Source organism: Pinus tabuliformis, chromosome 8, assembly GCF_031772625.1.
Source record: "Pinus tabuliformis cultivar Carrire ecotype Pingquan chromosome 8, CPIR1, whole genome shotgun sequence".
In the NCBI taxonomy this organism is placed as follows: Eukaryota; Viridiplantae; Streptophyta; class Pinopsida; order Pinales; family Pinaceae; genus Pinus; species Pinus tabuliformis.
The window spans coordinates 1,529,530,833-1,529,602,921 of NC_142294.1; the positions used below are offsets into that span (position 1 = coordinate 1,529,530,833).

Here is a 72,089-nt window from a genome sequence, read left to right on the forward strand (position 1 = left end):
ATCTAATTGCCATATAGAAAATATCCTTTTACAAAAAAAATGTGAGTAATTTTTATACTAATAATCTAGTTTCCGCATTGCTGTCCTAACATTATAGTTTTCACCTCAGAAAAAATATAGTACACAGGGAGACATTTAATATAGGCTATATAATGTGGTTGGGTTTTAGAATGAATTAATCATGTTTTGATGGTTGAGGTATAATTGTTTTCACGAAATGAGATTTTGACATTACTCTTTATGCATGTCCAAAAGCTCCAACTCACCATACATATATAGAACACTAGATGAGGAGATTAAACTTATCATAAATACATGCACACCGTGGGGAAACAATAAGCAAGGAGATTAAACTTATCATAAATACATATTGTTCCTGTTGTGTTGTAGACAAATGCAAGCTTCTTGAATGGTAAGGAACACTTGAAGTACGCATCTCTCATTATAAGCTCTACTTCTACTTCCTTGGATAGGATTTATTTTGAAAAGAACAAAAAATAAAGCCATAAAATCTTTTCATGCCATTTGTTAATGACAATTTTCTTCTCATACTTACTCATTTTAGTGTTTGTATCTTTTATCCCTTTTTTTCTTCTTTCCTCTTTTTTTCTGTTTTTAATATCAATTTCCATAGAACAATATATTTTCCCTATTTTAATCATGTGTTTTTTTTTTTTAATGAAATAATATACTTATTTTAATGACTGATATATATATATATATATATATATATATATATATATATATATATATATATATATATATATATATACTTTAAGTCTAATTTAAAAACAAACTTCAAAGAACGAGTATTAATCCAAATTTTCACTTTCCAAAATTATTTAATTCAAGCCTCGTTATTTGTTTATGCTTGCATAATGGGCAAATAAAATTAAATTTCACATTACTATGTTAATCACTATACAATGCGTCCATTAATTCTCACTCTATTTTGAGTAGTAGGTAGATATTTTCATGGTCTTGAATTTAGGCATTTTCAATGCAAAGTGAATCTTGTATTAAGTTTTAAGGTAAGGTCTCGAAGAGTCAAGCTCAACATTTCACCACCGTAGAAGGAGTACGGGAGATGAAATTCAATAGGGACTAGAACCTTGGAATGCCCACTTGCAAGGAGCTGCCTGCAGCAGTGCAAGAGCAAGGACCTGGGGCAGGCAGATTTAAAATACTTCCACGACAATGTTGATCACACTCGTGGTCATAATGCTATTGATGTAGCAATGGATAAAAAAAACCACATAGAGAAAAAGTATTGGGAGTGTTGTCTAATGTTGTTCTAAGTAGCAGGCGGTCAATGTTTTCCTATGAGGTGGAAGCAACAACAACTTTGTTTCCATGCGTAGAGCCACGGTGACCAAAATTACTTTGTCTGGTTAACGCCATTGTTTTTTGATAATAATTTTTTATTTTTTTCAATAGATTTTATTTTTTTTCAAAATGTTGATGGTTATATCTATAATAATTTTTTTTTATATCATGGTTACATCTAACAATGGTAAAATTCTACTCTTTACAAATTGTAGGGAAAAAGTAAACGTGACATTTTGCCTATTATATATATATATATATATATATATATATATATATATATATATATATATATATATAGTATGCTATATATTGATTTTGATGAAAATATGGAAAATATTATTTTTCCATCATTTAAATTTATGGGAAATGTCATTTAATAATTTAATAATTCAATTTATTTTGGTTTCTAATATAATTAAATTTGTTTGCAATGTTCTTTGTTGTGTTTTTTTTTACTAGTAGGTTGGTTTCAAGGTCTCGATTTTGAACGTAGGCTCTGATACCATATGTGAGAATCCATCACAGGGTCTTGTTGTGGCCACCAACAACCCCCCTCCTTATTTAGTATTAGCAATAACACTAGGTAACTGGGGACCCTTAGTAAAAAATTCAAAAAAACCAATTAAGGCTTATGTATTTTACTTCTTAAGAAACATCACATCGCGCAAAGAATGAGAGGACATTTCCTTATGAGAAAAATGATAAACTGCGAGATTGCGACGTGAACTCCATCGAATCGCATGCATCAATAAACACTCACATTGGAAAACCTTAAAAAATCGCTGATATGCGATATCGCATATCGCATATCACAAAATTGTAGGAAAGACACATAACGATTATAAAAATACCGCGACCCGCGATATTGTGATACTGCGATCCGCGATCTTGTGATAGCGCGATAAAGAAACCTCGCGATAGCACAACATGATGAAATTGCGGTAATGCGATAACAGCGAAATGCGATACTGCGATACAAATCGCAGAAACATTCCATCGCAAATTTTCCTGGCTCAATATTCAAGAAAACGTTTTCCATAAACCAAGAACTGGATACGCGCTTTAATGATAATTAATGAATTATATGACAGTTGTTAATGAAATATGGTTTTGTGTTTTTCGAAGAGTCAGTTCACATCAGGTGGCGCGTTTTTGCATATCCGTAGCATTTAAAGCTTTCCTGTCAATTTTTATTATCATTACTCTCTCCTCATGTGTGAATCGCAAGAACGAAAAAACAAAAGATACACGAATCAATGTGCAGGAAGCTATGAGGAAAAAGGGTAAAATTCCAATGTTTAAAGACAGAGAAAAGACGTCTGCATGCAACAGAGCCGCAGATTCATAGAGCGCTGCTGAGCCATCCATTACAGATCTTTCATTTACATCCATGGTTAAATGAGTATTGAACGATGCTGATATCAATATGCAGTTTAATGACTCAAGGTCAAGAGCTCATGAAAGCATTATTTTTTCAAATTTTGAAGCTTTATACCCGGTGAAGAAAAAGGCACTAAAGGCAAAAAATGCATCAGAGAAGCCCGGATCAAAGGATAGAGGCAATTTCCGATGCGCGATTAGCGCTAGCATCGCTGAGAAAATTGCTCAAAAAGCAAAGCCTCTAACTGCTCAGTCATTTGTAAAGCTCGAAAAATGCAAGAAAGCAATGGTAAAGAACAAACTGGAAACAGAAAGCTAAAGAAAAAGGCAGAAGCAATTCAAGGGTTAACCAAGTTGAACTTGAATTATTACTGGGCATACGAAGTAATTCCACATAGTCAAAGTATGACTCTCGAGTATATCATCGATTTTGCTGAAAAGATGGTGCCATCTCTTACCATTTCTGTTTGCTTAGCTCAACCAAAAGTGGAAGATAGTCAGCTGACTCTACCCAGGCAAATAATGAATGCTTGCAACATTAAGGAGCAAATGCAGAAATAGTTAGATATTAGATTTAATTTTTAGAAATAGTTTTGCTTAGAAAAAGGGTGGTCATTTAAACTGTATCCTGAATCTGTGTAATTAAGTTATTTAGTTAGTAGTATTTAAACCCTTCTCATGCATTTAGAGAAGGGCCCAGAAATTTATCAAAAACTTGTCCTCAGAACATGCACTTTTGCACCCTCAGAGGAGGTTTTGGTGAATGAATGGATCAAGATTTGTTGATGTTTGCATTTGATATCTGCTATTGATGTTGCACTTCTGTACTCTTAGTGGATGTTAGAGCAAGAGGAGATAAATCATTGTTGCTTGAAGCTTATGAGTAGGGCTAGTCATAAATGGTACTTTTATCTCTTGACCATTTATGCTTATATGTTAAAGTGATATACAGTTTCTAGTTGTTTATGTATTATTGCATGAATGTCTGAGTTATCATTTGGCACTTTTGTACGGTGATAGCTATGTATTTATGCTTAATGTATGAACAACTCATTATGCGATATGTTTTTCACAACTGTTTCGTATAACTTTTTATGCGAAGTGGTTCATCTCTATTGATTTCCTTTCTTATAATCGTTGAATGATCTTTATTACCAGTTGTTATTTGAAATTTCTTTATATCGCATAATAGAAAAATTACATCCTGGGTTAGTATATACTTAGATGTGTTGTTTATTAGATCACAATAGCATAAAATTAGATTAAAGTTAGAATTGGAATATATTAGATAGGAACTGTTAGATCAGCAACATCAAATTCTACACACACACACTCATAGATTGGGAAACTAGTCCCATTATCCCCAGTCGGACCCGCTATACCAAACGGATAAGGAGCTGCCAACCAAGGTCCGGACCGGGCGGGTATCCCCCTTGTTGTTGACCGATTTTCAGGGCTTCAACATATTTGGCGCTAGAAGGAGGGCTCGAACTATGAATGGCAAGTAAATCCAAATCTGAATACCATTCTGAGAGTAAATCGCCCTCACCATCTCCCCCGACTTCTCCATTGCACTTAAATCCAAAGTTAGAAGTAGCTCGAGTATCAAGTGCTGCTACGCACCCTGACATTTCAGAACAATCTACTGTTGAACTTCCTGAAGTCAAATCTCTAATTCACAAACTTCAACGATTTTCCATTTCTCCTCAAAGGTCTGATAAATCTCAAGGCAGCGTGACTTCGCAGTATAACCCTGATCATCCCCTGACCAGGCTAAAGAGTGAAAAGTTTGGCGTTCAGCCAACCGAATTACCTCTTCTCACCAGGAAAAGAGCGAGGAAATCACCTAAAGTGTCTAACAGCGAAACTCTTTCGTCAACATCGTCCATCTCAACTTCTTCACCATGAAGTCAACCATCCACTCCACCACTCCAGATCATCGTCCATCCATCCACTGGAACCCCCACAACTCTTCCTCAATCATCTACAATCGTAGTATCCTCATCCTCCCAGCCACAGGGATCATCTTCTGCACTTTCCTTTGTTAGCAGTTCAACAATGGCCCAGTCTCCATGGAATAACCCTGGGGCAATCTTAATGCCTGCACCCTTGAGTCAAATACTGGCCCATCTTGAGAAATGGCTGCCTAAATTTAATCTTGAGGCAAGGATGCTAGCAGAAGAGCACATAAACAACTTCATGCTTTCCATTAATCTCAATGGGGTTACTAATGAAGATGTTGTTGTTCGGCTTTTTCCTTATACTCTACAAGGAACAACCGGGTCATGGTATTTTTCATTACCCTCCGGATCCATCACAAGTTGGGACATCTTCCAAGAGCAATTCCTGACCAAATTTGGTGACGACAGATCTACGACAACATTAATCAACGACTTATCCAACCTTAGAGCCGAAACTAGAGAGCCTATCAAGGATTTTAATTTACATTTTAATAAAATCTTCAACAAAATTCCTACTGCTTCCCAGCCCAGCGAAGAAGTACGATGTGAATGGTATATCACCGCTCTACCATCGAACATAGCAATCTTCATGGATAGGGCCATTAAAAAAACCTTAGCTGATAACATGAAAGAAGCAATAGCAGTAGAGAAACGAATAATAGCTCTAGAAAATAAATCCACGATAGAGGAACGTAAATCCAAAAAATTCACCTTCAAGGAAGACTCCAAGAAGAAACAAGCAAAAGATCCATTTGATTTGGAAGGATTGCAGAAAGTTCTAAAGACCATGTCCAATGAAATGGTTGACATAAAAAATCAAGTAGCAGAAACTTCTTCAAAAAATCCCTACAGAGATTTTAAAAGAGGTCCTTCAACGGATTCAAAGCCACCCAATTCCATTTCAAATGCTGAATTCGAGGAAGAGGAAGAGGAAATTGCCACCGAAGGGCAGACTGATGACGAAGAAGTTGTGGAATTACAAGGAATGTGGGATTTCATCCTCCCACAAGAAGAAGATCAAGAAGTATTCTCAGTTAGCACATGAAGCAAAAATCAACTTGATCCTTCCCAAACTATCCCTAAGCCGAAGAGCACAAGCTCTACAATAAAGGATAAATTCGCAACAAAGAAAACGACATCTAAAGCGACTCAAACCAGCCCAGTCCAAACAGATGAAACAACTCCATCTAAAACACTGATCGTGTCAGATGAAATGGAGTACAATATTATAGAAGACATGAAGAAGACTAGGGCCAACATCACCCTTTACGAACTAAGCAAGTTGAAGCATCAACAAAAGATAATGATGAAAGAATTACATGTTGTGCCAGTTGCACCTTTGCCTGCCGCTGTACTTTCTCAAGCTTCCCATAACATGGGAAGACCTCCAACTAACGCGATCAATAAGATTGATCCAAATGACATCACTCTAATTGGAGGAAGATCAAGATCTCACACTCCCTCGTTTCTCCTTACTTATGAAATCTTCAATAAAAATGTGCACAATTGTTTGGTAGATTTTGGTGCTTCATCGAATATTTTACCCAAATCCATATGTGCCAAGTTAAGCGTTCAACCACAAAAATCCACTGTGCGCATAGTTCAGCTAGATCGATCTCAGGTCAAAGTGATCGGCGAACTAAATCAAGTAACAATAAGGTTGTCATCCAACCCAAAGGTATGTCAAGTTATTGACATTCGAGTCGCTGATATTCCAGAATTCTATGGCTTAATTCTTAGCAGGGATTGGTCAGAAAAACTTCATGGATACTTCGAAACTGACTGGTCGCACATGTGGTTGCCCTACAATGGTAAACCGAATCAAATAAAAGTTGAACAAGAGCTACACCAGAAGTACATAGTAACGGAGCTAGAGGGGGAGAATGAACCAGTAGCGTATAACAGCAGCATTATTGGCAATTACTCGGTAGATTCTTTCCTCGGAAATTTCAATGCTCATGCGTCACCCTATTTAGAACACTTTGTTTTGTCCCAAGTCGAAAATTTTCTCGAACTGATAGTTCGAAATGTATCATTTGTTTAGATAAACCTGTAAATAAATCTTTGTTTTGGAAATTATTTTTTGATGGTTCTAGATCTAACGAAGGAGCACGAGCAGGATGCATTTTGATTAGTCCAGAAGGAGATAAAATCATGCTTCCATGTAGACTCGAATTTGATTGCACCAACAATACAGCAGAATATGAGGCTTTGGTCCAAGGCTTGTACAAAGCAATCAGGTTAGACGTCAAGTATCTTCAAGTTTTCGGAGACTCTGAGATTGTGGCTAAACAGGTACGTAACACAATACATTGCTTATCTGGTCATTTAAAACATTATCAATCCTTATTTCAAGATCTGACTGAGCATTTCATAGCATTTAATATTTCTTTAATCCACAGACTCCAAAACGCAAGTGCAGACCTTTTGGCTAACGTAGCTTCTAAGCTTATTCCTTCCGAAAATTTTAGTCCAGATAGATTCTCAATAGAATTAATCTTTAGACCATCCATTCCTAATAACATCAAAAATTGGAGAGTATTCAATGACGATCCCGATATTGTAAATTTCCTCACATCTGAAGGATCCTACTCCAATCAAATAATTGACGAAGACCAACATGATCGACAATTGCAACAAGATAGCACTAACAATGCTATACCTAAGTCGGTGGTCAAGTTAAAAGACTTGTACAATTTGAAAGATCGGTTTAAGAGGTCTACCAATTCAAAACTCCAAAGTTCAACTTTGAACTACGAATTAGTAAAACTAGGAACTGATGCTAAACCACAAAACATTAATCTAGGCCTCGGCCTAACCCCTAAAGAAAAAATAGTGTATATTCGTCTTTTGAGACAATATAAAAATGTTTTTGCCTGGAATTATGATGAGCTGAAAACATACAACACTTCCATCATCCAACATACTATTCCCATGATCGATAATGAAAAACCTATCCAACAAAAGCTGAGAAAGATCCACCCAAATTTAGAAAATCAGATAAAAACTGAGCTCAATAAGTTATTGAAAGCTAGAATAATCTTTCCCGTCAGACATTCCAAATGGGTCTCCAATATGGTACCTGTTAGAAAGAAAAATGGAGATATTAGGATTTGCATTGACTTTCGAAACCCTAACAAGGCCTGTCAAAAAGATAATTTTCCTTTACCACCTATGGAACAGATACTACAGGCAGTGGCGGGCTCAGAATTAATGTCTTTCTTGGATGGATTTTCAGGATACAATCAAGTGTTGGTACATCTTGATGATCAATTGAAAACCACATTCAGAACTAAATGGGGCACATACGCATATCAAAAAATGCCATTTGGTTTGATTAATGCTGGTGCCACATTTCAGAGAGCCATGGACATCGCATTCAAAGGTTTAGTCAATAAATCTGTAGTAATTTATTTGGATGATATAACAGTGTATTCAAAGAAGTGAAGCGACCATCTCAAAGACTTGAAACAAATCTTTCAACGATGTTTAAGGTATGGAATTTCACTTAACCCAAAGAAATCTTTTTTCGCACTAAGTGAAGGGAAACTTCTAGGATTCATAGTGTCAAAATCCGGTATTCACATTGATCCCAACAGAATCAAAGAAATTTCTGAAATATCCCTACCTCACAACAAAAAAGCCATGCAATCTTTCCTTGGTCAGATCAACTTTGTAAAGAGATTCGTTCTAGATTTTTCACGAATCGTGTCTCCTTTGCAAACCATGATTAAAAAGAATTCAAATTTTAAATGGGGCCAAGATGAACATGAAGCATTCAACCTGATCAAACAAGCTATTATTAATGCTCCATCTTTAGCAACTCCGAATTTTTCAGAGCCTTTTATTTTATACACATTTGCCTCAGATAAGTCATACGTTGCGATACTAACTCAAGAAAATCAAGAAAAAGCGGGAGCTCCAATTATGTTTTTCAGTTCAAATTTACAGGGTGTTGAATTAAATTATTCAGACGTGGAGAAAGAGGCTTATGCCGTTTTCAAAGCGGTCAAATACTTCAGACCTTTCTTACATAAAACCCATACTAAGATTATAGTACCGTTTCCAGCGGTAAGGAATCTTCTAGTACAGAAGGATGTGGGTGAGAAAAGGGCCAATTGGGTTATTGCCTTACAGGAATATGACATTGAAATTAAACCAGCAAACATTGTAAGAGGTCAAGGCTTTTGCAAAATGCTAGTTGGAGCATCGCAAATTTCTGAAATTCCATCTGAAGAGGTACAAATGTGCGAGGTAAGCCTAAACAATACAAAGTCATTATATGCTGATATCATTTATTATCTTAAGAATGGGTATGCTCCTTCACACCTCGATCATACCAAGAAAAGAGCTCTTAGTTTGAAAGCCAAACAATATCAGCTCATAAATGATATTCTTTTTAAAAAAAATTATGATTCTGTTCTTCTTAGGTGTCTTGAGAAAGCTGAAGCTGAAAAAGTTTTGCAGGAAGTCCACGATGGGCCGGCAGGCGGACACTATGTTGGAGATGCTACTTTACATAAAGTCTTACGCGCAAGATATTACTGGCCCACGTTATTTAAAGACTCACACAGTTACGTGAGGAGATTTCAAATCTGCCAAACTACTGCTGGAAGACAAAAGAAGCCATCCTTGCCACTACAGCCAGTAAACATCGAGCAACCTTTCAGTCAGTGGGGATTGGATATAATAGGTGAGATCGTTCCTCACTCTTCTAAGCAGCATAGATACATCCTCACAACAACAGATTATTTTACTAAGTGGGTAGAAGCAGTTCTGCTCAAGACGGCTAATTCTGAAAATATCATTGAATTCATAGATCAATTTATAATCACCAGGTTTGGATTGCCATCCGCTTTAATGTTTGATAATGCATCACACTTTTCTGGAAATGCAATGACTAAATTCGCACTTAAAAGAGGATTCAAACTTAAATATTCGGCCAATTATTACGTGCAAGGCAATGGGTTAGCTGAGTCCACAAATAAAAACCTAATTAGGATTATTAAAAGAACAGTTGACAAAAATCATAAGAATTGGCACAAGGCTTTGATGTATGCTTTATGGGCAGACCGAATAACGCAAAAAGCTTCTATCGACACTTCTCCCTTTAATTTAGTTTATGGGAAAGAAGTGGTTCTTTCGACTCACTTAGAAATTCCCTCTTTGTCTTTAGTTCAATACATTGATGAAGTACCCACTTCCTAATTACAGCTGAGACAAATGGAAATAATTAAATTAGAAGAACAATAAGAACAGGCTAGGAAAACGCATGCTCATCATCAAGCACTAGTAAAATCCTCTTTTGATTCAAACATAATGACCAGAAAAGATTTTCAGATGGGAGATTTAGTTTTAAAGTGGGACAAGGCTCATGAAGAAAAGGGAAAACATACAAAATTTCAAAGAATGTGGCTTGGTCCTTTTCAAATTGTAGAATTCATAAGTCCATCAACGTTTGTTTTACAAGATTTAGTAGGTAAGAGGGATCCTTTGCCTGTTAATGGACAAATTCTCAAGAAATATTTTCCATAGAAGATTATTCTTCTATTTTTTGTAGAGAAGTTGTCTCTCTTTTTCATAATAAAACCAGTTGTGAGTGTTTACATTAGGCATTTACGAAAAAGACACCAATTCTCTTTCAGATTTTGAACTTTTCGCTTGTATAAATAGCAAATCTTTTGGAAAACTGATTTTTATTATTGATAGATACAGTTAAAGACTCTAGCTCAGATATGATGCTAGTTTCAACTTCAAAAAGTTTGATGAAAACAACCTTTAGTGAAGAAATTGTTTTATCTCAGTACAATGAAAGGTATCAATAAGAAAATAAAGATTCTCTATAGAACAATTGTTTCCAAAAACTCTATTATTGTCGTCCAGAGCTATCTTAAGGAAACAATGACTTCCTCCCTACTAAGGAAATCACAAATTTCAGAGGAACAACCCAAGGATACACTTTATCTTGAAGAATAAGAGGTCTCGTCACGAGCCGGCTTATCATTATCACAGATATTATAACTTGCTGACGTTGCCAATACTGTACACCACAATAGGGCAATGACTCAAGATTGTTGCAATCAAAAGATAAGGGGTCTCATCGCGAGCCAGCTTGTTCAACAAAGTTATAAATCAAGTGAATGACTGTGTCATAATTTGGCTACCAAACCAAGACACTGTTCTTTAAGAATAAGAAAGAAAATCAAAGCAATAAGTGTGGATATGGATTTTCCTTTGAAAGTCGTAGGCTGCCTTAAGTAGGATACAGGATCATTGTTGGGTAACAGGTAACCCTGTCGAGGCTATAAACGCCTGCTGGCAGCAGAGGCTCTACCGACGAAAAATGAGCATATTTAAAACTGGTTTACAGAGGAGACTTTGTTTTATCTTTACAAGACCAAGTAATGGCTGATGTAAATACAAGGACTAACCTGAGGAAGCAAATAATCAAAGTGGAAAATGGTTGAAACAAAATATCATTGACAGGTTAGAGCATAATGTACTTTATCTTTCTATAATAAAGTTTAATTTTCTGAAAATTTTTCTGTTTTGGAAGTTTAGAAAATTCAATAGAAAAACAGAGATAACTGGTTCTTCCAAGTGAATCGCCAATTGTTGTGGCCACCAACAACCCCCCTCCTTATTTAGTATTAGCAATAACACTAGGTAAGTGGGGACCCTTAGTAAAAAATTCAAAAAAACCAATTAAGGCTTATGTATTTTACTCCTTAAGAAACATCGCATCGCACAAAGAATGAGAGGAAATTTCCTTATGAGTAAAAATCATAAACTGCGAGATTGCGACGCGAACTCCATCGCATCGCATGCATTAATAAACGCTCACATTGGAAAACCTTAAAAAATCGCCGATATTGCATATCGCATATCGCATATCGCAAAATTGCAGGAAAGACACATAACGATTATAACAATACTGCGACCCGCGATATTGCGATACTGCGATCCGCGATCTTGCGATAGCGCGATAAAGCAACCTCACGATAGCACAACACGATGAAATTGAGCTAATGCGATAACAGCGAAATACAATACTGCGATACAGATCGCAGAAACATTCCATCGCAAATTTTCCTGGCTCAATATTCAAGAAATTTTTTTCCATAAACCAAGAACTGGATACGCACTTTAATGATAATTAATGAATTATATGACAATTGTTAATGAAAGATGGTTTTGTGTTTTTCGAAGAGTCAGTTCACATCAGGTGGCGCGTTTTTGCATATCCGTAGCATTTAAAGCTTTCCTGTCGATTTTTATTATCATTACTCTCTCCTCATGTGTGAATCGCAAGAACGAAAAACAAAAGATACACGAAGCAATGTGCAGGAAGCTATGAGGAAAAAGGGTAAAACTCCAATGTTTAAAGACAAAGAAAAGACGCCCGCATGCAATAGAGCCACAGATTCACAGAACGCTGCTGAGCCATCCATTACAGATCTTTCATTTACATCGATGGTTAAATGAGTATTGAACGATGCTGATATCAACAGGCAGTTTAATGACTCAAGGTCAAGAGTTCAAGAAAGCATTATTTTTGCAAATTTTGAAGCTTTATACCCGGTGAAGAAAAAGGCGCTAAAGGCGAAAATGCATCAGAGAAGCCCGGATCAAAGGACAGAGACAATTCCGATGCGCGATTAGCGCCTAGCACTAATCGCGCATCACTGAAAAAATTGCTCAAAAAGCAAAGCCTCTCACTGCTCAGTCATTTGTAAAGCTCGAAAAATGCAAGAAAGTAATGGTAAAGAACAAATTGGAAACAGAAAGCTAAAGAAAAAGGCAGAAGCAATTCAAGGGTTAACCAAGTTGAACTTGAATTATTACTGGGCATACGCAGTAATTCCACATAGTCAGAGTATGACTCTCGAGTATAACATCAATTTTGTTGAAAATATGGTGCCAGCTCTTACCATTTCTGTTTGCTTAGCTCAAACAAATTCGGAAGATAGTTAGCCGACTCTACCCACGCAAATACTGAATGCTTGCAACATAAGGAGAAAATGCAGGAATAGTTAGATATTAGATTTAATTTTTAGAAATAGTTTTGCTTAGAAAAAGGGCGGTCATTTAAACTATATCTTGAATCTGTGTAATTAAGTTATTTAGTGAGCAGTATTTAAACCCTTCTCATGCATTTAGAGAAGGGTCCAGAAATTTATCAAAAACTTGTCCTAAGAACATGCACTTTTGCACCCTCAGAGGAGGTTTTGGTGAATGAATGGATCAAGATTTGTTGATGTTTGCATTTGATATCTGCTACTGATGTTGCACTTCTGTACTCTTAGTGGATGTTAGAGCAAGGAGAGATAAATCATTGTTGCTTGAAGCTTATGAGTAGGACTAGTCATAAATGGTACATTTATCTCTTGACCATTTCTGCTTATATGTTAAAGTGATATACAGTTTTTAGTTGTTTATGTATTATTGCATGAATGCCTAAGTTATCATTTGGCACTTTTGTAAAGTGATAGCTATTTATTTATGCTTAATGTATGAACACCTCATTATGCAATATGTTTTTCACAATTGTTTCGTACAACTTTTTATGCGAAGTGGTTCATCTCTATTGATTTCCTTTTTTATAATCGCTGAATGATCTTTATTACCAGTTGTTATTTGAAATCTCTTTAGATCACATAATAGAAAAATTACATCCCAGGTTAGTATTATATGTGTTGTTTATTAGATCACAATAGCATAAAATTAGATTAAAGTTAGAATTAGAATATCTTAGATAGGAACTGCTAGATCAGAAACATCAAATTCTACACACTCACACTCATAGATTGGGAAACTGGTCCCATTATCTCCAGTCGGACCCGCTATACCAAACGGATAAGGAGCTGCCAACCAAGGTCCGGACCGGGCGGGTATCCCCCTTGTTGTCGACCCGATTTTCGGGGCTTCAACAGGTCCTCTAACTACAAACTAAATTTATTATATTTAAACTCAATAAGAACGGAAATAACTTATTTATAACTCAAAATTTATTTGATGACAATATACAATTAAAATTTATTTACAACTTATTAAACAAGTAAAAATTTCATTGCAACCATTTACATAAGTAATCAATAAATGGAAGAATACATGTTTCAATAGCTTGGTTAAGATGCTCCCGACTCTGTTGAGATGCTCCTCTCGACTACCCGACTGAATTTACCTCCTAGCCAACTAGCGAACCTGTGGAAGTTCTTAGCCCTCCGAGCCCAAGTCCAACCAGGTTTAGTGTGTCCAAGTTAAACAAACACTCTCCAGATCCAAATTTGTATTCTCTCATTTATCACTCTATTCTCTCCCTTCTCTTTCTCTACATCCCTCCCCAAAAATAAAATCCTCCAAACCAAAACCAAGACCAAGGATCTCCCCCCTCCTCTCATCATCCTCCCCCTTTTATGTATCTTCCTTCCATCCACCTCAACCACCTATCATTAATATCATGACTACCCCCTCATCCTTTCATTTAGTATTCTTGACTTTTCTTACCATATCTTATTCATATTAGATTTGAGAAGACATTTTGGGAATAAAATATGAGTACTAAATTTAGAATTAAATTGGAGAAGGCCATATCTTCTCCCAAGTAGATTTGGAATAAATTGGAGAAAACTGTATCTTCTCAAAACTAGATTTGAATAGACACCTTGGGATATGGATATTTAATTTGGAATAAATTGGAGGAGAACATATTGTATCCAAAATTAAATTTGAGGAGACAAGTTGGGAATTGAATAATAACAATAATAAAATTTATATCAGTAAAATAAAATTACAGTTTCACAATATAGGTATATACCAATATTTCTTGATAATTAAATTAAGCACTAATAAAAATTAACATGATAAAATTAAGTAAAGCGTTACGACCATCACAATCATCAAATATTTTACCATATCTTATTTTTTAATAGATAATTTTAATATTATCTTTCTTTTTCTTTTGTGAGTAATTTTCCTAACATCTTTATATGAAACATTGATTAAAAATTATATATAATTTAAATTAATTAATTATATTAAATTAAAAAATAAAATAATTAAATAACTTAAAATATTTTTAAAAAATAAGGAGCAAAACACCTTTATGTTTTCACATGAAAAAAAAACTTTAACATCACATAATACAAAGCTGTCATTGAAAGAACTTTAACGTGGCATAACTATGTGACCGGGCTTTCACCAACCAAACTAAATATCGTTTTTGACATTTTTGCCATCTTTGCCTCGTATTAAAATCAAATATGACATTCATAAAACGTCACATGATGAGCTAAAGATATTTTGGAGACGGCTTAAATTTGATGGATATTTATGTGTATCAATCATTATAAAATTATCCCCATTAAATTTGATGGATATTTTTTTATAACCATCTTTATAAAATTTACTATTGAGTGTTTATTTAAATTTTAAATTTTCAAAATGGTGAACGAATAATTTGATAATGAATTAAAAAATTAATTATATTTTAGATATAAATATTTGCCATATTTTATTTAGTAAAAAATAAAATAAAAAAATTAATATTTTTGCAATGTGATACTTTGGGATAAATAATTAGATTATATAAAATTTAGAATATTAGGAAATTATGATGAGACTAAGATAAATAATCAAATTATACAAAATTTATAATACTAAAAGATTATAATGAGACTCCAAAATAAGCATAGAATGCTCTATAATACTGAGGTTCCAAGATAAAAACATACTCATCCATAGTGGGTCTTTAGATGTGTTAGAAAAAGTCCATATCTTTTTTCACTCACAGTGTGAAATTGCAGATGATGAATCATTAAATCTAAAACTTTAGGTTGAGATTCATATAGTATGGTTAAGTTTATGGAGTATTAATAAATTAAAAAAAAAACGTTAATTTATGAAGATAGAGTAATAAATTAAATAGTTTAAAAGAAAATTGTCCTTTATCCATAGTTTAACATTAGGAATTCTGTTTTTCTTATTATATAAATTTATATATTTGTAAGGTGACTAGTTAAGGTATTATTGTGAGTTGTTTAATAATTTTTTGTTTTAGTTTTATTTATTTTTTATCTAATTTTTAATTCTTTAATTTTTTCTGTTTCTCTATTTTTCATGATTATAGTTTTTCTCTATATTTTGAATTTAACATGAATTATTATTATATTAAAAATATATTTTAATAAACTTAATTATAAAAAATTATATATATATATATATATATATATATATATATATATATATATATATATATATAATTGTGTATATGTTAATATAAACAATATTAACATCTTTGTGACAATAGGAACATCGAGGATGAAAACCACTTCCTTTTAGAGTGCCCCGTATACAACCACATTAGATTTTAGTTTCATAATCTTTGTCGCAATAATAACCTTCCTAACCTTTTACGATGTCAAAATTATAGTGAGCTCATGAGGCTTCTCTCCAAGCTTTTTGAGCATAGGAATAAAATCTTAAATCAAACTAAATAATTTGTTTCTTTAGGTCTGATAGACCAAAGTTTGGTTTCAGTAGACGTTAACCACCACCACCACCACCAACACGAGTTAATCATATTTTATTAATTAGTTTATTTTTGTGATATAATCTTACTTTATTATTTTTTAGTTTTATTAAGTTATATTACTAATTATTTGTTTAATTATTAATATAAATTTGAAATTTGACTTTTCTTATTTATTTATTTGAGCCAAATAACTATTTCCAAAATTTTGTTATAATATTTTAGTTTGTTGAAAATTAAAATTAATTGTTTCTTTTCCAAATACACTATAATAAAATTAAATTGATCATTTTATTAGAACTTATAATTTTTTATTAAAATACACACATTTTTAAATATTAAATTATATATTTAGCAAAAAAAAATTAGGTAACGCGTGTAAATGGTAATATATATAAAGAATGGTAGTTGGAGTAGGAAGCTCGCCAAATTTATACGAGATACAGTTTTTGAAAGAAATTTCGTGACCGTCACATTTATACCCCATTGGGAACGAACACGTCAAAAGGCAAATATTGAATTACAATAATACCTCAACTAGTCACCTTACAAATATATAAATTTATATAATAAGAAAAACGGAATTCCTAATGTTGAACTATGGATAAAGGACAATTTTTTTTTAAACTATTTAATTTATTACTCTATCTTCATAAATTAGCGTTTTCTTCAATTTATTAATACTCCATAAACTTAAGCATACTATATGAGTCTCAACCTAAAGTTTTAGATTTAATTATTCATCATGTGCAATTCACAATGTGAGTGAAAAAAGATATGGACTTGTTCTAACACATCCAAAGACCCACTATGGATGAGTATGTTTTTATCTTGGAACCTGAGTGTTATAGAGCATTCTATGCTTAATTTTTGAGTCTCATTATAATCTTTTTAGCATTATAGGTTTTGCATAATTTGATTCTTTATCTTAATCTCATCATAATTTCCTAATTTTATAAATTTTATATAATTTAATTATTTATCCTAAAATATCACATTGCAAAAATATTAATTTTTTTATTTTATTTAAAAAAAAAAAAAAATATGGCAAATATTTATATCTAAAATATAATTAATTTTTTAATTCATTATCAAATTATTCGTTCACCATTTTAAAAATTTAAAATTTAAATAAACACTCAATAGTAAATTTTATAAAGATGGTTATAAAAAAATATCCATCAAATTTAATGGGGATAATTTTATAATGATTGATACAAATAAATATCCATCAAATTTAAGCCGTCTCCAAAATATCTTTAGCTCATCATGTGACGTTTTATGAATGTCATATTTGATTTTAATACGAGGCAAAGATGGCAAAAATGTCAAAAACGATATTTAGTTTGGTTGGTGAAAGCCCGGTCACATAGTTATGCCACGTTAAAGTTCTTTCAATGACAGCTTTGTATTATGTGATGTTAAAGTTTAAATGTCAAATGACAGCTTTGTATTATGTGATGTTAAAGTTTAAATGTCAAAAAGATGATTGGATGGATGGTAAAATATAATTCCCATTGTTTCAAAAGAGTAAATATGTGTTGTGCTAGGAGGACTTCTTCAAGATTAAGAATCATATGATTTGAGGGATATGATTGGTGACTTTACTGGTGATTTATATAATTTTTCTAGAGTTATGGTAGGTGTAATTTTGTGCCCAAATTTTGGCACACGTGATATTTTTATATAATTATGATGTGATGGTAATGATGACGATAATAAATTTCTACTAAGATTGAAAATGGCTCTACTGGACCTTAAGAAGTCAAGAGATTATTTTTAATTTTTTAGAAATTATTTATATGCTTGAAATACATTAAGATAATAGAAGTGCTCCAAAATCATTATAGTCACAAGACATAATTCCATGTCGCACGCATACAAGTAAACATCGACATCAACGTTATATGTTCAATTGGCATGTGTAAGAATTGGATAAACAATACTTTCACAATTTAATGCCCATTGCTTCAAAGGAGTGAATATGTGTTGTGCCACAAGGACTTGTTTAAGAGTAGGCATCACATCAATGCAATTTGTTCATGATGATTTGAGGGACATGACTATGGACCTTACTAATGATTTCTATAATCACTCTAGAGCTATACTAGGTGTGAAGTTGTGACCAAAGTCTGGCACGCATGATTCTAGTCTATCCTATCTAATGGGTTCTCTAGGTATGCAAATGAAATTAAATCAAGAGGGCCTCACCATGCGCTTTAATGCATATATTGATGTTTACCCTTACACGCAAAGATTAAGTCAACTCCCACTTAGTTATTGCATCTTGTTGGTTATATTAGAGGTCATTACCGTGTTATTTCAATTAGGAAGGCCTATCATAACAATGAACTAATATAGGAACATAATGTCCCAATAGATGTCTTGGTTATTCCCAAGTTATAGTAGATAGAAGCAAGGGACATCCCAAATGAACAACCTTTATAGTTCATTGGATGTCAAAGAAGTTGTCAGGAGGAAAGATTTCCTTAAATATTGGGTTGCCTTTGATTTATCTATCATGAAAACTCAAATTAAAAATGCTCTTATCCAAATACTTACTTCAACTATCCCAAATACATGCGATACATGTTTGCCAGTTACTTTAAATATATATGAATCTCTCCCTAAGAATATCTAGTACTTGCACTAATCTAAGGGCGGTTCGTAGTGGGGGGGTCGAAGACCAAGGAGTTATTTTTATTTACACCAAGCATTCTTCTATTCTTATGACTAGATCCAATCCACTGGGCCCTATGGAAAATGAATTGATAGAATTTGATTTCATGTTATTCCTTTAGGGAATAATGAGGAGATCCTATCGATTGTTGTTTCCTACGGACCTCCAAAGCATGAAAAGGCTCGAATGGTATGATCCCTCCGTCACCCTACCTAGAATGAAAAGGGTGATCTCGTAGTTCTTGGTCTGTGAAGATGCGTTGTTAGGTGCTCTATTTTCCACATCTAGGCTGAACTTCAACCTGTGCCCGAGAGATAGCCATCCATACACTGATAAGGGATGTATGGATTCTCGAGAAGAGAGGATCCGAGGTGGATAACCACCGGCACTCCCGGACCGCCCAGATCCACAAATGAATAGAAAGTTGGATCTATATTCGATCTCATCTGAATCGCCCCATTTATTTTCCTGAGGATAAGTTCAGTTCCAAACCCCGGTTCGAACAAACAGGAGTAGTACGCCATGCTAATGTGCCTTGGATGATCCACATCTCCGGGTCAGGCGCTGATGAGCACATTGAACTATCCATGTGACTGAGAGCCTTCACAGCTCAGGCACAACGACGCGATTATCAGGGGCGCGCTCTACCGCTGAGCTAATAACCAACACCAATATATTGGAAGAACCAATATAGCAAATAAGCTAATAGCCCATTGTGCAGGCCTCCGGGGGATGGAGGCCTCAATATATCCAAAATAGCAGAAGAGAAACCCTAACTCTTGGGATTCTATCAACTTGTTCCAACCTGGGATGATAAGCTCATGGTTTCACTTCACTATCGAGACCCGAAAGAATACTTCCATCTACGAGCTTTACTCAGATGTGAGTCCTTCCGGAAGCAGTGTCAAACGAAGAAGCCCAAAAAGCATTAGCTCTCCCTGAAAAGGAGGTGTGTTGTATTAGTGATTAGTGCATTAGTGTTGTATTAGTGATTATGTCGAATGGTCATTCTAGACTCAAAATATAAAACAATAAAAATATATTATTAGAATGATTATTATATATTCCATTTAAGTTGGAGACACCATGAATTAAATGCATTTGATAAATATTATTGTAGGTTTAATTCGCTAATAATAATGCATTTCATAAATAGTATTGTAATATTTTATTGACTTAAAATTTGGTACTAGCAATCTCTCACCAAACAAGAGAATTATTCTATGTTTTGTTTTATTGGCTAGCAATAATGGGTTTCATACCTTTCATAAATAGTATTGTAATATTTTATTAACTTAAAATTTGTAAATTGATTTTTATAAAAAAACAACTAAGAAAACCCATAGAATATTTTAACAAAGCAGTGACAGGCTAAGAAAACCCATAGAAGAGACTAATTTATTTTTAGGAAAAAGGAATAGTTTAACAAAGCAGTGACAGGCTAAGAAATCCCATAGAAGAGACTAATTTAATTTTAACCCATAGAAGAGACTAATTTAAAATAAAGAGACTAATTTAATTTTATGGAAAAACTACTAAGAAGACCCATAAAATAGTTAAACAAGGCCGTGACAGGCTAAGAAAACCCATAGAATAGTTAAACAAGGCCGTGACAGGTAAACCTGCAAACACAGAATTGATGGCCGCTCTTCTTCTCCATCTGACGATGGGCTGCGTATCTTCGATTGCCGTCCATGATGATCGCTGCGTGATTAGGAATGGGGCCAGCGCATATGACCCAGATAAACCATCTCCTTAACACTTCGTATATCGCGTTTGCACTCGAGGCGATGCCTCTTGCAACAATGGATCGCAGGGCGGCCACTTCCATCTTGAAACTCTAACACTGCAATTTCTTTCACTACGCCTTTTTATGAAGACTGCACCCTCTACCGCACATAGAATTTACCATTTATAAAGACTGCACCCTCTACTCCAGCTACCATTCTTTGTATATATGTTACCATTTACATGCGTTACCTAAATTCCATTTACATGCGTTACCTATAACTTTTTTGCTAAAAATAATATTTAAAAATGGTTTTCTTTTAATAAAAATTTATATGTCCTTATAAAGTCATCAAATTTTGTTATAGTGTATTTTGAAAAGAAACAATTAATTTTGTCCGCAAGGGGTAGCTCAAGTAGCGATAGCCGTGGAAATGAAGTCTCACAGATCTTGGGTTTGATTCTTGTGCTACCCTCCCCAGAAATGGAGTGAATAACGGACATGTAAAAATTCGAAATTGAGAAGGTCCTACCAAGGTTAGGAAAAGAAACAATTAATTTTAATTTTCAAAAAACTAAAAATATTATAACAAAATTAAAAGTCAAACTTATATTAATAATTAAACAAAATAACTAGTAATATAACTTAATTAAACTAAAAAATAATAAAGATAGATTTTATCACAAAAATAAACTAATTAATAAAATATGATTAATTAATATTGTTTATATAAATATATACACAGTTTAATATATATATATATAATTTTTATTAATATATTTATATATATAATTTTTTTATAATTAAGTTTACCAAAATATATTTTTAATATAATAATAATTCATCTTAAATTGAAAATATAGAGAAAAACTATAATCATGAAAAATGGAGAAATAGAAAAAATTAAAGAATTAAAAATTAGATAAAAAATAAATAAAACTAAAACAAAAAATACCTAAACAACTCACAATAATACCTCAATTAGTCATCTTACAAATATATAAATTTATATAATAATAAAAAATAAGAAAAACAGAATTCTTAATGTTAAACTATGGATAAAGGATAATTTTTTTAAAATTATTTAATTTATTACTCTATATTCATAAATGAGCCTTTTTTTTAATTTATTAATACTCCATAAACTTAAACATATTATATGAGTCTCAACCTAAAGTATTACATTTAATTATTCATCAAGTACAATTTCACATTGTGAGTGAAAAAAGATATGGACTTTTTCTAACACATCCAAAGACCCACTATGGATGAGTATGTTTTTATCTTGGAACCTTAGTATTATAGAGCATTCTATGCTTATTTTGGAGTCTCGTTATAATATTTTAGCATATAGGTTTTGTATAATTTGATTCTTTATCTTAATCTCATCATAATTTCCTAATATTCTAAATTTTATATAATTTGATTATTTATTTTAGAATACCACATTGTAAAAATATTAATTTTTTCATTTTATTTTTTACTATTTTATTTAAATAAACTAAAGTAAATATTTATATCTAAAATATGATTAATTTTTTAGTTCATTTATCAAATTATTCGTTCACCATTTTAAAAATTTTAAAATTTAAATAAACACTTAATAGTAAATTTTATAAAGATGGTTATAAATAAATATCCATCAAATTTAATCGGGATAATTTTATAAAGATCGTTATAAATAAATATCCATCAAATTTAAGCCGTCTCCAAAATATCTTCAGCTGATCGTGTGACGTTTTATGAATGTTCTATTTGATTTTAATAGGAGGCAAAGGGATCTGGAAATGTCAAAAACGATATTTAGTGTGGTTGGTGAAAGACCGTTCACATAGTTATGCCACGTTAAAGTTCTTTCAATGGCAGCTTTGTATTATGTGATGTTAAAGTTTTTTTTTCATGTGAGAACATAAAACTGTTTTACTCCTTATTTTTTTTAAATATTTTACGTTATTTAAATATTTTATTTTTTAATTTAATATAATTAATTAATTTAAAATATATATATAATTTTTAATTTAAAATTCTCGATACTGAATGCGTACACGCTCACGCATTTGATGACTAAATCATAGCAATCCCTCACGGTATGCATGAGGGTCTCGTATCCGACCCTCGTATCTTCAATTGCCGTCCATGATGATCGCTACGTGATTAGGAAAGGGGCCAGCGTTAAGGAGATGGTTTCCTTGGGCTTCGTATTCCCACTCCTTTCTATCCCTGAACCCTTCGTTTGTCGTTCATTTTGGTCATTTCTTGTTGGCTTGCCGAGGAATTGCTCTGCTGTGCTCTGTAAGTTTTGGTAAGCAATTTTGCTGCAAGTCTTGGACGCGCCTCTGGTTGTTTCCAGTACTGACTCCTTGCTGTGTGCGTGGTTGCTCTTAAACCTTGGTTCGTTGGCAGTTGTGGTTTGCCTTGTAGCCGACTGGGTAAGTCATACTTCTGTTGTGGTTTGTTTTCCCTCTGCTGTTGGTTCAATAGGCCGATGTATTTCAAGTTTTGTGCTGGTATTTCTCGTTCTGGTTGGCAACTTAGTGATTGGCTTGTCTCCAGGCTCAACTCGATGGCATTCTTTAGTCCTCAGCATAAAACGCAGGGAGTCTTTCTTCTCTGTTTCAATTTGTAATTCTCTTTCCACAGCTTCTGACCTGGTTTGCTCCTTCGTCGCCGCAATTAGTCGGAACTTCGGGTGGAATGTCTCTCTTCGGCTCTCACTGCAAGTTCTCAGGTAAAGTGGATGCAATCTCCATTGGTTGTTTTCTCCACGCTCTGTACTTTCACTTCGGCAACAATATATTTTCTAACACCTGTGTGTCATTCGCTGTGCAGGTATTGAGGGTTTGCGGTTGGAGGTCTTGGCGCTGTATGCCTCGGTCTTGTCTGGTAGGCTCTGCTTCTTTGTATTTTCTTCAGTCCTCGGTCTGGTTTCAATTTAGGCTGTCTGGTCATATGGCTTAATGCTTGTCAATTTACTCACGCTATGAGTGATGCTTTATCGTTTTGAGGTCTGGACTTCCACTGTTTCGTTGACTGCCATCTTCTGCATATGGATGCAATTTTCTTTCGAAACCCTCACCTAGGGTTTGTCATTCCAGGGTCTGCGTGTCTATAGTTGTATATGAATAGGTGTTTGAAACCCTCACCTAGGGTTTGTCGTCCACTATTTGAGCGTTTACAGCTTTATTTTTGTAATACTACTATATAACTATTATACACTGGACTTTGCCATTTCAAAAGAAAAATCCTTCAGGAAAATATAATGAGATTTGGTTTGGTTTACCTGAATGACATTTGCTTTTGGTTTACTCTAAATTCGTAGCCTGAATTGCAGTTATGATTCTTCAATATGCTTGTGATGTGGTGTATGAATGTGCACGAACGCTGTAGATACACTGGCAATTTTATATGACTGTCAATTTAAATGTATGGCGGAAACTTTTGTCCGGTCGTGGGTGCTTGGCCTGTACCGACACTGTTTGTATCACTCTTGGTCTGTCTTCACTGTTTGCTTCAAATGAATTATAAACCCTTGTATTGTATCTGTTCTTCTGTCTCGTTATGAGAACTGGTGCTTTCTCTCAGGAAACAAGAAAAACAGGAATTAAACTCAATCATCTGTATACATTAGGTTGTCTGTTTAGATATTTTTCAATTGGAAAACACAATAGAATACAATAGAACATATAGATGGACAGAACTTAGTTTCTCCGCTATTGTTATTATTCGAGTGCGAGAGATACTGAACCCCTTACATGATTTGTCCTGTTACATTTATATGTTTCTTGTTCCAGTTAATGAAACTATACAGTTGCTTTTCAGTTATAGACTTTATAGTTACATGGTTATTAGTCATTCGTTCTATCCTTATGACAAGATTTTCCTCTTAGACACATTTGTATTTTTCTTTTTAAAATAATAGGACAATTATTAATCCATGACTTATTAACAACATACAAACAAATAACCTTGACTGATCAAACTACCCTTGACTAATTTAGAAATTAAGATAAAAATAAAAATCCTACCTCCTATTCTATCAACTAACATAAAGACAAATAAAAAGTCAACTCAACTCTTCGACCTAGTAGAGACCGACACCTGGTCATGGTGCCTAAGCTGGATGCTCCTGCATCAAGCTCCCGGGCAAAAGAAAATCATGACTCTGGTCCATGAAGCTAAATTCTGATTTTGAGAGTGAACTTTTGTAGTTTCCTAAAAAAAATAGGTTGGGGCAATGAAAATTATGATGGTTATGCTATTTTATGTATGAGACAAAAAGAAACATTTTGTACTCTTCGAAAAAACACAAATAACTTACTTTATAAGATTGAAGGTAGAGTAGAAAAAATTGATATTTAATTGGGTGAGGGTGAAAATGCATTTGATGTGTTTTAGTTTTTGGATTTGTATTTTAATGATTTTTTTTTGGAAATTTAATAGATCTTTGTGGAAATGGACTTCAACGTCGAATTCTAAGCTGAAATAAACCTAATAAGTAAAGACTATGTGTGGAACGAGAAACTCGATTATGAAAGTGTCCTCTTCAAATGTCGATCCTCCTTTGAGACAGACCATCTAGCCAGAAATTCCCGAAAAGCCTCCCAGAAAAATTCTGCTAGAAAAAACCAAACTTTAAAATATATTATTTTTATTAATTAAGTTTATTAAAATATATTTTTAATATAATAATAATTCATGTTAAATTGAAAATATAGAGAAAAACTATAATCATGAAAAATGGAGAAATAGAAAAAATTAAAGAATTAAAAATTAGATAAAAAAAAATAAACTAAAACAAAAAATTACTAAACAACTCACAATAATACCTCAACTAGTCACCTTACAAATAATAAGAAAAACAGAATTCCTAATGCTAAACTATGGATAAAGGACAATTTTTTTTAAACCATTTAATTTATTACTCTATCTTCATAAATTAGTGTTTTCTTTAATTTATTAATACTCCATAAACTTAAGCATACTATATGAGTCTCAACCTAAAGTTTTAGATTTAATTATTCATCATATGCAATTTCACACTGTGAGTGAAAAAGATATGGACTTTTTCTAACACATCCAAAAACCCACTATGGATGAGTATGTTTTAATCTTGGAACCTCAGTATTATAGAGCATTCTATGCTTATTTTTGGAGTCTCATTATAATCTTTTAGCATTATAGTTTTTGTATAATTTGATTCTTTATCTTAGTCTCATCATAATTTCCTAATATTCTAAATTTTATATAATTTGATTATTTATCTTAGAGTATCACAGTGTAAAAATATTAATTTTTTTATTTTATTTTTTACTATTTTATTTAAATAAACTATGACAAATATTTATATCTAAAAAATAATTAATTTTTTAATTTATTTATCAAATTATTCGTTCACCATTATAAAAATTTAAAATTTAAATAAACACTCAATAGTAAATTTTATAAAGATGGTTATAAATAAGTGTCCATCAAATTTAATCGGGATGATTTTATAATGATTGTTACACATAAATACCCATCAAATTTAAGCCGTCTCAAAATATCTTCAGCTGATCGTGTGACGTTTTATGAATGTTCTATTTGATTTTAATAGGAGGCAAAGGGATCTGGAAATGTCAAAAACGATATTTAGTGTGGTTGGTGAAAGCCCGTTCACATAGTTATGCCACGTTAAAGTTATTTCAATGACAGCTTTGTATTATGTGACGTTAAAGTTTTTTTTCATGTGAGGACATAAAGGTGTTTTGCTCCTTATTTTTTTTTTAATATTTCAAGTTATTTAATTATTTTAGTTTTTAATATAATTAATTAATTAAAAATATATATATAATAGTTTGTTGTTAGAAGATTTTATGATGGATTATATATATATATATATATCTATATCTATATATATATAATAGGTAAAAAGTCACATTTACTTTTTCTCCGCAATTTGTAAAGAGCAGAATTTTACTATTGCTAGACGTAACCATGATGTAAAAAAAATTTATTATAGATATTTTTTTTTCCGAAGGTGGCAAAACCTATCAAACTCAGGTGTCAAACCAACAGTGAGGACAACCATCTCTGGCTGCTATCCGCGAATATCGGTTTGACTCATCACCGTTATCAAGGAAAACCACGCCACCTGTAATAACCCGCTGGTGGTCCGTAAGGGAACAGGCTTTCACTCCTGCCAGATGCCTCTGGGTCTTGGTCCGATAACCTGTTTCCTTACGTCCGAGGAAGACGAGCTCTTAGCCAAGCAGAAGCAGTTTTACGGCATACTCCAGGCCAAAATTTATTATAGATATAACCATCAACATTTTGAAAAAAAATAAAATCTATTGAAAAAAAATAAAAAATTATTATCAAAAAACAATGGCGTTAACCAGAGAAAGTAATGTTGGTCACCGTGGCTCTACACATGGAAACAAAGCTGTTGTTGCTTCCACCTCATAGGAAAACACTGACCGCTTGCTACTTAGAACAACATTAGACAACACTCCCAATACTTTTTCTCTATGTGGTTTCTTTTTATCCGTTGCTTCATCAATAGCATTATGACCACGAGTGTGATCAACATAGCCAAGGAAGTATTTTAAATCTGCCTGCCCCAGGTCCCTGCTCTTGCACTGCTGCAGGCGGCTCCTTACAAGTGGGCACTCCAAGATTCTAATCCCTATTGAATTTCATCTCCTGTACTCCTTTTACAGTGGTGAAATGTTGAGCTTGACCCATCCACACCTTACATTAAAACTTAATACAAGATTCACTTTGCATTGAAAATGCCTAAATTCAAGACCATGAAAATATCTACCTACTACTCAAAATAGAGCGAGAATTAATGGATGCATTGTATAGTGATTAACATAGTAATGTGAAATTTAATTTTATTTGCCCACTATGCAAGCATAAACAATTAACGAGGCTTGAAGTAAATAATTTTGGAAAATGAAAATTTGGATTAATACTCGTTCTTTGAAGTTTGTTTTTAAACTAGACTTAAAGTTTATATATATATATATATATATGTCATTAAAATAAGTATATTATTTCATTAAAAAAAAAAGACATGATTAAAATAGGGAAAATATATTGTTCTATGGAAATTGATATTAAAAACAGAAAAAAAGAGGAAAGAAGAAAAAAAGGGATAAAAGATACAAACACTAAAATGAGGAAGTATGAGAAGAAAATTTTTGTTAACAAATGGCATGAAAAGCTTTTATGGCTTTATTTTTGTTCTTTTCAAAATAAATCCTATCCAAGGAAGTAGAACTAGAGCTTGGAATGAGAGATGCGTACTGTTAAGTCCCTATAATACTAGTGATTACCCCATTACTATTGTAGTTATACCCCTTATTAATATTGTTGTGCCCCTATTGCCCCCATATTGTTATTACTGTGCCCCATAGAATCCCTCTATTGTTATTTTTGTGGCTTTATATTATTATTGTTAGGTCGGCTGGATTATATTGTGACTCCTTAGACTCCTATATATAGAAAGGAGGTTTTTTCATTTGAATCATCAAAGAATTGTTCATTTATGTAATGTAAAGGAGGTTGCCATCTCGAAGAGGCTAAATTATAAGGCATTGATCTATCTTTTCTATCTTTTCTTGAGCTGGTTTCATAACATTTGGTATCAAAGCTTTGGATTCTAGGGTTTCGCTGCTCCAAACAGGTCTTCGTGGAATTTTCGCTATAACTTTTTTTCTGCGACGTTTCAGAAGTTGCAAAAAAAACCCATTTGAGAAGAAATTGCACTGAACCTCGGGTCTGAATTTCAGAGCTTTTCGCGCTATATTTGTGGAGATATGATCTGAGGAAGTTGGTCTTTTTGCAGACTCCTGAATTACATTCCAAACAGGTGACCTGAGGAAAATCGTCATAACTTTCTCTCTGGGGATCGGATTGAAATTTCGTAAGAAGTTACAGAAAGAGAATGGACTGTAGTTTCTTGTATGCATTTTTCATATCCAAAGGTCGAAACAGTGACTTGTGGCACATCGTACAAGTTCGCTCTACTGAACTAGTCTATAATCAAGTCACTGTGGGAGAGTTCACATAACTCTTCCTTGGAGAATCCAATTTGGGTCAGGCTTGTGGCATTGGAAAGAGGACACAAAGGGCTACTGTAGGTCACAAATTCAGAACTAGATGATTGGAAAGTACAGAGATACATCAGAGGCAATATTGAGCTCCTACAAAGTGAAAAAAAAGGTGTGTAGTTTTTTAAAATTTTTTGCATAAAATTGGTTTGAAAAATTAGTTTGAAGGAATTCAAAGGGCATAGTAAAGTATTATTATTGGTAATTGATGCCCCGAGGAAAGAAAATGCAAACACCTACTAGGCAACCTGAAAGCTCTAGCATGACCCATGAAGCAGAGGAAGAAATGCAACATGATATATCAAAATTACGAGACCAAGTGCAACAATTGTCACTTGTACAAAAAGGAACAGAATCTAAGATGGATGGTTTAAAGAAAGATGTAGAAGCTAAGATGGATGGTTTAAAGAAAGGCGTAGAAGCTAAGATGGACGATTTGAAGATAGCTCTGAAGACAAACATGGACGAATTGAAGATAAATATGAATAAGTTGCTATAAGAAATGGTCACTAAGGGTGAAAGGGTACTAAAGGAAACTCATGATGAGAACAAAAGAAATGTTAATCATGATTCCATAGACTCTAATGTTGGATCAAAGACTCACCATATTCTAAAAATTGATATGAGGAAGTTTGATGGCAAGGATCCCGCCACATGGATATTACAGATGGAGCAATTCTTCGATCTCAATAATGTGCAAAGCACACAAAAGGTACGTATGGCAACTTTATATTTGGAACCAAATCAGTTTGTATGGTATCAATGGCTTTGCTCTCGTAAACAATTTATCACTTGGGCAATTTTTACGGAAGAATTGATAGCACATTATGAGGATACAAAAAGCAACACGTTTTTTAGCCAATTGATAAGTCTCAAACAAAAGGGTTCAATAATGGAGCACATTGAGGAGTTCCAAAAATTGAACATAAGGGTAAAAGATATTCCAGAGGAGCATAGGATTGATGTGTTCATAGGGTCTTTAAAGGATAATATCTAACATGATGTTCACCTTTGGGAACCTGATTCATTAGAGAAGGCACTCAGGTCAGCAAGAAAAATGGAAAGCAAAATTATGGCAACTAGGAAGCATACCACTCACAACTATAAAGACAGAAGTGTTGTTGCCCCTAGTCTTCCACAACCTATAAGGTTGACACCACAACAATTGGAAGAAAAAAGAGCAAAAGGGCTTTGTTATAGTTGTGATAGCAAATACACTAAAGGTCATAAGTGTGCTGAGAAGAAATTATTATACATAGATTATGAAGAGGAAGAAGAAAAGGAGCAAGAAAGGTCAAAAGAAGAGGATATACTCCAGGAACAAAGCCTAAATGAAGAACAAATAAATCCGACCATATCTTGTAATGCATTGGCAGGAATTACCACTCCTCAAACCATCAAGATAGAAGGACAAATCAAGAAGAAAAAGGTAATAGTGTTGATTGATTCAGGAAGCACCCACAATTTTATTCATTGTAAGGCAACAGAAGAATTGAATTGCTTCCTATAAAAAGGTGTAGTGAAAGAAATTGCAGTGTTAGGGTTTCAAGATGGAAGTGGCCGCCCTGCTATCCATTGTTGCAAGAGGCATCGCCTCGAGTGCAAACGCGATATACAAAGTGTTAAGGAGATGGTTTATCTGGGTGATATGCGTTGGCCCCATCCCTAAACACGCAACGATCATCATGGACAACAATCGAAGATACGCAGCCCATCGTCAGATGGAGAAGAAGAGCATGCATACCTTGAGGGATTGCTATGATTTAGGCATCAAATGCGTGAGCATGTACGCATTCAGCATCGATAATTTCAAGCACTTGAAAGAGGAGGTCGCCACGCTGATGAATCTGATGCAGGAGAAGCTGGAAGCGCTGATAGAGAAGGAAAGCATGGTCACACAATATGGAATTCGCGTGCAGATACTGGGAGAGCTGAGCCTTGTTCCCAGAGCGCGTCAGGAGAGCGGCAAAAAAAGCTATGGCTATGAGCCAAGGCAATGAGAAAGTCATTCTTAATATTTTCGCTCCTTACACTTCCACTCACAAAATCGTCAAAGCAGTAGAAAATGTATGCCATGAAGCTCTAAAGTGGGAGTTGACTTAGTCTTCTTCAGATGATAACCAAGATCTCTCTTCTTCAGATAAGAGGAAAATTTCTAAAACAAAACTAGGAAACAAAAACAAAATATCATCCTTAGGTATATACTATGATATGATTGAAGACCTTAAGAAATTAAAGGCCAACATTTCCCTTTTTGAGTTACTTAAAATTCCAGTAATTCAGCAGAAAATTCAGTGACATATTGCTAAAGATTATAATTAAATAAGTCTACTCCTATTGGGAATATGTCAAGTTTTCATAAACCTTGATTTGATAGTGTTTATATTTTGAAGCACCCTTATAAGAGTTATCCTCCACAAAAGAAGAAACCATCTCCTTTCTTTCTCAATTTTGAAATTTTTAACCGGAATGTCCATAATTACATGATTGACTCCGAAGCTTCCTCCAATGCCATGTATCTTTTAGTGTGAAAGAAACTTAATGCTCATATTAAACCATCTAAAGTGAATATTGTGCAGCTTGGCAGAACTAATGTCAAGGTGGTATGAGAATTCAACGATGTTTTGATTAGATTATCTTCTGATCACAGAGTTCATCAAATAATTGATATAGTGATTGTAGACATACCAAGGACTTATGGCTTGTTCTCAAGCCAATATTGGATACAACACTTGAAAGGATACTTACAAACATATTTGATTCATCTATGGTTACCATGGAAAGGTGAACCTAATAAGATTAAGGTTAAAAGAGAACGTTATATGAAACATGTTGTTACTGATATTAATGGTTTCAATGAACCAATCATGCTTAATGATTCTTTCACTATTGACTCATTTTTTGGGAATTTTGCTGCTAAGACTTCTTCATTCACAAATTTAAAGTAGTAACCAGAACTTATGTTAGCCAATAATCTGGTAACAACTGATAATAATTCACTTGATGTCAATACAATTAAAAGTAAATAAAAAAATGAACTTTTGTCATTATATTTTGATGGATCTAAGTCAAAAGAGGGTGTTGTTGCTAGTTGTTTTCTTCTTGACCAGAAAGGTAATTAATTTTTTTTTTCCTTGTAGATTGGAATTTGAATGTACTAATACTATTACAAAATACAAGGCTCTCATCCAAGGACTTAAAAATGTTATTTGATTTGGAATTGAATGTTTGAGGGTCTAAGGAAACTAAAAAAATATTGTTAAGAAGGTACATAATTCTATACATTGTGTTTCAACTCACTTAAGGAGTTATCAAACTGAGGTATGAGATCTGATTTCTAAATTTTTAGCTTTAAATATTACTTCTATTTCTATATCTCTCAACCAAGAAGTTTATTAATTAGCAAATATAACATCTATATTAATTCCTACTAAAGTTTTTAAGCCATAATCCATTTTTGTTGAAATGATTTTTAAATTGTCCATCCAAAAAACATTACTAATTGGTGTGCTTTTAATGATTATCAACAAATAATCAATTTCCTCCACTTAGAATATAGCTTTCAGGGTGTTTTGACTGATGAAATTTCTCATGAGGACAATATTCACAATTTCTCGTTAGTGAGCAAACAACGATTAGTGGATGAACTATTTGATCTAGTAAATTCTACCCCTAAACTTGTTGTAAGGTTAGAAAAATTCTATGACTTATATGATAAATTTATAAGATTTGTTAACTGTAAAACTAATAGCTCTTCTATGCAATATAAAGTCATTAATTTGGGGGCTGAAACAAATCTGCCAAACATAAACTTGGGAACAAGTTGTACTCCTAAAGACAAATTAGATCTCATTTGTTTGTTCAAGGAAAAAAAATATGTATTCGCTTGGACATACGAAGATCTGAAAACCTTTGACCCCAATACAGATGTTTTGTTGACTCAAATGGAAAGGCAGATCTGGGTCTGGGGAATGAGGCTCAGTTTTACAGAGATCTCTATGGGGCAAGGTAGGAAACTGATTTGGCACTTCCAAGTGAATGAAATGGAGAGATTTAGACAGGTGAGGAGTTGAAGAGGGAAAGAATACCTTAGGTATCCTCTTCAAATAGTTGAAAACATCAATAACTAAACAAACCCTAGGTAGAGCACTGCAATTTCAATGGATTCATTCTACCTTTATCCTTGTTTGTTTTAGTTAAGAAGAAAGCAAGAGAGATAATGGCATACATAAAACACATATAAACTTACAATTTTCTGAAGGAAACACAATACCAAAGCAAGATTCCACATGAATCCCATAAAGTGTTGTAAACCCTGATCTATTCCTTAGCCAAAACTGCTGATATGAATATACAATGAAGCTCCAAGCTTTCTCAAAAGTCCAACCATGCTAATGACTGAAAAAACATAAGATATAGGCAAAAAACAACTCATCCTAGCCTCTAGGGGTCGAGCTCATGAGTTTAGGAGCTGTTCCAACAAATTCTAAACTGAGAACTATAAAGTAGGCAGTGGAACAACATGCCTCTAAAAACTAGGGAACTGATTCATTCAGTTGCAAACTACCTTTTCATGGATGAATCTACCTCTATGAGTGAAAATTCAACATAATTACATCAAGATCCATAAAATTACATTAAATTACATCATGAGTTTGACATTAAGAAGGAGAAAAGTCAAACTGTTAAGAAACTAGGTGAAAAATACAGTATTCTTGGTCAAACTGGGCAAAGTTTCCCCAATGCGCCGTGCTGATTTCCCTATGCATAGTGCCTGTTTGCAGCCACTTTTGGAGGCCTTCTCGGTGTCCAAATCTGCTCCAAGTGTGCTTGCTAGAAAGGTCTCCTTATCTACTTTCGAGAACAAGTGGAATTTTTGAATTTAGCCTCCATTTGCCCCTCCAAAACTGAGTTCTCCCAACACTTCTTCCTGTGTGTCAAAATAGGGGTAGTAAGATCATTTTTTGGGTGTTTTTGACCTTTTTGGGGGCTCAAAACCTATCAAAATTTCTTGGCCATTGGTAGGAATACATATTTTTCCAAGAAAAATCCAAATATTTTGAGTTTTTTTCATTTGGAGGCCTCCATCAAAAGCGAGCGCCAGGTGGCGCAACGCATTAGGCAGAAAATTCTGTGTTTTAGCCCAAAAATTTCAAAAATGCAAAAAATATCCCAAATTTTTTGAAATTTGGGCTGAGTGTTCTCCATCAAGTGTTGTGTTGGGCCAAGGAATTCTCAGCCAATATCTGAAATCTATCTTTCTCCTTTGGCCTCCTCGATGCCCTTTTTAATTTTTCCTTCAAGCTTCTGATTCTTGCCTTGTAACTTTTATTTCTCGCCATGTAATGATAGGCTATATGCCTCAACATTGTTTTCTCCCTGTTGGCCTTATCTAACAACTTTTCCAAGTGGATATTAGCTCTCTCAAGCCAAGTTTGTTGATCAGCATTGATTTCTTGCTCAAGTGATGTGAGCTTCACCTTCCTCCTTTTGGCAGCCTGCTGGTTTTCTCGTATGTTTTGAAGCTCCATAATCGTTTGCTAATCCTCTAGTTGATTGTTTCTTTGCTCCAGGTACTTTATTATCCACTTAGCTCTTTCTAAGTTGAGGGACAAAGCATTGATGTCCGCTTGTTGCTCTTGGATGACCTCCTTGAGCTTTGAGCTTTATGGGCCCAAATCTATGTCATCATCCTAAATGAGAATGAAATCGGTCTCCTGCTCAACTGAAGGCCCCTCATCATGTAAGGGCCTCTTGCCCTTGTCTTGAAACTGTTGTGTTGATGAAGGAAGTGAGACCACTTCCACCTTGGGTGGAGATAATACTCGCATTGCTGCTGCAAACAACCTGCTAGTGCCCTTTTGATAGGTGACAAACACCGGCACACTAGCGGTCTGTGTCTCATGTCCCTCCTACTGATGTGAAGGTCCACCTGTCTCATGAAAAGCTTTTGGAGGTACCCAAGGAGCCGTGAAGAACTCATGCGAAATGAAATCCTCCCATAAGATGCCCTGCAAACCAAGCTGATGTATGACCGCAATTTCGATGAGTGCAAAATGATATATACTGTTAAACTACTATTGAGGAGTCTTTTGTTGTACTAGGGTAGTCATCTTCTCAATATTTTGGCACGTGAAGTAGGGGAGATTCATCATTCTCACAGTGGTAAAGTGCATCAACAATCTGATATGATAGGCATATAGGCGAGAAAACCGGCCCTCACAGCTGAAATACTTCATTATGAGTTTCATCAAGGGAGCATATGAGTCTTTCAGGTATCGAAAAGGAAAAACTCCGCTAAGCTGTCTCAAATAACCGAGCTTGATGTATGGCTCATAATGTTCCTTGTCAATTTGCTGCCTTTTATTCCATTGCTCTTCAACATTTGGAATGCTGGTTGCTAGAGAAAGAGACTCTAGTATCAAGGTGAATGTCACACCAGCTAGAGTGGTTTGGCCATTATGTAGATGAAGCACAAACAACTGGGCTAACTCATGATGATACTGGACTCTAGCAACCATCTCATAGAATTGATAATAGGATTGGTGTTGGAAGCATGTGATAGCAAGAGGGCAGGCCTATAGCTCAGCAAGTGAAGTAGGCTCCTCTCATATATGTTTGCCACCCTTGTGAGGTCTCCTTGGTGCATGCATTTCTGTAGGAGAGTCACTGTATGTCTCTTCATCTCAGTCACATGAAGGATCAGATTCCATGCTTGCTAATGTGTGAGTTTTATTGAAGAGTATGAAGAGATTTATGGTGATTTTAGTTTTCTGCCACCAAGGGTAAGAATGTATGAGGGACTGTGAAGGGAGAGAGTATGAGGGGTTTTGGGAATATTATGACAAGTTTTTTAGGAAATAGGGGGTTTAGGGAATAGTGTGTAAGCTTAGGGACAATAATTAGGGTTTAGGGATTTTGGAATTAGGATTTGGGAAAATGAGAGTTGGGGATAGGGGTGAATGATTTTTTAGGAATATGGGAGTTAGGGAGTGAGTGGATGAATTGGAAAATAAATGGAGGAGTCAAAGAGCAAGGAAGTGGTGGAGTGAACTTGGCAGCAAAATCACAAATGCAAACCCTAGGCAATTGTTTTTGAGAAATTGCAAAGAGGTATGGTTTGAGTTTTTTCACACTAAACCACCACAAATTTTAAGAAGAACTCTTTCACTAGCAAGGAAAGGGGCTTGACTTAATTGCACACTAGAAGATTTGAGCAATTTTGGCAATTTGAGGGTGTTTATGATGAAATCGGGCTTGGTAGCTCTATGTGTTGTGCCACAAACCCAACGCGCTGCGCTAGTATAAATTTAACACTGTGGAGGGCGGCCCAATGTGTCGCGCCACTTGTATGTGCCGCGCCTCTCACCCAATGTGCCGCGCCTCCAAAATTGGAACTCTTTGCTACGATTTTGCTTCCTTTCTCCAACATGACCTTCACTTTGCTCAACCTTTCTTCGTTGAGTGCCAATGAGCTTTTCGAATTGTAAAGATGATTTATATACAAGATCTTTTGATTTTTCCTTCATAAAACCCACTTTTATAATGATTGCATTGTAACTTACTTTTTCAACTCTGTTTTTTGGACTGTTTACTTTATTTGTGCCTTTGATGAACTGAATGACTTGATTTTTTGTTTGTCTTGCAGGGGATGGAGCAGTTGAAGCTTGGAAAGGTGACCAAGGTTGCCACTGAAGTGATTTACATATAAGAGAACTGAAATTACATGAATTTATACAACAAAAACCTAAAATACGTCGTTTTTCCTCAAAACAGGGTTTTGAGGAAAAATACATTACTGAGCATGAGATTGTGAAATTTGTTGGTACTGGAACTTTATTCAACCTCCTCATGCGCCTGTTGACCGTTAGTGAACATTTTGAAGACTTTTTGATGAAAGCCTAGACCTAATGAAACTGAAACCTTAGAACTGACTCTTGCAAATTTAAAGACAAAAGGTGACTGCAGATAATCTTGATGAATGGAAATGGGCTAGCAGGTAAAGGACATGAGGGAAAATGTACAACAAGCCACTACCGTCAGATGATCCATGCTCCTAATGGGATGCATGACTGAGTGAGACACCTAATATGCAATGCAATAAGAGAATTTGATCTCTGACGGTGGGATGAAGATACTCACACTAACATGTCCCTTACTCACATCCATTCTTTTTTTCAAAACATTTCCCATACTACCAACCTTGTTAAGTAAGCAAAATTACAATGCCCTCCAACACTTCTCTCTCATCTTTTTTATCATAGAAATAAAATATTAAATACACTTTCATCATCATCATCACCACCATCACCATCACCATCAACATTGTGAGAATCCATCCTAGGGTCCTCTAAATACAAACTAAATTTATTTAATTTAAACTCAACAAGAATGGAAATAAATTATTTATAACTCAACATTTATTTGATGACAATATACAATTAAAATTTATTTACAACATATTAAACAAGTAAATATTTCATTGCAACCATTTACATAAGTAACCAATAAACAGAAGAATACATATTCCAATAGCTTGGTTAAGATGCTCCTGACTCTGTTGGGATGCTCCTCTCGACTACTCGACTGAATTTACCTCCCAGCCAACTAGGAATGATTTCATAGCCCAAGGAACCTCCACAGGTTCCCTAGCCCTCCGAGTCCAAGTCCAACTAGGTGTAGTGTGTCCAAGTTAAACAAACACTCTCTAGATCCAAGTTTTTATTCTTTCATTTATCTCTCCATTCACTCCCTTCTTTTTCTCCACATCCCTCCCCCAAAACAAAATCCTCCAAACCAAAACCAAGACCAAGGATCTCCCCCCTCTCCTCTCATCATCCTTCCCCTTTTATGTCTCTTCCTCCCATCCACCTCAACCACCTATCATTAATGTCATGACAACCCCCTCATCCTTTCATTTAGTATCCTTGACTTTTCTTACCATATCTTATTCAAAGTAGATTTGAGAAGACATTTTGGGAATAAAATATGGATATTAAATTTAGAATTCAATTGGAGAAGACCATATCTTCTCCCAAGTAGATTTGAGAAGACACCTTGGGATATGGATATTTAATTTGGAATTTAATTGGAGAAGACCATATCTTCTCAAAACTAGATTTGAAAAGACACATTGGGATATGGATATTTAATTTGGAATAAATTGGAGAAGACCATATCTTTTCAGAACTAGATTTGAATAGACACCTTGGGATATGGATATTTAATTTGGAATAAATTGGAGAAGACCATATCTTCTCAAAACTAGATTTGAATAGACACCTTGGGATCTGGATATTTAATTTGGAATAAATTGGAGGAGACCATATTCTATCCAAATTTAAATTTGAGAAGACAAGTTGGGAATTGAATAATAACAATAATAAAATTTATATCAGTAAAATAAAATTATAGTCTCACAATGTAGGTATATACCAATATTTATTGATAATTATAAGTCAATATTTCATGTCAATTAAACACTAATAAATATTAGCATGATCAGATTAAGTAGGCCATTACATACACCCCTCCTTCAGAAAACTTTGTCCCGAAGTTAGAGTGAAAAAGATACAAGGAGTTCGAAAGACGTTTGACAATAATGCATAACAAAATAGAGAGAGAGAGTTATAGTAGCAAATGTAAGTAAGTCAGACAACGATACCACTTCCCATCAAGGGTCTCCAACTAATCTTTATCCTCCTATCCTTCCTAACCTACTTATGCTCCCACCCTATGCATCCTCTGCTGCTATATATTATGGCATCGGATATACTAATCTAACCACTGATAAAACCAATATGGCGGAAGCGTCGACTATATCGACCTAACTTCCCAACAGGCAACTGACAATCATCATCACACATCTAGGGGAGCGTGTCCATCACCGCCCTCCCATGATTCCAGGTTTGGAGGTTACACAGTGGGAAATACCTCCACCCCTCCTCACAAATAGGGTGAACACCCTAATATGGACCACACTACAATGCTGGTTGGATACATGTCATCGAATAATCTAGTCAGGTAGTCTTGTCACCTACCATTTACATTTTACCTATGTCATAAGAGTGCATATCAAGTAGATACAAAATGTAATAGAACAATGTACATCATATATTTCCTCATTAGATGTCTTGACCTTCCCCAATGGAAGAGTATATCTTGGTTATCATATAGTTCTTTCCAATCTGCTAGTTAGTTTTCATTCATACATATATATAACAAATATATATATATATAGATAAGTGATCTTAAACATCATGTTATTAAGTCTAGTATCCACATGTCAATTTTGTAGTTCATATTGGAAATAAATCTTACATTAGATAAATCACATCCACTTAAGCCATACATGAAAGAACAATAACTCTGATAAGTCATGCACTAGATAAATCATAATCAAGTAAGTCATACATCAAACATTTCAATCATCAATACCTAATCCATCTAATAATTTATATAAGTAGTTTCACCTATCCAAATAAATGCATCAATATTACATAGCGTTCATACATAAATAACATGGAACTGTAATAGAGCCTTAGCATAGGTAGCTATCTAAGTCAAAATGGGCATCACAAATGCTCAAAAGGTGAGGGGTAGTCACGACGTATAGTCTCTGCATCCTCCCAGGTAGCAGATCCTGGGTTATACTTCTCCCACTGGACCTTAACCTGTTCCACCATGCGACGTCTAAGCTATCGAACCCTACAGTCAAATATGCGCAATGGTTCAACCATTATGGTTCCCATGTCCGAGATCTGCAATTCCCTCCAATACAGTTTTTGAGATTCATCAGAAACATAATGTCGTAAAATAGATACATGAAAAACATCATGATTTTTATGCAAATGGGGTGGCAGTACAAGACAATAGGCAACTGGTCCAATCTTCTCCTTGATCTAAAAGGTCCTATAAACCAAGGTGACAACTTCGTCCCTTTCCCAAACCGAATGGTGCTTTTTTTGGGTTGGATACAAATAAAAATTTGGTCTCCTACTTCATAACTTCGATCAGTCCTATGTGAATCATAATAACTCTTTTGTCTATCTTGTGCTTCCTTCAACCTTTGTCGAATTTGCCTTACGTATTCCTCCATTTCCTGAACTAATTCTGGCCCAACTATTACTCGGTCCTCCAACTTTTCCCATCTTAATGCCGTCCTACATGGCTGACCATATAGAGCTTGATAAGGAGGCATCCCGATTGAACTGTGGTAACTGTTATTATAGGAAAACTCTACCAATGGTAAATACCTTTCCCACTAAGTTTGATTATCCATGACGTATATTCTAACCATGTCTTCCATAACCTGATTTAATCTTTTAGTCTGCCCATCTGTTTCTGGATGATATGCAGTGCTCAAGTTTAACTGAGTCCCTAGTGCTGACTGCAAACTTTTCAAAAACCTAGATGTAAATTAGTAGTCTCTATCAAAAATCATCTTTGTGGGTAACCCATGTATTCGAATAAATTCACTTATAAAAACTTGTGCTACTTCAGTAACATCATAAGTGTCTCTTACTGGGATGAAATGGGCACTTTTGGTCAATTTATCAACTATAACCAATAAAGCATTGTGCCTTTGTGACGTGAGTGGCAAACCCAAAACAAAATCCATAGAAATTACCTCCCATTTAGACATAGGGATGTCATGTGGTTGTAGGAGTCCTGCTAGATGGTGATGATCAGCCTTCACTCGTTGACATTCAAGACATTTGGCGACAAACTGGACTATGTCGTGCTTCATGCCTGCTCAAAAGAAGAGTTTCTTCATGTTTGCATACATCTTCTTCACTCCAGGATGTGCACAATAGAGTGCTCTATGTGACTCTTTGAGGATGGTCCTTCTTATACCCCCTTCCTTAGGTATGTACATTCTCCCTTGAAATCTCAATAGTCCATCTGGTTCAAGGACATATCCCTCAAACTTTGGTTCTATCTGATTCCCACTCTGGAGTGATGATATAACCTTTAGATACCAACTATCTTCAAAGAGTTTCTCCAACACACGTTCCCTCAAATTGACCCTCAAGGCTACTAGGGAGAAGGTTCGTGGTCTCTTGCTTAGTGCATCAGCCACCACATTCTCCTTTCCCTTAATGTATGAGATCTCAAAATCATACTCACTCATAAATTCGCTCTACCGCCTTTGTCTAGCATTCAAATCCCTTTGAGCGAAGAGGTGCTTCAGTGTTTGATGATATGTTCTTAACTCAAATATTCTCCCAATGAGGTAGTGTCTCCACATTTTCAAAGCTAACATCACTGCTGCTAACTCTAAGTCATGGGTAGCATAAAAATCTTCATGTTTCTTCAATTTTCTAGATGCGTAAGCTATTACTCTGCCTTCTTTCATCAATATTGCTCCCAATCCTTTCTTTGAAGCATCGGTGTTCAACTTGTTGGTTATCAAGTGCTTCATAGATTCGATGGCGGCTACTTTATCTCCCTATTGGTGGTTTTCCTTCTGTATGGTTGTTACCAGCTCATAATTAAGGACAGTCACGCTGGTAATGAGGTCCCCTGCATCCCCAACAAGTGATGTGTGGTAAAATTTGAACAGAATGTTGTGGATTTCTTTGGAAAGAGTTCCTTCCCTTGGGACCCCTGTCCCTACTTGCTTCTCCTCATGTATGACCTTGATTTGCATGAATCCTTGAAGCTGCGAGTGAAGCTGCACTAGTAACCATTGAAATCCCCATTGTCGGTGCTTTGGGTATAACTCTATTTCCATATGGCGGTGGCCTCAAACTCCCCTCCCTGGGGAAGGTATAAGGGGCCTTCCCCATAAACCTTGGTTGTTGTGGAAAAATGGTTTTGTTTCCACCCTTTAAGTTTGAGTTCTCTCCAACATAACAAGCATGTTCCATAACTTCTGTAACTGAGGATGGTTTCCAGTACATCTGCACAATTGCCCTAATCTTAGGGTTCAATCCATAAATGAAACGATCTTCTTGGCACTGATTAGTATCCATGTAGGAGACATACTTGACCAATTCCATGAATCTAATCTCATATTCTTCTACCATACGATTTCCCTATACCAAAGCATGGAAGGCTCCTACCTGTTGTTCTTCATACTATGCTGGTAGGTACTTTTTCCAGAATCTCTCCTCAAATAACTCCCAAGTAACTGTGTCCAGAGTGAGGTGTAGTTGACGCTCTAAGTTACCGCACCAATTCATAGCACTATATCTGAGTTGGAATATCACTATTTTAACCTTTGAATTGGAAGTATAATACCCTAGTGCGAAGCACCTTCTCATTCATTCTAACCAGGCTTCTGCACGTTCGCTGACACGACCTCCAGCAAACTCTTGGAGCTTAATATTTTGGAGCTCCCTAGTAATGTCCTTGATTGGAGGTCATCTATCAGAGTCTATTGATCGCTCGAGATTTCCCAACCCTGATGGAGGGTTCTCTACTTCCACTTCAATTGTTTGGTGCCCTCTTAAAGTCTCCTTAATTGCTTTTAGGGAACACAAGACGAGAGCCAACTCCAAGTTATGAAATGGGTTATTTGTAGGAGGTCCTTGTGATGACCCTCCTTGACCTTGATTTCTTCACGCCCTCACCATTTTGAATTGTTCAAATATCTGTATGATACGCAAGACTTATTAGCATGACTTAGGACCTTGTCAATTCTTACTTGGCTCACACATGTTTTTCATAATGATAGGTGTAAGTTTTCCATTTGTTATGCTTGTAAACGAGTATTTCTAATATTGAGAAGATAACTGTGGATCTACCACCTCTCCCATTGCTATCTAAGCAAGTGCTATGACACACTACTAGTCACCCTCAAATATCTTTAGATATCCCTAAACAATCATCCTAAATCCATCTTACATATTTTGAGCATTCACATAAACATTAACTTACTATTTTTAATCACATTATTATAACTAGGTGTCCTCTTGAAATTCCATCAATAATGCTAGATTGTCATATATATATATATATATATATATATATATATTCTTATGTTTTCAAAGTAGGTGTCTAATGGCGTCAATCAACTCAACACTGACATTATTGTTAGGTATTTACTATCCCAATGATATATATAGAATGGCTAGTGCTACATGTTTTAATATTTCAATATTATATATTGTCTTAAAGGAGGTTCTAATGTGCTAATCAATTGGTGTTCACCTTTGAAACTTTAATCTGAATATGTTGGAATTCTATTTTGTAAACATATGCATATTAATACTATGACAATATCTAATATAACTCTATTGTGTCTCAAGAAAATTTCAAGAAGTTGCATCTAAAAAAAAGTTTAGAAATATGCATGGCATCAAGCATAATGTGAGTAACTTGTAAAAATTTCACTTAAATTCATTTATATTATTGAATATTATTAATAAATAAACAACTTGTTTTAATACAACTTAAAAGGTCAACATTCTCACTAAATCTTGTCATTATAAGAAATAATATGGCTATAAGAAAGTATATTTTCTGCAAAATAATATTTATTTGTATTAATGTTAATCTAAATTTTTAAGAAATAATCTCGATTTTATTAAAGGGACTTAACTCTATAGGAAATTACAACCTTCTTGTATACATATATAAGTTATCTTTGTTTACTAAGTCAATAATTCTTCTATCTAAAGGTTCTGCCACAATTTGCATAAATTTTGGTGGGCACTAACCTAAACTCCTATGTAAATTTATGTAGTGAATTGCGTAATTTATGGTGGGCAGTAACTCTTGGTAAACATATTTAGCTATCTAAGTGTAAGTTTGGTGGGCACTAACCTCAGTAAACTCCTATGTAAATTTATGTAGTGAATTGTGTAATTTATGGTGGGAAGTAACTCTTGGTAAACATATTTAGTTATCCAAGTGTAAAAAATGTCCCAAAGAAAAGTATTTCAACTATTTAATTCTCATTGGTGGGTCAGTTTATCATTTTGAACATGATTAATTTGAAAGGAAATCTAATTGCCATATAGAAAATATCCTTTTACAAAAAAATTGTGAGTAATTTTTATACTAACAATCTAGTTTCCGCATTATTGTCCTAACATTATAGTTTTCACCTCAGAAAAAATATAGTACACAGAGAGACATTTAATATAGGCTATCTAATGTGGTTGGGTTTTAGAATGAATTAATCATGTTTTGTTGGTGAGGTATAATTGTTTTCACGAAATGAGATTTTGACATTACTCTTTATGCATGTCCAAAAGCTCCAACTCACCATACATATATAGAACACCAGGCGAGGAGATTAAACTTATCATACATACATGCACACGGTGGGGAAACAATAAGCGACGAGATTAAACTTATCATAAATACATATTGTTCTTGTTGTGTTGCAGACAAATGCAAGCTTCTTGAATGCTAATGAATACTTGAAGTACACATTTCTCATTCTAAGCTCTACTTCTACTTCCTTGGATAGGATTTATTTTGAAAAGAACAAAAAATAAAGCCATAAAAGCTTTTCATACCATTTGTTAATGGAAATTTTCTTCTCATACTTAGTCATTTTAGTGTTTGTATCTTTTATCCCTTTTTTTTTGCTTCTTTCCTCTTTTTTTTTTGTTTTTAATATCAATTTCCATAGAACAATATATTTTCCCTATTTTAATCATGTGTGTTTTAAAAACAAACTTCAAAGAATGAGTATTAATCCAAATTTTCGCTTTCCAAAATTATTTACTTGAAGCCTCGTTAATTGTTTATGCTTGGATAGTGGGCGAATAAAATTAAATTTCACATTACTATGTTAATCACTATACAATGCCTCCATGAATTCTCACTCTATTCTGAGTAGTAGGTAGATAGTTTCTTGGTCTTGAATTTAGGCATTTTCAATGCAAAGTGAATCTTATATTAAGTTTTAAGGTAATTTTCCTAACATCTTTATATCAAACTTTGATTAAAAATTATATATATATATATATATATATATAAATTAATTAATTATATTAAATTAAAAAATAAAATAATTAAATAACTTAAAATATTTAAAAAAAAATAAGGAGCAAAACACCTTTATGTTCTCACATGAAAAAAATCTTTAACATCACATAATACAAAGCTGTCCTTGAAAAAACTTTAACGTGGCATAACTATGTGAGCGGCCATCAATTCGGATACGAGACCCTCATGCATACCTTGAGGGATTGCTATGATTTAGTCATCAAATGCGTGAGCGTGTACGAATTCAGCATCGAGAATTTCAAGCGCTCGAAAGAGGAGGTCGCGACGCTGATGAATCTGATGCAGAAGAAGCTGGAGGCGCTGATAGAGAAGAAGCTGGAGGCGCTGATAGAGAAGGAATTCGCGTGCAGATACTGGGAGAGCTGAGCGCGTCAGGAGAGCGGCAGAAAAAGCTATGGCTATGAGCCAAGGCAATGAGAAAGCCATTCTTAATATTTTCGCTCCTTACACTTCCACTCACGAAATCGTCAAAGCAGTAGAAAATGTCTGCCATGAAGTTGTGACGAGGAGGATTTAAGTTCATGAAAAATACGAATTCGCTGACAATGGTTTTGACGGCCAAGAGGACGAAGATGGTGCAGCATCCGAAGAAATTGATGGGCTTCAATCATCAGTCACGGCAGAGGAAATTGAGCGTCATCTGTACACCGCGAACTGTGGAGAGCCGCCGCTATTGATCCGAACTGGGCTCAGTAACTTTCTGTTATGGCAGTCTTCTTTCACGTTCCTCTGTGTGACACCCGTTCTGTGGCCAGAGTTCTCGTTCAGGCATTTGTTGAAGGCCATTCTGGACTATCAGAAAGCGGGAGCATCGAACAGTACTGGTGCCGCCATAGTACTTCTGTGTTTGCAGGTTTACCTGTCACGGCCTTGTTTAACTATTCTATGGGTTTTCTCAGTTTATTCCTAAAAATAAATTAGTCTCTTCTCTGGGTTTTCTTAGCCTGTCACGGCCTTGTTTAACTATTTTATGGGTTTTCTTAGTAGTTTTTTCCTAAAAATAAATTAGTCTCTTCTATGGGTTTTCTTAGCCTGTTCACGGCTTTGTTAGACTATTCTATGGGTTTTACAAATTTTAAGTTAATAAAATATTACAATACTTCTTATGAAACGCATTATTGCTAGCCAATAAAACATACAATAATATTTATGAAATACATTTAGTTTATAGTGTCTCATTTATACATGAACTACAATAATAATTTTAGATTATCTCATTTATATATTAAAAAACATATTTTAATTAAAAAGAAAACTTGTATCACATCCCAACAAAATAAACCAAAACTTAGAAATAAACTGCCCAGTGATAATGTTTAAACAGTTAGATACAACATAATGAGATTTAATTGTTCCCCAACACTTTGTCCAGACATTTATAACTTTTCTCAAAATGGTTAAATGCTATCAAAAATAAAAGACAGATAACATTATACATCATATTTGTTGTAGAATAAGCTTCTAGACTCAATAATAATCCTATATATATTAACTTTAAAAAGAAACTTGGTGAGATAAAGAAAAAGATACTAATAAAATATTAAATAAACATATATAAATATTATACATAGATTCTATTATGTAAAAAAAAATTGTGGAAGATTGAAAACAATAAGCAATTGGGCCCTTAAACATTATATATATATATATATGGGGTAAATTTGAGGTATGGTATAGAGTTTGTGTTTGTGTTGTGCTGTAAGAAAGTGGTAGTATGATGTTAATTTGGTAGTTGAGGTTCTTTTGAGATTGTCTTGAAATCACAAAACCCAATTATATTGCAAATTGGGTTAGGGTTGTGCTTGAGTGCTCAAGTTACCACATTTATATTTGTTGCTTCATTGCTCAATTTGAGAGTGACATATACATAAGTTAATGCTTATGGTTAAAAAGACTAGGTAAATCTTTAAAAACATCTAATCTAAATTTTGACATCAAAATTTTATTTTTAGATTTTTCGTGGAAAATTAATTCCATAAATTCCATTTTAAAGGAAAGATTCTACTAACATTCAAGGGTTTCTTTAAAAATCACTCTCATGTTATTATTGGGTGGAAAGTTGTTAATTTTAGTTTTATTTCTAGAAATTGCAACAATTAATATGTTGTAATGTTAATGGAGAAAAAATTTAAAGGGCATAATTTTCTATGTGCATGTGTATGAGATTGGTCTATTTTGCTTTCACCATTTTTTATTTTAGATTTATTTTACTTGCTAAAATACTAGAAGTGCTTTTATTCAATGACTTTGTAGTTAATAAATTTAGATCAATGAATTTACTAGGCAATAAATTGTCAATAGCCGAGTTTAGTAAATTTAACATGGTTTTAGAACTTGCACTCTTGAAGGGAGGCCAATTTCAAGGTTTTGCACATATTAGCCAACAGTGAATTGGTGGTCATTCTTCAAAGGGAAAGAGGGAGGACATACCAATCAAGGGTTTGAGAGAAATTATTTTTTTGTGAGTGTTTTAAAGGGCCAAAACATATATCCACAGTGATTTACAACATAGGAGGTCCATATGTGTTATTGTTGTTGTACGATACACCTCATTTTTATTGTCTAACACATCCATGGATTGTATGAAAATTATGATAATAGACTCCACTTTATGATGTTCAAGCACATATGGTGATATTTGTCATAATTATACCCAAGAGATTCTAAAGTCACCAACATCAAGGTCACTCGTTTTTTTGCTCGAGGGTTGTGCATAATCACTAATACAACACCAACAAGTACTAGATATTCCTAGGGAGAGATTTCAATCATATAAATATTTAAAGTAACTGGTAAACATGTATGACGTGTATTTGGGATAGTTGAAGTAAGTATTTGGAGAAGAGAATTTTTAATTTGAGTTTTCATGATAGATAAATCAAAGGCAACCCAATATTTAAGGAAATATTTCCTCTTGACAACTTCTTTGACATCAAATGAACTATAAAGGTTGTTCATTTGGGATGTCCCTTGCTTCTATCTACTATAACTTGGGAATAACCAAGACATCTATTGGGACATTATGTTCCTATATTAGTTCATTGTTATGATAGGCCTTCCTAATTGAAATAACACAGTAATGACCTCTAATATAACCAACAAGATGCAATAACTAAGTGGGAGTTGACTTAATCTTTGCGTGTAAGGGTAAACATCAATATATGCATTAAAGCGCATGGTGAGGCCCTCTTGATTTAATTTCATTTGCATACCTAGAGAACCCATGAGATAGGATAGACTAGAATCATGCGTGCTAGACTTTGGTCACAACTTCACACCTAGTATAGCTCTAGAGTGATTATACAATCACTAGTAAGGTCCATAGTCATATCCATCAAATCTTCATGAACAAATTGCATTGATGTGATGCCTACTCTTAAACAAGTCCTTGTGGCATAACACATATTCACTCCTTTGAAGCAATGTGCATTAAATTGTGAAAGTATTTTTTATCCAATCACTACACATGCCAACTGAACATTATAATGTTGATGTTGATGTTTACTTGTATGCATGCGACATGGAAATATGTCTTGTGACTATAATGATTTTGGAGTACTTCTCTTATCTTAATGTATTTCAAGCATATAAATAATTTTAAAAAAATTAAAAATAATCTCTTAACTTCTTAAGGTCCAGCAGGGCCATTTTCAATCTCAGTAGAAATTAATTATCATCATCATCACCATCACATCATAATCATATAAAGGTATCACGTGTGCCAAAATTTGGGCACAAAATTACACCTACATAACTCTAGAGTGACTATATAAATCACCAATAAGGTCACCAATCATATCCCTCAAATAATCATGAACAAAATGCATTGATATGATTCTTAATCTTGAAGAAGTCCTACTAGCACAACACATATTTACTCTTTTGAAGCAATGGGAATTAGATCATGAAAGTGCTTTATTGGATGATCCCTATATATGCCAATCAAACATTCTAATGTTGACGTTGATGTTTACTTATATGCATGGGACATGGAAATATTGCTTGTGCCTATAATGATTTTGGAGCACTTCTCTTATCTTAATTTCTTTTAAGCATAGAAGCAAATTCTAAAAAATCCAAAAGAATCCCTTAACTTGATAAGGTCTGACAGGGCCATATTCAATCTTATTAGACATTAATAACTAGGATCATCATTGTAATCATATGAATATATATTTTTCTTTGTATTTTAGGATTCATTATGACCAATGGGAGAACATTTTAAACAACTGAATATTACCTCACTCCATTTCAACATTCCATGCAGTCTTGAATAGTTATGAATATTTGTGGCTAACTTATTTATTAAGTCCTAAAGATGTCAATCAAACAAAGAATATTAAATCAATAACAACATAGGTTGAACATCATTTGATGAGTTCACATTGAGCACACACGCTATTGTGTGATTAGTATCAACAATAAGCATTGTATCTATAAATTAGGGTGAGTTTCCAACAACACTGGATTTATTTAGTTTAAAGTAGAAGCAACCTTGACAAGTTGAGGCGCTTGTATATGTGTTGGAAATGATAGGAATACTCAAGTGGAGAGATAAGAATGCACACCTCCTCGATGAGGTGGGATGCTTAGAGAATCTATTAACTTGAAAGTTGATTGTATTGGATCATTAGAAGAAACATTGACAATTTCATATCACTTGTCCAAAGACATCAAGGGATGATAAATTGAAAATAAAAAAGCCTTAGTTGGTGCAAGAGAAGGCGTGGATAGGGAAATATAGGACAATGAATCCAATAATTTTTTCCACTAATCATGAGGTATAATGACTAAATCATCTTTAGTAGAGTGAATTGGTGATATGGAGGAGTGAAATATAAAACCAAAATGGCCTAGAAATCTATTGACTGGACTATAAGGAATATCTCTCTTCTTCCACCAATATGGTAGTTAATAATGATGTGTATACAACCAGACTACATAACCATTTGTGGCAGTTGAAGCGGGGTGATATATGGGAGGGAGACAGAGCTGGTTTGTATACAATATCAAGAGAGATGTACGAAGGCCATGGGAGACATGGATAAACATGGTGGAATTCAAGTGGGCTAAGGTGGCCTATAAGTAGCAAATTTAGGGTATATGGAAACTGGGGTGAACAATAGGAAAATGATAGTAGATAGGTAGAGGAGTGGGGGGGTGTAGGGAGGAACGGTTATAAGTAGATCATTTAGAGTTTGTGGAAGGTGTGGTGAACAACAGGAAAAACATAACACATAGGTAGAGGAGAAGGTGATTGTAGGGAGGAAGTTGAGGGAATGTAGTTGTGAAAAACAAGGTGTTAAAATAGTTAAACTAATACATAAATATGAACCAAATATGAAAGAAGGGTTGAAAGAAGATGTGTAGCATTATAGGACATTGTAAATTTAGTTATGTATGAGACAATCCTCTAGGAGATCTACAAAATAAATTTGTAAGTATGGCTGAACTTCTAGATCTGTATTATGGAGAGTTAAGAGTGCACTAGATCATGTGATACATGAATTAGGATTTATTGATGTAAATTCAATCTAGCAAGGGATATGTATGTTAAGAGTGAAATGTTATATGTTAGTAGTTGATACAAGTAATAGATGCAAAGAGACAAAAAAATAGATTTGTATATTTGTCCCAATAAACACACATCTTTTATTTTTAGAACATTTGTATAGTGATAAGAGTAAAATAGAAAATGGGAGTAGATAATAGTTGATTGAATCAACAAATATGCTAATTATCTTGATAAATAATAAGATAGCTTGTTAATAACCTACTAATAAGTAGAAACCAGGCATATATCCCCCACGTGGATCAATCCTAATGAGATTTAGGAGCCATATCAATATGCTTTTCAAAGTCATTTATTTTAGGTTCTTCTAGCCATTAAAAAAAAAACGGTCATTGTGAAAAGAAGAGTGATTACATTCTTTGCCTTTGAAAATAAGGGATAAAAATATACTAATAGCCTAATAAATTGGTCGATATCACCTAAATGGCTCAATCCTAGCAAAATTTAGGAGCCATATCAACATGCTTTTCAAAGTCCTATTTTCGTCTCTTTTAGCCATTCATAAAATGGGTCATTATGAAAACAAGATTGATTGTATGCTTTTGTTTTTCCAAAATATTCACTCTTTTGTATTTCCGAAATGTTAAAAGTGCTTATTTTTGAAGGTAATTACTTATTATGTTAAAAAGAATATTTAAACTCCATTTGTAATTAGGTTCTTGTATTGGGAATTTCTTATCCATTTTACTGTCAAGCTATGATTTATGAAGTCATGGTGTTGTTTTTCAAGACATTTTTTACTATATAACAATGCTAAGGCACTCTCCAAAGGAAAATAACCTCCCTAATTTAGGTTTCAAGGTGGCTCTTCTTGCAGCAATTTTAACCCTCAAATATATCCAATGTTGACTACCTACTATAATTCTAGCTTGCTTCTATAAACTTCAACATTTCAAGGATAATGATTGACGATTAATGGAAAAAATATAATAAAGTAATATTACAAAAATTAGGTATAATGATTGATGATTGATGGGCAAAATATACTAAACGAATATTACAACCAAGGATGTAAGAAATCACATTTAAGTCTTCGAAGTAGGAATTTATCCATTAGCAATCATTATACCATGTTACAGAAACATAAAGATGATTGAGTAAGAGATACATAATAAGTTTAAGGATAACATATGCACAAAAAACCACAAATATTATAAATGTTGATGAGAGTGAGGGTCCTTAACATTTACAGGTAAGACATCAAACATACCGTGCATTAGGAATTGAGTCCAACAATTTAACTTAGTTCATAAGAACTATAGGCTAACTTCGATCATTTAAGACATGTAAAATATTTCATCTCGCAATATAGATTGAAAATAAAGAATAGATATGAGAAGTAATTCCATCATAGTAGATATCATAAGATTTGTATATTCATGATTAGAACTCTTTAGACATCCTTAAATCCCTCTATAACCATATATTTCAAGGTACGAAAGGATAGTAAATATAGTAAATATCTTGAACTGCATTTACTTTTTCAAAAAAGTTGCAAAAGTTTACGACCCTAATAAGGAAATTGTAACATAAATTTCTTCTCAATTTTTGTGAATACAAGTCTAGCCAACTAGATGCAAAAATGAACTAGGAGAAGAAAAAAGGTGCAAAACAGAAAGATATACAAGAACATAGAAAAATAAATTCTACAATAACCATGGTGAGTTCTTTGGTAGAATCATGGATTTGCTAGAATATATAATGGGCTATTGGACTTTGGTAAAGCTTAATGTCTAGGCTACAAAATTTCTCTGTCTCCTCCTAGTCTTCAACATTTCCCTTTATCTTGCCTTGAATATTGGTTTCCAACCTCCTTTAATGTAATTAATTTCCAAGAATGGAATGACCATACAATCACCTTCACTGACATGGGCATTGGTAATTGGTAATATCATTAAAGTTTTTTATTTAAGTTCCTTTACTGGTCTAGGCTGAGAATTCCTGGGAATTCACTGACCTAGGAATTGGTGATTGTTCATAGCATTTGTTATTCAAGTCACCACAGTCACCATATCATTAAAGATATTCAAAATAACCAATCTATTTACAAACTTGAATGATATAATCATTGGTCATGTGATTCACCTTCCTAGGCTAAGAATTATTATGTCGAGATCCCACTAAACTAGCTCATATAATGTTGAAAATGATTCCATATTTCCTTGTTATCAAATTTTTTCTATTGATTCTGACTATTTGCACCAAAATTGAATCCACTCCTTCCCTGAAAAGAACTTTTCTCCCAAATGTTATAAGGGTTCAATTGTTGCTACTGTTGGGCTTTGTGAAGAAAGTATATATCATGAAGATTCAACTGGTTGGATTCTACCCAAAGAAGAATAGGAACCAAGTACAATGTCTAATAGTTGTAAGATTAACATTGTCAGACATAGATTCAGAGTGAGCTGACTCAAATTCTCCATGCCAAATAATCATTTGCATTTCATCTGATCCATTAACAATGTAAAGACCAACCTCAACCCCTAACTCATTTTATGCAAGTTGTTTGAGAGAGTAAATGAATATTTGTAACTTGAGTTTGAATTTTTAGGGTGGGAGGGGGAGAAACCAATGGAAACATGCATTGATTTCATCTCTAGCTACCCACAAGTTTTTGATTTTGAAAATTTCATGGGCATGAAAGTGTGGGATGATCGTAGATGGAGATGGAAACATAGACAAAGGGGAGTAGCGTTGGCCACCCAATAACCTCCCTTCGCATTCTTTGAATGCAATGGGTCCCTCCTTTTACATTTATTGTATATCTAAGATTTGTTTCTTTGCCTTAGTGACCTAGAATGATGACTCATTTCTCTACAAGTAGGGACTTTACTTTTTGTACGATGATTGTGGTTATTCATTTTGAACATTGAGATAATATTCTTTTTCATTAGATATATGCTTCTAATCCTAATATTAATTTCAATTGGTTGATGTATGTCGTTCACTTTTTGGATAATTCAATATCATCTTCACACAAGTGTAGAAATCATAGTCCTTTTGTGTCTTTATGAGAAGACTTGATAACATTATAAAACTATTTGGTCAAGTCCACATATAAACCTGGAGATTTTATTTTTTCTTTTACACAATACCTTTCCAGTGGTTAAGGATTGAAATTGTGCTTTTGACATGGTACTTTATATGTTGTAACAACCTTGGTGAAAATCCCATCTAATAAAAGTTAATAAAGGAAAACTAATAACCACGGTTGATGGGACACTTATTCCAAGCTAAATGTTAGGCAAAATCCTAGTGATGGGGATCACTTGTGATTGTTTAATGGCTAAGGAAATTGGCAAAGGAAATGGTTAAGGATTTGAAAAATCAAAATGACATTTTTGGCACATTTATTTATGAAAATAATGGAAATTAGGAGAAAAGGGAGGTGAAAGGTCACAGGTTACATGTGAGGAGGAAAATGAAGGAAAATAACGGAAAATGAAGAAAATAGAGGCCTCATTGATAAAAAGGCTTCTGAGGATCAATTGGTAACCTTTTGTCAGTTGATTATTGGATCTCTCTCATTATTCTCTCTCCCTCTCATATTCTTGGAGACTTAGAGTTTTCTTGGAGCACTCTTGGAGAGTGTGGCATACTTGGATTTTTGGGACAAGAAGGAAAAGGAGGAGAAGGAAAGCACAAGAGGGCATTGAGATCAACAAATACGACGGATTTTATTGCAGGTACCTAGTTGCATGTATGCTTTCCTCACTAGTTTTGTCATGCAATGCAGATGCATGTGCATTTTTGGTCATGATCTATCACTAACATGGAGGATTGCCTCAATTGACAATGGATTTCCTAGCCTTCCCATTTCCTGGATAGCCATGGTGATTGTGGATTGTTTTCCTTGTTTTGTTTTGGTTGGTTCTCATGTTTCCTTAGCATGGGTTGAGTTATTAGTCCTGGAAGCCCTGGTTGGATAAGCGCTCTGGAAGCCCTGTAACAACTTGGGTTGAGTTACTAGTCCTAGAAGCCTTGGTTGGAAAAATGCTTTGGAATCCCTTGGTGGCTTGATTTACTAGTCTTGGAAGCCCTGGTTAGACAAAATCTCTAGAAGCCCAGTAAAAGATGTGGGTTGAGTCACTAGTCCTGGAAGCCTTGGTTGGACAAATGCCTGGGAAGCCCTGGAAGGACTGGTTGGACTAATCTGATGATGGTTTTGTGATGTCCGATAGTGAGGTGGAATCACTGTTTGATGGGTTGAGGTGGATGGGATTTGGAAGCCGTGGATGAGTTTTGATTGATGTGTTCTATGAGATCCCACATTCATGCTTCGAATATGGCATGATAGTGAATGGCTGAAAAGAGATTTGGCTCAGCCATTCTATAGTTGGGTGGAATGTGGAAGTCCCATCTCGAGTTTGGATTTTGAATCATCAATATGAGGTTATTTATCCTTGTAAATTTTTGAGTATTTTACTGGATTAAATGTGGTTTATATAGTTGTGACTTCATGAGTATTTCTACTGCTATTATGTTGTTATTTATATGTTTTATGATAGTAGCTATGTATGGCTCTCATCATGTTTTTACTTGGAAATGAATGATCAATGTATATGTGACCTAATAGATGAAATGGAACTTAATATGTTGAGGCATCAATGTTTCTTGGCGATTCTCCGCTAAGTATGAGACCCCTATGCTCAGATCTGTTATTTACACTTGTAGATTACATATTTGTGATATGTTTGACGAAATGCATGTGATGGCTAGTAGGGGTCCAGTCAAGGTCTCATTTAAGTGATTTAATTTTCACTATCGTTTCCTTGTTAATTTACTGTTTGTAAGGTATCATGCCATTTTGGGTAGTGACCTAGGTTCTCGGCCTAAAAATGTGTTTTAATTCCCGGGGACGTTGGCATAGAACTGACAAAAAGAGTCCCTAGACACTGGCAAGAAGGCTTGTGAGAGCATCCAGAGGTTTGTGGACACTAGCATTCCCATAGCATGAGAGCATACAAAGGTCTAGTTATCCAAAAGTTTAGTGGGACCCAAGGGCAAGCTACCCAAAGTGTTGGATTGGTTCTTGAGGGTCCTAAGGCTGATGTTGAAGGTCTGTATGGTGTGTTTCTGTCAGTTGCACTTCCTTAACGTGACTTAAGAGGTTGAATCCTATCATTGTGGCCTCGCGTCACATGTTTACCTTGGCTGACCAGTCACTTCGGTAGATGTGGGAGGAGGGTGCTACAAAGTGGTATCAGAGCATGGTTCACCCATCGGACTGGATGGGCTGTGTGTTGGTCATGCATGAATTTCGATTGCATGTGTGTCTCTTACCTTTGCATTCTTGTGGTTGTTTCATTTTCATAATGTTGATCATGGTTGTAGTAATGTTGCCATGTGGATGTTTATGTTGTTATTGTGGGATGCATCGTCGTGAGTGTATGACTGGATACATATTGTTATATGTCACTTACATGTATCATTATTGTATGCTTGGTTACATTATTGTATGTTTGGTTGCATTCGTGTATGCTTGGTTGCATGTATCATTCTTGTAGGTTTGGTTTCAAGAATTGTTCATTCATGCTTGATCATATGTGTTTATGCATGTGTATGGTTGGTTGCACATTTCTTATGTATGTTAATGTTTTCATGTGGTCAAGTGTACAATGATGTAGTGGTTGTTGTCATGCATGAGGTCGTGATGTGTGTTGTTTTTAAGGTCATGCATTGATGACTGGACTCTAGCTAGAGTGATGGTTGCATCGTTATATTTTTATGTGTTATTCTTCCATATGTTGTCATGATTATGTTATATATGTATCACATTGATTTGATGATCTTTCATACAAGGTATCCTCCCCAAGCTATACTAAGGTACATTGGTTTATTGTGATTTGGTTTAGCTAGCATAATATACCTTGTAGGAAGAAATATTAAATGGCTAGCAAGATGGTTCACTATAAAGACTCTCACTATGGATCAGAAGAGAGATATGGTGTTGGGAACTCTTCCAATTTGTTTTATACATTGAGAAGCTTAAAGGAAGAAATAAGGAGTTGTAAGGAAGGTAATGACAAAATCATGTAGGCGCAGGAGAAGCTAGCAAAGGTAAATGTAGTGATACTTCAGAGCTTGTCAGATTTGTAGTGACAAGGGCCACTTCAGATCAGCCATGAGAAAGAGGATAAAACTAATGGGGCATATGGTAATAGATCACATGGTGGTCACAGATCGGATTAATGATGAAATGGTCAGAGATGGAAGATTGTTGGACACTTCAGATAGGAGAAGGGATAGACACATATATCATTCTAGTTTTGGTTCTGACAGGTATGATGATTGATATCGTTATCATCCTTACAGGAGGAGTGATAGGGGATACTTTCCAGATGTTTTTAGGAAAGCAAAGCCACCTACCTTTAATGGAGAGATGGAGAGGCATGGTTTCTTGTCATGAAGAAGTTATTTGGTTGCATGATTATTATGAGAACATGAAATCCAGAGTAGCTACATTCAACCTCAAAGGTAAAGCGGGAATTTGGTGGGAAGATGTGAAGAATGTCAGAGGTGTACAAGAGGAATATTTGACTTGGAGCTAGTTTGAGTGGCTATTACAGAAGAATTATTTGTCAGAGAGATACTTTGATGACATGGCAAAAGAATTCTATGAGCTAAAGATGGGGTCTATGATAGATGATGAGTAGACTAGCAAGTTCATGGAGCTACTGAGGTACATGCCTTAGCTCAAGGAGGAGAAGGCTGAGATTTAGAGATTCACCAGTGGGTTACTAATGTAATTCAAAGATAGGATTGATTTCGATGAGCCTATATCATTGGAGGAGGCCATCTGGAAGTCTATGAACAATCGAAGTGCAGATTTGAGATGAACCCAGACTGGAAAAACAATACCAAGAACAAAGGAAAATGGGACAAGAAGTAGGTAAAAGAAAAGATTCAGGTAATAAAGAGAATGTTTCACCAACTAAGGGGTCTAATGCATCTGAAATAGGGTACAGACAATGATCTGAGGAGCAGAACAAGGGTGTAAGATGGAAGCTTATAGAGTGTTGGACTTGTGGCAAGGATCATCGTAAGAGAGATTGTCTGCAGAATCAAGGTGGTAGGCCTCAGATATACAATGCACATGATGCACAAAATGTTGGGGATGTTGGCCAGAGCATTCCTCATATTTATGCAGCATTGGATAACAAACAGGAAGATCATTAGACATCTATCATTGAGATGGACGGTAATATTTGTGATCAAGTTATTTCTATTTTGATTGACCCTAGATCTAATTATAGTTATGTCAGTCCTGACTTGGTGGATAAGTGTGGTTTGAGTAAGGAATTGCATGAAGAGTCTTGGTTAGTGAAGTTGGATACAAGTACAAAGAAACAATTTTATCATTGGGTAAGAGCTTGTGCATTTGATTTGAATAGTATGCGTACTGCAACACATTTGAATGTATTACCATTGGGATCATAAAGTATGTTGTTGGGCATGGATTGGTTGTATCCTCATAGAACCAAGGTAGACTGTTATGACAAATCCATTGGGTGTGTTGATGACAATGGGGAATCAAGAGCCTTGCAGGGAAAGAAGAAAGCCACATCAGTTAGGATGGTGACAACTATGCAAGAAAAACATAGTCGCAGGAAAGGGTGTATGTTATTTGCAATGCACATTTCTACTGATAAGGGTAAGGATGTTGAGGATGCAGATATGTTGAGCAGGTACCTGTTTTTATAGTATTTCAAGGATGTATTTCTTGAGGACATTTTAGAGTTGCCACCTCATAGGGAGGTAGAATTTTCTATTGAGTCTTTTCCAGTGGCAGCTCGAACATCAAAAGCACCTTATAGGATGAGCACACCTGAGTTGGTAGAGTTAAAGTTGCAGTTGAAAGAAATGTTCGACAAGGGATACATTAGGCCAAGTGTATCACCACGGGGCACACCGATATTTTTTGTGAAAAAGAAAGATGGTACCCTCATATTATGCATTGACTACAGGCAGTTGAAAAAACTGACCATTAAGAACAAGTATCCATTACTGAGGATTGATGACTTGTTTGATTAGTTGAAGGGAGCAACAAAATTCTCAGAGATTGATCTGAGACCCTGATATCATCAGGTATGCATCAAAGAGGAGGACATTTACAAGATAGCTTGCCAGACCAGGTATGGGCATTATGAGTTTGTTATAGTTCCATTTGGTTTAACTAATGCTCCAGCTACATTTATGTGTTTGATGAATATTTTGTAGCGCTCGTACTTGGATAAGTTTGTTATTGTGTTGATTGATGACATATTGGTATATTTTAAAAATGAGGAAGAGCATGTCGAGCATTTAGGAGCAGTGTTGAGGTTTTTGAGAGAGCATCAATAATGTGCTAAAATCAACAAGTGTAGTTTATTTGAGATTGAGGTTCCTTACTTGGGGCATGTTATCTCCAAGGAGGGAATTACAGTAGGTCCAAAAAAGATAAGGTCTATCATGGAGTGGGTAGCTCCTAAGAATGGAGATGAGGTGGGATCTTTTATGGGGGTGGCAAGCTATTATACGAGGTTCATTAGGAACTTCTCACACATTGCTTATCCTATCACAACATTGTAGAGAAAAGGTAAGAAGTTTGAATGGACAGAGGAGTATGAGGATAGTTTTGAGCATCTTAAGTAGTTGTTGACACATGCACCATTTTTAAATATTGCATATTCAGATAAAGAATTTGTAATATGCACAGATGCTTGCAAGAAAGGACTTGGTGGAGTCCTTATGCAGGATGGAAAAGTGGTATGTTATGAGTCATGGAAACTAAATGAGCATGAGAAAAACTATATCACACATGATCTTGAGTTGGCGGCGATTACACATGCGTTGAAGATGTGGAGAAACTATCTTCTCGGAGGAGGTTTACATTGATGAGTGATCACAATGGTTTTCGGTACGTATTTGACCAACCAAATATGAATGGTAGGAAAGTTCGGTGGTTGGCTACGATCAGTGAGTTTGATTTCGAGATCATATATATCAAAGGTAAAGAGAACATAGTGGAAGATGCTCTTAGTAGGTTGATTCAGGTAAATCACTTAGCAGTTATGAGCTCCTATGGGATAGACTTACGGGATAGGATCTTGGAGGAAGTCCAACAGGATGTCAGATATATGGAGATTATGCAGAAGTTGTAGCAGAGTACAGGCACATGTTTCAGTGATAGTACAGGTATAGGTACAAGTGACAGTACAAGTATAGGTATAGGTAAAGGTGACAGTATAGGTAGAGTAGTGGTACAGGTATAGGTAGTGGTATAGGTATAGGTATAGGTGCAGGTGCATAGGATATGGACTATTTCCTTACAACAGATGGATTGGTTAGATTCAAAGACATGATATATGTTCCAGATAGCAGTGAGCTCAAGAAGGTGATCTTGAGGGAGTTTCATATGAAACCATATTAAGATCACCCAGGTTATCAAAAGACATTCACAACAGTGAAGATATTTTATTATTATCTGAACCTAACGAGGGATGTAGCAAAGTTTACGGCTAGGTGTTTTGATTATTAGCATGTGAAGGTAGAGTGTAAGCACCTAGGTGGACTGCTATAGCCGATTGCAATTCCAGAATGGAAATGGGAGGTCATTTTTATGGACATCATCACAGCGTTGTCAAGGATATTGAGACAACATGATTCCATCATGGTTTTTGTGGACAGGTTGACAAAGGTTGAACATTTCATTCCAGTGAAATCTACATTCTCAGCTAGCCATGGAGCATAGATATTCATCAGAGATTTGGTTATATTGCATGGTGTTCCAAAGAAGATTTTGTCGAACAAAGATGTGAAGTTCACTTCTAAGTTTTGGAAGGAGTTGTTTGTAGGTTTGTGCATAGAGTTGGCCTTCAGTACAACTTATCATCCACACACATATGGAAAGATAGAGAGGGTCAACAGGATATTGAAGGACATGTTGAGGATGTATATGATGCATCAATAATGAAAGTGGGAAGAGTATCTTCCACTGGTAGAGTTCGCTTACAACAATGGGTATCAGGAATCTTTGAATATGAGTCTGTTTGAGGCATTTTATGGGCAAAGTTGCAATAATCATGTTAGTTGGAGTGATCCAGTTAACAGGGTGTTGATTGGACCAGACATGTTGGCGGATATGGAACAATAAATGTAGGTTATAAAGAAGAATCTAAAGGCAGCACATGATAGGCAGAAAATCTATGCAGATCGAAATAGGTTATTCAAGGAGTTTTAGGTTTGTGAACAGGTGTACTTGTGCATCAAACTGAAGAAGAGCTCCTTATAGTTTCGATCATGTGCCAAGCTGGCACCGTGGTTTTATGGACCCTTCAGTATTATTTAGAGGATTGGGCCAGTAGCCAATCAAATTGCACTGCCTCCGACAGTGGAATTCCATGATGTGTTCCATGTGTCATTTCTTAATAAGTATGTTAAAGATGTTGATCATATGATTGATTGGTTGGTATTGCAGGTGGAACTAGATGGAGAATTCTAGTCGGAGCCTTAGTGTATATTGTAGAAAAAGGTGGTGATGCTCTAGAACTGAGAAATCGAGCAAGTTAAGGTGCAATGGAAGCACTTTGGGCTCGATGAATCTACATGGGAGATGATAGATCAGATGTGGGCTATGTATCATTCCTTGTTTGCGGGTTGAGGCAAAGAGGTTTTGATGTGGTGTTTTGGTATATGTCTTGTTATATGCTTTGGTATATGTGTTGGTGATGTTTCTATATGTACATATGTGTAAGGATGTAAATACCATCATGAGCTATGTTATAATGCTCCAGTAAGCGGTATGGGTGTCATGTAATTATGATGTTATGTTTATTATGTTTTCATGTTGGTTTCCTTCTTAGTAGGTTGATCATTGTAAATAATGCAAAGAGTTAAGTAATAAAGCTCCATCGACAATATGTTTTTCTTACAATAGTTTATGGTTATAGGTGTTGTTGAACATGGAGGATGGTGTTCCCTCAAGGGGGAGGGTTCTGTAATAGCCCTAGTGAAAATTCCATGTAATAAAAGTTAATAAAGGAAAAATAATAACCACCATTAATGGGACACTTATTCCAAGCTGAATGTTGGGAAAAATCCTAGTGATGGGAATCACTTATGATTGTTTAATATCTAAGGAAATTGGGAAAGGAAATGGCTAAGATTTTGGAAAGGAAAAATGGAAATTTTGACACATTTATTTATGAAAATAATGGAAATTAGGAGAAAAGGGAGGTGAAAGGTCACAAGTTTCATGTGAGGAGAAAAATGGAAAATGAAGAAAATAGAGGCCTCATTCATAAAAAGACTTCTGAGGATCAGTTGGTAACCTTTTGTCAGCTCGTTATTGGAGCTCTCTCATTATTCTCTCTCCCTCTCATATTCTTGGAAACTTAGAGTTTTCATGGAGAAATCTTGGAGAATGTGGCATACTTGGATTTTTGGAGAAAGATGGCAAAGGAGGAGCAAGAAAGTACAAGAGGCCATCGGAAATAACAACTAGAATGGGATTTGCTTGCAGGTACTGAGTTGCATGTATGTTTTCCTCACTAGTTTTGGCATGCATGGCATATGCATGTGGAGTTTTGGTCATGATCTATCACTGGCATGGAGGATTGCCTAGGTTGACAGTGGATTGCCTAGCCTTACCATTTATTGGATAACCATGGGGATTGTGGATTGATTTCCTTTTTTTGTGTTGGTTCTCACGTTTCCTTAGCTTGGGTTGAGTTATTAGACCTGGAAGCCCTGGTTGGAAAAACGCTCTGGAAGCCTTGTAACAGTTTGGGTTGAGTTATTAGTCCTAGAAGCCTTGGTTGGAAAAATTCTCTAAAATCCTTTGGTGATTTGAGTTAATAGTCCTAGAAGCCTTGTTTGGACAAATGCTCTGGAATCCCAGTAAAATTTGTGGGTTGTGTTACTAGTCTTGGAAGCCTTGGTTGGACAGAAGCTCTGGAAACCCTGGAAGGCTTGGATGGAGACCAATTTGATGATGATTTTGTGATGTCTGAGCATGAGGGGGAATCACTATTTGATGGGTTGAGGTGGATGGACTCTAGAAGCCTTGGATGAGTTTTGATTGATGTGTTTGATGAGCTCCCACATTCATGTTTGGAATATGGCACATGGGTGAATGGATTAAGAGAGATTTGGCTCAACCATTCTACAGTCGGGTGGAACATGTTGGAAGTCCCATCTCGGGTTTGGATTTTAGATGATCTATATGAGGCTATTTCTCCTTGTAAATATATGAGTATTATACTGGCTTATATGTGGTTTATATGGCTATGATTTCAGGAGTATTTCTACTGCTATTATGCTGGTTATTTATATGTTTTATGACAGTAGCTATGTATGGCTCTCATCATGTTTTTACTTGTAAATGAATGATCAATCTATCTATGACCTAAGGATGAAATGGAAGTTGATGTGTTGAGGCATCAATGTTTCATAGTGATTCTCAACTAAGCATGAGACCCTTATGCTTAGATATATTATTTACACATGTAGATTACATATTCACGATATGTCTGACAAAATTCCTGTCATGGCTAGTAAGGGTCCAGTCAAGTTCTCATTCAAGTGATTACTTTTTCACTGTCATTTCCTTGTTAAGTTATTGTTCTTAAGGCATCATTCTATTCTGACTAGTGACCTTGGCTCTAGGCCTAAAAATATGGCTTAATTCCCGAGGAAATTGGCACAAAATTGACAAAAAGAGTCCCTGGATGCTGGCAAGCATGCTTGTGAGAGTGTCTAGAGGTATAGTTGTCCAAAAGTTCAGTGGGACCTAAGGGAAAGCTACCTGAAATGTTGGATTGGTTCATAAGGGTCCTAAGGCTAATGTTGAAGGTTTGTATTGTGTGTTTCCATAGGTTCCATTCCCTTAACGTGACTTAGGAGGTCGAATCATATCATAATGGCCTCTCGTTACATGTTTACCCAAGTTGTCTGGTTTCGAAGGTAGATGTGGGAGGAGGGTGTTACATATGCTATATGGTTTTGGTATATGAATGATTTAATTGTCTTTTGGAACTTATTAGAATATGTAAAATGTTTTTCATATTCCATGCTATGTCAAAAGGGTTCAACCATTAACTATTTAACATCACCTAGCGTTATTGATCACCATAGATATGTTTTGATGATTGTTATTATTGTGAAAGGTGGTAAAAATTTAACACTATGTACATTCATTCCTCTCATAATTAAATTCATGATGGGGAAAATCTCGATATGACTATGCGAACGATAGGTTATAATCCCTAGAGTTGATACTTAACCATAATAGGATATTTATATACATGCAATGGTATTTGGTTTTGAATAAATTATATGTTTATTCAATAACATGGCTATACTCATTCAACTTAGAACACATAAGTACTAATACTTGGACACTTATTACATGATTGTAATATCTTGAACTATGTGGTTCTACTACTTCTCTAAAACACTATTAATATAACTCATTACTGTTAGTACTAAATCTAATTAATCATTTCAAAATTTAGGGTTCTATTCCCACATACTCTGCAGTCAAATTTTGGAGTCTTTACCTTTGCATGTCGCTGTGTAAGGTTAGGGTTTATTCCTTGAAGCTCTGTTTGGCTTGTATGACCTTCCTTATGAACAAAACCACTACTGAATTCTTTCGAATTTCCTACGATGGCACCTATGGTTCAAATAGAACTTCTGGGAGGTGAAATCATTTAGGCTTACAAGGAATACTTGACTCTATTCTAGGAAATTGGATGGTGGGATTTCATTGAGAGTTTTCAAGGTCATAATGATAATGTAGTAAGAGGTTTCGCCTCTACTTAAAACGACTGTAAAGCCAAAATCAATGATATTTAGATTCAAGTTGCCATAAGCTTCATTGTTGAAGTAACACATCTCTCTATTAAGGGTGAAGACTGGTTTAAAAACTTCCTTGTGTATGAAGTTCATTGGAAATATTTTCTAGTCTCAAAGAATTGCACCTATAGTGTGAAAGGTATGCTGATTCGGTTTCTCATTAAATGGGAGGTCTTACTTTATTTTATTAGGCATTTTATTACTTATCAGGGTATATATGGAATCATATTTCTGTATCGTCTGTGTCTTTTTGATGGTGTTTTTGGTCTTTAAGTTGAACCTTCCATTTTATTTGCACAAGGGCTTTTCCAAAATGGATAACTTCTACCATGGCAAGCAAGAAAAACTAGAACGATCCTTGTTTCATCATGGGTTAATTTTCATTCTGGTTAGAAACAATTTTTTTAAGTCTATGCACTCCTGGGATTAATTCCTTCACCAAAATTGTTTTGAAAAACCTCATGCTATTGACAGGAAAGAACTCCCTCCTATGGTTTTGCCTAGTATTTGAGAAGTCAACCCAAAACCTTCAATGTATCATGTCCAAGACAATTCATGTCCACATAACCCCTTCCATTCAGATGAATCTGATTTATGTGATGAAACCACATTTAAAACTACTAATTAAACACCTTCTCGTGTAACATGTAGTGTGGAAAAGAAAATGGGGTTTCAACACATTCAATTGCAACTTGAATTCAAGGATGATATCAAGCCAACCCTCTTAGACTATAATGACCATTCTAAACCTACACAAAAGGAAGAAAATAGTTAACCCTATCCAAACCTTCAATCTCGAATCAAAAGTAAACAAATAGCTCAAAAAATATCATGGGCACAATGAAATAGAGGTAATAAGGTCTCGGTTAAAGAAGTTTATGTTTATGTTGATTCTCTCGAATAGCATGTATTGAAAAAGAATAAGCCTCAACCATATCACAATTTGTAATTTGTCGATGACAATACTCATAATCTGGATGGTGATAATAATTGTGATAACCTCCATGAATACAAGGTTGATTCATATAGGTGTACAGAGAGCATGTATTGCAGTAATGCTCTTATGTCATGGTTCATTGTCTGGAGCATAGAATCCAAAAACTTCAATAGGAAAACAACTAATTAAGAATGATGAACCAACTTAGGGAAAATCAAAAGGATAAGAAGGCTTCTTGATTAGAGGAAAAACCACAGTCATCAGACACTCATATTATTATTAAGTTTGGCAATATCAAAGTAGTAATAACTTCATATTCTTAAGATCAAATCTCTATTAAATATTGTGATGTCAATTATATATTTATAGGTTGGCAGTTTGGTAAGGTATGCTTAGTTATTTTATTAAGTTTGTTAGTTTTGAAGGCAGCTACAAAATCTGAGATTTTGTATCTTCTCTATGTTAATAATAACATCAATTATTGATTTCATGCTTTCAATTTGTAATAGGTAATCATTATCTTCCAGATGTTGGCATTGTTCTCACGATGTTGGTTGTTGTAGATATGGCTCGGCTATTTCATACTACATGTGCATATCATGTTAGTTATTTATGTCATTTTCTTTTGAAACTGTTATGTTATGACCCCACATGATCATCATAGTTAGATTATGGTCCTAGTTTTTTTGGAAACTATTTTATTTCTGGTATGATTTTTTTTGTACATTATGGACTCATGGACACAGACACACACATATTGAGCTCCAAGTGTCAAAAGGAGAGGAGGAGGAATGATGGTCTTTAAAATTTGGTAACTATGGAACCATATTATTTTACTCTTACTATAAATTTAGGTTTTGTTGAAACAATTTTGACAAATTGAGACTTATTTGCGCATGTTATACGAAATCCATAAGTTTTGTTAAATATCTTCTAAGTTTGTTTTTATAACCATGTTTTGAAAAATTATGAAGGATTAACACAACTATTTTATTTTTATGATTTGGAAATAAATAGTGAAAAAATTAGATCTTTTCTTACAATATTAATTCTTATATATATATATATATTTCTTCGTGTTAACCTTTTAAGAATGGAGTTTGGAATTGTAATTTCGATCTGTGCATCACTTAGGTCTGAATTCTTAGAACATTTCTTAGGAATTTAAGTCAAGTGAGCATGCAGTTTGCATATAAATGGGATTAATACGTTGATTGTGATAATTTCTCTGCATTGTATAGTCTTTTACTATTTACTTGATGAATGATTTCGATCTCTTAAGTGCTGAAATATTTATTTATTTTTCAAAAGGAATTATTTCAGTCATTTAGTTTACCTTGGCTGATATAGTTTTAAATAATTACATACATTTATATTTTCATTAATTATTGATGTGAAATATGATAGACAAGTTCATACTTCTCTGCATTTGTTTAGTATATAAGGGAATTGTACAATTATGATTTTCTATCTTTTATCAAAAGTTTGCATTAAGAATTAATTGCATTTAAACTATAGTTTCATTTACAGTTTAAATTAGCTTACATATAAAATGTTTTTCATTATATCATTAGGATCTAAAATATTCTTTCTCATTCTAGTTACATATGTTGTGGTCATTTCTCTTTGTGTATTTGTGTAAATTATTTCTTGTACAATTTGTATCTTTTCGTTGTATTTTAATGATTATACTTTAATAGTTAATTACTAACTCTATTATTGTAATTTATTATATTATTTAGTTTAACCTGTAGTTTCATTAACATCAGACATTGACCCTAGGTTCAATGCACATATAAACTTAGTGTTAAGGGAAATGTTCCCCTAGGGTCTTGGGTTGGTACCTGTTGTGGCCAGCAACAACCCCCCTTTTTATTTAGTGTTTCCTAATACTCAATAAGTGGGGACCCTTAGTTAAAAATTTAAAAAATCAATTAGTGCTTGTATTTTATTTTTAATAAAACTTACCATCATAAACTTAGGAAAATCTCCTTGAAAAATCTAAAAAGTCTAAGTTTTATGATAGTGTAAGAATCTTTCCTTATGAAAAAATTGCATCGCAAAAAAATCATGGATACCTCCTTGCAAGCCGAATTCTAACATTGCGAGATTGTGATACGGGACTACAAACATATATCGCATTGCATGCATCAAACACCGCTTACATTAAAAAACTTTAAAACTACCGATATGAGATGGGACTACAAACATATGTCGCATCACATGCATCAAACACCGCTTACGTTTAAAAAATTTAAAACTGCCGATATGAGATGGTGCATATCGCAAATTTCATTTCGTACAAAACAAATTAATGAAAATTGTCATGTGCCACGTTCTTGCGGTATTGCGATATTGCGATTATGCGATAGAGCGACAATGCGATAATGCGATAATGAGATATTATGAATTTGCAATATAGCGAGCAAGCGATGTCATGATTCTGCGATGTTGCGATCTGCGATATTGCGAAGAAAATCGCAAAATCGCTTCATCGCAGATCTTTCGAGCACATCGTTTAAAAAAGTATTTTCCATAAACCGACACCTGGTTATGCACTTTAATGCTAATTAATGAGTTAGTTGCCAAGTCATTAATGGAATATGGTTTCGTGCTTATCGAAAAGCCAGTTCACGTAAGGTGGTATATTTTACATGTCTTTAGCATTTAAATCTTTCCCGTCATCCTTCCTTATCATTGTTTTCACTTCACTTGAAACTGCAGGAACGGAGAGTAGAGAACGATACAAAGCAGTCAGGATACTATGGGAAAGAAAGGCAAAGCCCCGAGCTCTGAAGAGAAAGAAATGGTGCCCTTGTATACAGACACTGCCTGTAACAGAGGCACTGGTATTGCTACTTGGGAAGGCATGTATAATCTACTTGAGGAAGAAAATCCCAGAGTAATGGAAGTTTTGGCTACTGCGGACTCACATGGTTCTTCCGAGGCATCTATTACAGAGCTAGCTTGTTCATTCTTACATAGGATGGCAGCGAGGCCCAAAATTCTCCCATACAAAGACATGGTTAATTGGGTACTGGACAACCTGGACATTAAAAAAAGACAATTTAAAACTCAAGGTCAAGAGCTTACGAAATCATTATCTTCACAAAATTTGAGCTTTATATCCGCTAAAAGAAAATGCACAAAAGGTGAAAAATGCATCAAGGAAGCCCGGATCAAGAAACGAAGGCAGTTTCCGATGCGCAATTAGCGCCTAGCGCTAATCATGCATCGCTGGGCAAAACTTCTTGAAAAGGAAATCTTCTAAGTGCTCAGTCACCTGTAAGCCCAGAAATTTGTAAATCATCAATTCTACCGAGAAGATGGCGCCAACTCTTGTCGATTATGTTTTCATAGCACAGCTAAAGTCTGAAGTTGGTCAGCCGACTCTTCTCAAGCAAATTCTGAATGCGTGTGATTTCAAGGAGCGGATATAGAAATAGTTAGGTGTTATTTTAGATTCAGTTTTAATTTTAATTTTGTTTTATTTTTGCCTAAAATGAGTACGGTCATTTAAACCGCATCCTATATTTTTGTAATAAGTTATTTTTAGAATTAGTTAGTAGTATTTAAACCCTTCTCATGCATTTAGAGAAGGGTCCTGAAATTTATCAAAAACTTATCCCCAAAATATGCACTTTTGTACCCTCTGAGGAGGTTTTGATGAATGAATGGAACAAGATTTATTGATATCTACGTTTAATAACTGCTACTGATGTTGCACTTCTGTACTCTTAGTGGATTTGGATTAAGAAGAGATAAATCATTATCGCTCGAAGCTCATGAGTAGAACTAGTTATAAATGGTATTTCTATCTCTTAACTATTTCTGCCTTTGTGTTAAAAGTGATATTCATGTTAAGTTGTTTATATATTGATGCGTGAATGCTGGAGTTATCATTTGGCACTTTTGTACAGTGATAGCTATTTATTTATGTTTAATGTATGAGTAGCTTATTATGCTATATGCCTTTCACAACTGTTTCGTCTAACTTTTTATACGAAGTGGTTTATCCATATTGAATTCTTTTCTAATAAAAGTTGAATGATCTTTATTACCAATTGTTATCTGAAATCATTTTAGATCGCATAACAGAAGGATTACACCCCGGGTTAGTGTAGACTTAGATATTTCTGCTTATTAGAATACAATTTGCATGTTATTAGATTAGAGTTAGAATTAGAGCATTTCACTTAGGAACTTTTAGAAAAGAAATATCAATCCTTCACACACACACACATAAATTGGGAAACTGGGCCCGTATCCCCAGTCGGACCCACCATACCAAACGGAAAAGGAGCTGCCAACCAAGGTCTGGACCAGGTGGACCGTATCCCCCTTGTTGTAGACCCGATTTTCGGGGCTTCAGCATATTTGGCGCTAGAAGGAGGGCCTCTAACTGTGAATGGCAAGCAAGTCTAAATTAAATACCATTCTGAGAGTAAATCGCCCTCACAATCTCCTCCGACTTCTCCATCGCATTTAGAATTTCCAAATTTTGAGCTAGAAGTCGCAAGAGCAACAGCCGCTGCTACCAATCCTGACATTTCAGAGCAATCTACTATTGGACCTCCTGAAGTTGAATCTTTGATTCACAAACTTCAGCGATTTTCTATATCTCCTCAAAGATATGATAAATCTCAAGGAAGCGTGACTTTGCAATATAACCTTGCTCATCCTCTTACCAGATTAAAGAGTAAAAAATTTGGTGTTCAGCCAACCGAATTACCTCTACCCACAAGGAAGAAAGCAAGGAAATCTCTTAAAGGGTCCGATAGCGAGACTCTTTCATCATCATCATCCATATCAACCTCTTCACTGCGAAGTCAGCCATCCACTCCTCCACTTCAGATCATTGTCCACCAGTCCACCGGTACTTCCACATCTCCTTCTCAATCATCTGGAGTGGTAATATCCTCATCTTCTAAACCGCAGGGATCATCTTCTGCACTTTCCTCTGTTAATAGATCAGAAATGGCCCAATCTCCATGGAATAACCCAGGGGCAGTCTTAATGCCTGCACCCTTTTTCGCATTAAGTGAAGGAAAACTTCTCAGATTCATAGTGTCAAAATCTGGAATTCAAATTGATCCTGACAGAATCAAGGAGATTTCCGCAATACCCCTACCTCAAAACAAGAAAGCCATGCAGTCTTTTCTTGGCCAGATTAACTTTGTAAAGAGATTTTTTCCAGATTTTTCAAGAATCGTGTCTCCTTTACAAGTAATGATTAAAAAGAACTCAAACTTTAAATGGGGCCAAGATGAACATGAGGCATTCAATCTGATCAAGCAAGCAATTGTTAATGCTCCATCTTTAGCAACTCCAAATTTTTCAGATCCTTTTATTTTATATACATTTGCCTCTGATATATCATATGTTGTGATACTTACTCAAGAAAATCAAGAAAAGGAAGAAGCCCCAATTGCTTTTTCAGTTATAATTTACAAGGGGCTGAGTTAAATTATTCAGATGTGGAGAAACAAGCTTATGCTGTTTTCAAAGCAATTAAATATTTCAGGCCCTTTTTACTCAAAACACATACAAAAATGATAGTACCATTTCCAGTGGTAAGAACTCTTCTAGTGCAGAAGGATGTGGGTGAGAAAAGAGCTAATTGGGTTACTGCCTTATAGGAATATGACATAGAAATCAAACCAGCAAGTATTGTAAAATGTCAAGGCTTTTGCAAAATGCTAGCCGGATCATCGCTTATGTCCGAAATTCCATCTGCAGAGATACAAATGTACGAGGTAAGCCTAAACGATGTTGAGTCATTATACGCTGATATCATTTATTATCTAAAGAATGGATATGCTCCTTCAAACCTTGATCATACCAAGAAAAGAGCTCTAAGGTTGAAAGCCAAAAAATATCAGCTCATGAACAATGTTCTTTTTAGAATAAATTATGATTCTGTTCTTCTTAGATGTCTTGAGAAATATGAAGCTATAAAAGTCTTGCAGGAACTCCATGATGGGCTAGCAGGCGGAAATTATGCTGTAGACGCTACTGCTCATAAAATATTACGCGCAGGCTATTACTGGCCCACATTATTCAAAGACTCACATAACTACGTGAGGAAATGTCAAGTCTGTCAAACCACTGCTGGGAGACAAAAGAAACCATCCTTGCCACTACAACCAGTTAACATCAAGCAACCTTTCAATCAGTGGGGATTGGGCATAATAGGTGAGATCGTTCCTCACTCTTCCAAACAACATAGATATATCCTTATAGCAACAGATTACTTTACTAAATGGGTAGAAGCAATTCCACTCAAGACAACTAATGCTGAACATATCATCGAGTTCATAGATCAGTTCATAATCACCAGGTTTGGGTTGCCTTTTGCTTTAATGTTTGATAATGCATCATATTTTTCTGGTATTGCAATTACTGAATTTGCACTCAAAAGGTGTTTCAAGCTTAAATACTCCACCAATTACTATCCACAGGGGAATGAATTAGCTGAATCTACAAATAAGAACTTAATCAAAATTATTAAGCAAACCATTGACCAAAATCATAAAAATTGGCACAAGTATTTAATATATGCTTTATGGGTAGATCGGATCATGCAGAAAGCCTTCATTGGCACTTCTCCCTTTAATTTAGTTTATGGGAAAGAAGTGGTTCTTCCAACTCATTTAGCAATCCCCTCTTTGGCCTTAGTTCAATATATTGATGAAGCACGAACTTCTTCCTTACAACTAAGGCAGCTGGAAATGATTAAGTTAGAAGAACAATGAGAATAGGCCAAAATAACTCATGCTCATCATCAAGCATTAGTAAAAGACTCTTTTGATTCAAACATGACATCCAGAAAAGACTTTCAGATGGGAGATCTAGTTTTAAAATGGGACAAGGCTCATGAGGAAAAAGGGAAACATACAAAATTTCAAAGAATGTGGCTTGGCCCTTTTCAAATCATAGAATTCATTGGTCCGTCCACTTTTATGTTACATGATTTAATAGGAAAAAGAGATTCTTTACCTGTTAATGGACAGATCCTCAAACAATATTTTCCATAGGAGATCATTCTTCTATTTTGTAGATTAGTT

General features: G+C 34.7%; 1 pseudogene; it reads left to right on the forward strand.

Moving 5' to 3' along the window:
• The first annotated feature begins 22,702 nt into the window (after positions 1 to 22,702).
• Positions 22,703 to 45,584, forward strand: LOC149241753 (dehydrodolichyl diphosphate synthase CPT3-like; annotated as a pseudogene).
• Positions 45,585 to 72,089: the final 26,505 nt, after the last annotated feature.